The 72089-nt window shown below is 43.0% G+C and overlaps 2 protein-coding genes across 2 annotated transcripts in view; both read right to left on the reverse strand.

Moving 5' to 3' along the window:
* Positions 1-1045: 1045 nt before the first annotated feature.
* LOC124285646 lies at positions 1046-47581 on the reverse strand. Its single transcript, XM_046721907.1, has 18 exons — positions 47403-47581; positions 44140-44192; positions 32144-32274; positions 31861-31991; positions 30993-31128; positions 30649-30717; positions 30406-30509; positions 29876-29969; positions 29574-29741; positions 26962-27048; positions 26748-26842; positions 26462-26569; positions 19848-19908; positions 19374-19451; positions 16904-16968; positions 15878-15949; positions 15243-15412; positions 1046-2116 (listed from the first exon to the last, which is right to left on the reverse strand). Exons 1-18 carry the CDS (start codon positions 47414-47416, stop codon positions 1875-1877), a joined length of 1878 nt encoding a protein of 625 aa, XP_046577863.1. The 5' UTR covers positions 47417-47581; the 3' UTR covers positions 1046-1874.
* Positions 47582-55912: 8331 nt separating this feature from the next.
* LOC124285659 overlaps positions 55913-72089 on the reverse strand; it is a 22330-nt gene continuing 6153 nt past the window's right edge. The window contains exons 4-18 of the mRNA XM_046721928.1: positions 71668-71798; positions 70479-70614; positions 70140-70208; positions 66733-66842; positions 66439-66520; positions 66044-66211; positions 62836-62922; positions 61367-61461; positions 60457-60564; positions 60069-60129; positions 59835-59942; positions 59393-59457; positions 58841-58912; positions 58371-58540; positions 55913-57048 (exon numbers count right to left, since the gene is read on the reverse strand). Of these exons, the coding sequence (XP_046577884.1) occupies positions 56843-57048; positions 58371-58540; positions 58841-58912; positions 59393-59457; positions 59835-59942; positions 60069-60129; positions 60457-60564; positions 61367-61461; positions 62836-62922; positions 66044-66211; positions 66439-66520; positions 66733-66842; positions 70140-70208; positions 70479-70614; positions 71668-71798 (1668 nt within the window). The 3' untranslated portion in view covers positions 55913-56842. The remainder of the gene's footprint in view (positions 57049-58370; positions 58541-58840; positions 58913-59392; positions 59458-59834; positions 59943-60068; positions 60130-60456; positions 60565-61366; positions 61462-62835; positions 62923-66043; positions 66212-66438; positions 66521-66732; positions 66843-70139; positions 70209-70478; positions 70615-71667; positions 71799-72089) is intronic.

Raw genomic sequence — 72089 nt, forward strand, 5'->3', positions numbered from 1 at the left:
CCCGGCTCGGCACGGCTCTGTTTCGGTCTGACAAACGCTTCCATCGCTTTGACCGCTGAATAACCTGCACAATGTATACTCAGTTGACCTCTGTAAAGTACCTTGGGTATCGCAAACCTGGTGATTTTATTCCCATTAAAGCTTTCAATAATTTTGCCGTCCATACTCGCACGATGTCAGGACATATGCCTGACATATGAAGTAAACAAATCTCAGGCTACAGACCAGCACCAAATAGTAGAGCGAGTGTTTGATTGGATAGCGTCTTCTATTATTCCCACCCAGCCTGAGATTTGTTTACTTCCGGGCATATGTCCGTGCAGGTGTTATGCATGGCGTGTACGGTGAGTGTGAAGATGGATGTTTCATGTGTGAATATGTGTGTGTGTGTTGTAATAACCTTTTGAATAAACTTATGTTGTTAATCTTCATACTGTGTTGTGATGATGATGGTGATGACGCTCTTGGGCTATTCAGTGACAGTGATCAAGTTCTCTACATTCTTGCTCCTTCAAGAATCACCTGATGAAGGAGCAGGAATTAGCTCTGAAACGTCGCATAAAGAAGTTGTTATTCATAAAAAACGAGTCATGTATTCATGTTCGTCCACCTTCTATATGCCTTTCAAGAACTCCAGATGAAAGTAGTCTAAAATGCGATGTAATGATAGGGAGCTGAACAAACTGGCCATGTCTCTTTCACGGATGGCAAGTATTTATTACAGCTGAAAAACTTTATTTATGCACGCGCTGCGTTCTTGAATCTGGAAACTATCCCTGCAGACATGTGGAAATCCGAACAAAGCAAATAGTGCCATTGAGTTAAGTAATGACTTAACATTAGTAGAGGAATATTCGTAATGAACGCCTAGGTAAGGATACCTGTGTACGTTTTACTATTATATTGAGAAGTACGTAACACTCTTGCAGGCTCCTTTAACAGCTATCTACTCAAGGTTGATTAAAACTTCTCGCACTACACACACAGACCTGTATAATAACTCAAATCACAAACACGGTGTACAATGCCAAGAAAAACACAGCGCTGTGACCAGAAACAATCATACTTATTCAGGTAAAATATACACCCAGAAACAAAATCCGCATTGGAAGAAAAACTAAAATGACAACAGAACGTTGTAAACAAAAATATTAATTAAAAGTATATTGGACAAGAGGTCTCACGTAACTCTCTCATAGCATCGTCAAAAAGTTCTCTGAAACAGTTCTGGAAGGTTTTCATTAACATCAGATCATTGATTCTCTTTCAATTTCGATAATGATGAATAAAATTTTCATGATTGGCATAAATGTTTTTTATTCATACACATCGGATATCCGAAGACTGCTCGAACACTCCCGGAGTCCAAATTGTCTTGAGATTAAGATCGCTCCCTGAATAGATCAAACCTTTAACTGGGTGAAACGGAGCCATAGACGAAGCTATGTAAATTAATGTGGATAAGGTTAGTTTCCACAATGGTGTCGTGATGGTTCTGATTAGGTTAGAGACAGAGACAATATCCTCATGTTGGCATCATGTGGATAAATGGGGCATTATGGGGATCAATATGGATACAGGTGGATGAGTCCAGCAATATGTGACCGTACACAGACTACTGTCACTGTTTGCATTGATGATAAGTTGAAGAGTCAAGATATCCGTGTGGATCTCTAAGCAGAATGACGGCGTACCCCTGGAGCACTCAACCACCAGATGTCCAAATAGCACCATTATCGTAATATTTAATACCACCAGGATGAGATGAAGTTATTCCAACATGGCTCGTGCTATACGGTATATTTTAGATTTATGGTAATATGTGGTTTCACAAGGTCGCTTGAGACAGTGGGAATCTATATTTATGTTTTTACTCAACTCAGCCACTGAGATGTGAGACTGAGTGTGGTGAGACACAGAGCCATAAGAAAAGAGACGTGTTGAGTATAGGCGGCATCTGTGTTCGCCTCCTCCGCTGTGGGAGACTTGTAAGCAGTGGTGGAACTACTGTTGTAGTTTAGGATCCAGTCGTCCACGATCTCCTCCAGGATGGTGAGTGGCACAGGGCCGTTCTCCAGCACCACGGAGTGGAAGTCTCGGATGTCAAACTGCTCACCTGGAATCAATAACCGTATATACTTGTGTCATATGTCCTCCATAGTTCCGTTTATGTTCCTGTTTATGTTATAACATGGCTTACAGATAACGCTATAAAACGTTGTTATAACATCATTGCCAGACAAACATCTTGTCGCACGATGTAAAACGTTGTTATGACATCATCGCCCGACAAACATCTTGTCGAGAGCTTTAAAACGTTGGTATAACATGATCGCACGACAAACATATTGTCGAACGCTATAAAACGTTGTTATAACATCATCGCCCGACAAACATCTTGTCGAACGCTGTAAAACGTTGGTATAACATGATCGCAAGACAAACATCTTGTCGAACGCTATAAAACGTTGTTATAACATCATTGCCAGACAAACATCTTCACGAAAACTATAAAACGTTGTTAGGACATCATCGCCCGACAAACATCTTGTCGAACGCTATAACACGTTGTTATGACATCATTGCCAGACAAACATCTTGTCGAACGCTATAAAACGTTGTTATGGCATCATCGCCCGACAAACATCTTGTCGAAAGCTATAAAACGATGTTATGACATCATCGCCCGACAAACATCTTGTCGAACGCTATAAAACGTTGTTATAACATCATTGCCAGACAAACATCTTGTTCGTAAAACGTTGTTATGCATTTATATTGTCGAACGCTTTAAAACGTTGGTATAACATGATCGCAAGACAAACATCTTGTCGAACGCTTTTAAAACGTTGTTATAACATGATCGCCTGACAAACATCTTGTCGAACGCTTTAAAACGTTGTTAGGACATCATCGCCCGACAAAGATCTTGTCGAACGCTATAACACGTTGTTATGACATCATTGCCAGACAAACATCTTGTCGAACGCTATAAAACGTTGTTATAACATAATTGCCAGACAAACATCTAGTCGAACGCTCTAAAACGATGTTATAACACCATTGCCAGACAAACATCTTGTCGAACGCTTTAAAACGTTGGTATAACATGATCGCCCGACAAACATATTGTCGAACGCTTTAAAACATTAATATAACATGATCGCAAGACAAACATCTTGTCGAACGCCATAAAACGTTGTTATAACATCATTGCCAGACAAACATCTTGTCGAACGCTATAAAACGTTGTTATAACATCATTGCCAGACAAACATCTTGTCGAACGCTGTAAAACGTTGTTATGACATCATCGCCCGACAAACATCTTGTCGAACGCTTTAAAACGTTGGTATAACATGATCGCAAAACAAACATCTTGTCGAACGCTTTAAAACGTTGGTATAACATGATCGCCCGACAAACATCTTGTCGAACGCTTTAAAACGTTGTTATAACATCATTGCCCGACAAACATCTTGTCGAACGCTATAAAACGTTGTTATGACATCATTGCCAGACAAACATCTTGTCGAACGCTATAAAACGTTGTTATAACATCATTGCCAGACAAACATCTTGTCGAACGCTCTAAAACGATGTTATAACACCATTGCCCGACAAACATATTGTCGAACGCTTTAAAACGTTGGTATAACATGATCGCCCGACAAACATATTGTCGAACGCTTTAAAACGTTAATATAACATGATCGCAAGACAAACATATTGTCGAACGCTATAAAACGTTGTTATAACATCATTGCCAGACAAACATCTTGTCGAACGCTATAAAACGTTGTTATAACATCATTGCCAGACAAACATCTTGTCGAACGCTGTAAAACGTTGTCATGACATCATCGCCCGACAAACATCTTGTCGAACGCTTTAAACGTTGGTATAACATGATCGCAAAACAAACATCTTGTCGAATGCTATAAAACGTTGTTATAACATGATCGCCCGACAAACATCTTGTCGAACGCTTTACAACGTTGTTAGGGACATCATCGCCCGACAAACATCTTGTCGAACGCTATAACACGTTGTTATGACATCATTGCAAGACAAACATCTTGTCGAACGCTATAAAACGTTGTTATAACATCATTGCCAGACAAACATCTTGTCGAACGCTATAAAACGTTGTTATGGCATCATCGCCCGACAAACATCTTGTCGAACGCTCCAAAACGATGTTATAACACCATTGCCAGACAAACATATTGTCGAATGCTTTAAAACGTTGGTATAACATCATTGCCAGACAAACATCTTGTCGAACGCTATAAAACGTTGTTATGACATCATCGCCAGACAAACATCTTGTCGAACGCTCTAAAACGATGTTATAACACCATTGCCAGACAAATCATATTGTCGAACGCTTTAAAACGTTGGTATAACATGATCGCCCGACAAACATATTGTCGAACGCTTTAAAACGTTGGTATAACATGATCGCAACACAAACATATTGTCGAACGCTATAAAACGTTGTTATAACATCATTGCCAGACAAACATCTTGTCGAAAGCTATAAAACGTTGTTATGACATCATCGCCCGACATACATCTTGTTGAACGCTATAAAACGTTGTTATAACATCATTGCCAGACAAACATCTTGTCGAACGCTATAAAACGTTGTTATGACATCATCGCCCGACAAACATCTTGTCGAACGCTCTAAAACGATGTTATAACACCATTGCCCGACAAACATATTGTCGAACGCTTTAAAACGTTGGTATAACATGATCGCCCGACAAACATATTGTCGAACGCTTTAAAACGTTGGTATAACATGATCGCAAGACAAACATATTGTCGAACGCTATAAAACGTTGTTATAACATCATTGCCAGACAAACATCTTGTCGAAAGCTATAAAACGTTGTTATGACATCATCGCCCGACAAACATCTTGTTGAACGCTATAAAACGTTGTTATAACATCATTGCCAGACAAACATCTTGTCGAACGCTGTAAAACGTTGTTATGACATCATCGCCCGACAAACATCTTGTCGAACGCTTTAAAACGTTGGTATAACATGATCGCAAAACAAACATATTGTCGAACGCTATAAAAGGTTGTTATAACATGATCGCCCGACAAACATCTTGTCGAACGCTTTAAAACATTGTTAGGACATCATCGCCCGACAAACATCTTGTCGAACGCTATAACACGTTGTTATGACATCATTGCCAGACAAATATCTTGTCGAACGCTATAAAACGTTGTTATAACATGATTACTTGTTTGAGTGGCATTTTAGAAGTTGAGACGTACAATATATAACAAGTTTTATGGATAACAACTTCTTTATTTTCGTGAGTGCGACGTTTCGATACAGATTCTTGTACCGTTGTCAAGCAAGAGTGATACATGAAGTGTAGGAGCTGCATATATATACTGCACCCTTCAAACCGTCCTGCTGGTACCGCAAAGTGGATGACACCTTCGTCGTCCTCCAACCTCAGCAAGATCCAAAGCAGCTCCGCGCCCATCTCAACAGCCAACATCCCCGCATCGAATTCACCATTGAAACAGAGCAGAACAACCAACTACCTTTCCTTGATGTCCTTGTGTCCCGCACCTCCTGCAACCAACTCCAGACCTCCGTGTACAGAAAACCAACTCATACGGATCAATACAGCCACTACAACTCCAACCACCCACCTAAAGTCAAGACCGGCGTCATCTCTACATTGACCAGAAGAGCCAAAAACATCTGCTCAACAAACCTACAGGAAGAAATTGAACACCTGAGGAAAGTCTTTGTGGAACGCAACCACTACCCACCTGAAATAGTCAACAGAACCATCGAAGCAACGCTTTCACCTCCTGCCAAAAGGTCTAAACTAGAATCAGCCCCCATCAAGATATCCATTCCCTACATTGGTAAACCATCACACCAAATCAGCCGACTCCTGGAAACAACAGGCAGGAATAGACACTACCTTCTCAGCGTCCTCCAGCCTCAACAACCTCCTCCATGCCAACGGAAGAAAACAACCCACCGTCAACAACAACAACCCGAAATGTGTTATTTACAAAATAGACTGTGATTGTGGACAATGCTACATAGGTGAAACATCCCGACCCATCAACACCCGAGTCAAAGAACATCGCACCTCTGTTGCTAATTCCGACACCAAATCAGCTATCTCTGACCACATCAAAGCCAACCCCAATCATCAAATAGAGTGGTCCGACATTACCATTCTCGCCAACAACCAAACGGACTTCACTAAACGCAAGCTCACAGAAGCCATTCACATCAAACGGCACAAGCCTACCATCAACCGTGACCAAGGATACTTCATTCCATCTGCTTATGATCCACTCCTCCACCAAGCCCAGTCTATTGTATAAACATCGCATCCATTGTATAAACATCTCATTGTAACTACATCTCTGGCTTCCTCTCACTATCCTTTATGTACTTACTGGCTTCATCAGCTTACTGCTTAGCCAATCATGGCAATTATGTTGTTTCCCTTGTCTATTATGTTGTTTCATTGTTATATACAGTATATATATGCAGCTCCTACACTTCATGTATCACTCTTGCTTGACAACGGTACAAGAATCTGTATCGAAACGTCGCACTCACGAAAATAAAGAAGTTGTTATCCATAAAACTTGTTATATATTATAACATGATTGCCAGACAAACATCTTGTCGAACGCTATAAAACGTTTTTATGGCATCATCGCCCGACAAACATCTTGTCGAACGCTCTAAAACGATGTTATAACACCATTGCCCGACAAACATCTTGTCGAATGCTTTCAAACGTTGGTATAACATGATCGCAAGACAAACATATTGTCGAACGCTATAAAACGTTGTTATAACATCATTGCCAGACAAACATCTTGTCGAAAGCTATAAAACGTTGTTATGACATCATCGCCCGACAAACATCTTGTCGAACGCTATAAAACGTTGTTATAACATCATTGCCAGACAAACATCTTGTCGAACGCTGTAAAACGTTGTTATGACATCATCGCCCGACAAACATCTTGTCGAACGCTTTAAAACGTTGTAAGGACATCATCGCCCGACAAACATCTTGTCGAACGCTCTAAAACGATGTTATAACACCATTGCCAGACAAACATCTTGTCGAACGCTTTAAAACGTTGGTATAACATGATCGCCCGACAAACATATTGTCGAACGCTTTAAAACATTAATATAACATGATCGCAAGACAAACATCTTGTCGAACGCTATAAAACGTTGTTATAACATCATTGCCAGACAAACATCTTGTCGAACGCTATAAAACGTTGTTATAACATCATTGCCAGACAAACATCTTGACGAACGCTGTAAAAACGTTGTTATGACATCATCGCCCGACAAACATCTTGTCGAACGCTTTAAAACGTTGGTATAACATGATCGCAAAACAAACATCTTGCCGAACGCTTTAAAACGTTGGTATAACATGATCGCCCGACAAACATCTTGTCGAACGCTTTAAAACGTTGTTAGGACATCATCGCCCGACAAAGATCTTGTCGAACGCTATAACACGTTGTTATGACATCATTGCCCGACAAACATCTTGTCGAACGCTATAAAACGTTGTTATAACATAATTGCCCGACAAACATCTAGTCGAACGCTCTAAAACGATGTTATAACACCATTGCCAGACAAACATATTGTCGAACGCTTTAAAACGTTGGTATAACATGATCGCCCGACAAACATATTGTCGAACGCTTTAAAACGTTAATATAACATGATCGCAAGACAAACATATTGTCGAACGCTATAAAACGTTGTTATAACATCATTGCCAGACAAACATCTTGTCGAACGCTATAAAACGTTGTTATAACATCATTGCCAGAAAAACATCTTGTCGAACGCTGTAAAACGTTGTCATGACATCATCGCCCGACAAACATCTTGTCGAACGCTTTAAACGTTGGTATAACATGATCGCAAAACAAACATCTTGTCGAATGCTATAAAACGTTGTTATAACATGATCGCCCGACAAACATCTTGTCGAACGCTTTACAACGTTGTTAGGACATCATCGCCCGACAAACATCTTGTCGAACGCTATAACACGTTGTTATGACATCATTGCAAGACAAACATCTTGTCGAACGCTATAAAACGTTGTTATAACATCATTGCCAGACAAACATCTTGTCGAACGCTATAAAACGTTGTTATGGCATCATCGCCCGACAAACATCTTGTCGAACGCTCCAAAACGATGTTATAACACCATTGCCAGACAAACATATTGTCGAATGCTTTAAAACGTTGGTATAACATCATTGCCAGACAAAAATCTTGTCGAACGCTATAAAACGTTGTTATGACATCATCGCCAGACAAACATCTTGTCGAACGCTCTAAAACGATGTTATAACACCATTGCCAGACAAACATATTGTCGAACGCTTTAAAACGTTGGTATAACATGATCGCCCGACAAACATATTGTCGAACGCTTTAAAACGTTGGTATAACATGATCGCAACACAAACATATTGTCGAACGCTATAAAACGTTGTTATAACATCATTGCCAGACAAACATCTTGTCGAAAGCTATAAAACGTTGTTATGACATCATCGCCCGACATACATCTTGTTGAACGCTATAAAACGTTGTTAGGACATCATTGCCAGACCAACATCTTGTCGAACGCTATAAAACGTTGTTATGACATCATCGCCCGACAAACATCTTGTCGAACGCTCTAAAACGATGTTATAACACCATTGCCAGACAAACATATTGTCGAACGCTTTAAAACGTTGGTATAACATGATCGCCCGACAAACATATTGTCGAACGCTTTAAAACGTTGGTATAACATGATCGCAACACAAACATATTGTCGAACGCTATAAAACGTTGTTATAGCATCATTGCCAGACAAACATCTTGTCGAAAGCTATAAAACGTTGTTATGACATCATCGCCCGACAAACATCTTGTTGAACGCTATAAAACGTTGTTATAACATCATTGCCAGACCAACATCTTGTCGAACGCTGTAAAACGTTGTTATGACATCATCGCCCGACAAACATCTTGTCGAACGCTTTAAAACGTTGTTATAACATGATCGCAAAACAAACATATTGTCGAACGCTATAAAAGGTTGTTATAACATGATCGCCCGACAAACATCTTGTCGAACGCTTTAAAACATTGTTAGGACATCATCGCCCGACAAACATCTTGTCGAACGCTATAACACGTTGTTATGACATCATTGCCAGACAAATATCTTGTCGAACGCTATAAAACGTTGTTATAACATGATTGCCAAACAAACATCTTGTCGAACGCTATAAAACGTTTTTATGGCATCATCGCCCGACAAACATCTTGTCGAACGCTCTAAAACGATGTTATAACACCATTGCCCGACAAACATCTTGTCGAATGCTTTCAAACGTTGGTATAACATGATCGCAAGACAAACATATTGTCGAACGCTATAAAACGTTGTTATAACATCATTGCCAGACAAACATCTTGTCGAAAGCTATAAAACGTTGTTATGACATCATCGCCCGACAAACATCTTGTCGAACGCTATAAAACGTTGTTATAACATCATTGCCAGACAAACATCTTGTCGAACGCTGTAAAACGTTGTTATGACATCATCGCCCGACAAACATCTTGTCGAACGCTTTAAAACGTTGTAAGGACATCATCGCCCGACAAACATCTTGTCGAACGCTCTAAAACGATGTTATAACACCATTGCCAGACAAACATCTTGTCGAACGCTTTAAAACGTTGGTATAACATGATCGCCCGACAAACATATTGTCGAACGCTTTAAAACATTAATATAACATGATCGCAAGACAAACATCTTGTCGAACGCTATAAAACGTTGTTATAACATCATTGCCAGACAAACATCTTGTCGAACGCTATAAAACGTTGTTATAACATCATTGCCAGACAAACATCTTGACGAACGCTGTAAAACGTTGTTATGACATCATCGCCCGACAAACATCTTGTCGAACGCTTTAAAACGTTGGTATAACATGATCGCAAAACAAACATCTTGCCGAACGCTTTAAAACGTTGGTATAACATGATCGCCCGACAAACATCTTGTCGAACGCTTTAAAACGTTGTTAGGACATCATCGCCCGACAAAGATCTTGTCGAACGCTATAACACGTTGTTATGACATCATTGCCAGACAAACATCTTGTCGAACGCTATAAAACGTTGTTATAACATAATTGCCCGACAAACATCTAGTCGAACGCTCTAAAACGATGTTATAACACCATTGCCAGACAAACATATTGTCGAACGCTTTAAAACGTTGGTATAACATGATCGCCCGACAAACATATTGTCGAACGCTTTAAAACGTTAATATAACATGATCGCAAGACAAACATATTGTCGAACGCTATAAAACGTTGTTATAACATCATTGCCAGACAAACATCTTGTCGAACGCTATAAAACGTTGTTATAACATCATTGCCAGAAAAACATCTTGTCGAACGCTGTAAAACGTTGTCATGACATCATCGCCCGACAAACATCTTGTCGAACGCTTTAAACGTTGGTATAACATGATCGCAAAACAAACATCTTGTCGAATGCTATAAAACGTTGTTATAACATGATCGCCCGACAAACATCTTGTCGAACGCTTTACAACGTTGTTAGGACATCATCGCCCGACAAACATCTTGTCGAACGCTATAACACGTTGTTATGACATCATTGCAAGACAAACATCTTGTCGAACGCTATAAAACGTTGTTATAACATCATTGCCAGACAAACATCTTGTCGAACGCTATAAAACGTTGTTATGGCATCATCGCCCGACAAACATCTTGTCGAACGCTCCAAAACGATGTTATAACACCATTGCCAGACAAACATATTGTCGAATGCTTTAAAACGTTGGTATAACATCATTGCCAGACAAAAATCTTGTCGAACGCTATAAAACGTTGTTATGACATCATCGCCAGACAAACATCTTGTCGAACGCTCTAAAACGATGTTATAACACAATTGCCAGACAAACATATTGTCGAACGCTTTAAAACGTTGGTATAACATGATCGCCCGACAAACATATTGTCGAACGCTTTAAAACGTTGGTATAACATGATCGCAACACAAACATATTGTCGAACGCTATAAAACGTTGTTATAACATCATTGCCAGACAAACATCTTGTCGAAAGCTATAAAACGTTGTTATGACATCATCGCCCGACAAACATCTTGTTGAACGCTATAAAACGTTGTTATAACATCATTGCCAGACCAACATCTTGTCGAACGCTATAAAACGTTGTTATGACATCATCGCCCGACAAACATCTTGTCGAACGCTCTAAAACGATGTTATAACACCATTGCCAGACAAACATATTGTCGAACGCTTTAAAACGTTGGTATAACATGATCGCCCGACAAACATATTGTCGAACGCTTTAAAACGTTGGTATAACATGATCGCAACACAAACATATTGTCGAACGCTATAAAACGTTGTTATAACATCATTGCCAGACAAACATCTTGTCGAAAGCTATAAAACGTTGTTATGACATCATCGCCCGACAAACATCTTGTTGAACGCTATAAAACGTTGTTATAACATCATTGCCAGATCAACATCTTGTCGAACGCTGTAAAACGTTGTTATGACATCATCGCCCGACAAACATCTTGTCGAACGCTTTAAAACGTTGGTATAACATGATCGCAAAACAAACATATTGTCGAACGCTATAAAACGTTGTTATAACATGATCGCCCGACAAACATCTTGTCGAACGCTTTAAAACATTGTTAGGACATCATCGCCCGACAAACATCTTGTCGAACGCTATAACACGTTGTTATGACATCATTGCCAGACAAATATCTTGTCGAACGCTATAAAACGTTGTTATAACATGATTGCCAGACAAACATCTTGTCGAACGCTGTAAAACGATGTTATAACACCATCGCCCGACAAACATCTTGTCGAACGCTCTAAAACGATGTTATAACACCATTGCCCGACAAACATCTTGTCGAATGCTTTCAAACGTTGGTATAACATGATCGCAAGACAAACATATTGTCGAACGCTATAAAACGTTGTTATAACATCATTGCCAGACAAACATCTTGTCGAAAGCTATAAAACGTTGTTATGACATCATCGCCCGACAAACATCTTGTCGAACGCTATAAAACGTTGTTATAACATCATTGCCAGACAAACATCTTGTCGAACGCTGTAAAACGTTGTTATGACATCATCGCCCGACAAACATCTTGTCGAACGCTTTAAAACGTTGTAAGGACATCATCGCCCGACAAACATCTTGTCGAACGCTATAACACGTTGTTATGACATCATTGCCAGACAAACATCTTGTCGAACGCTTTAAAACGTTGGTATAACATGATCGCCAGACAAACATCTTGTCGAACGCTATAAAACGTTGTTATAACATCATTGCCAGACAAACATCTTGTCGAACGCTATAAAACGTTGTTATGACATCATCGCCAGACAAACATCTTGTCGAACGCTGTAAAACGATGTTATAACACCATTGCCAGACAAACATATTGTTGAACGCTTCAAAACGTTGGTATAACATGATCGCCCGACAAACATCTTGTCGAACGCTTTAAAACGTTGGTATAACATGATCGCAAGACAAACATATTGTCGAACGCTATAAAACGTTGTTATAACATCATTGCCAGACAAACATCTTGTCGAAAGCTGTAAAACGTTGGTATGACATCATCGCCCGACAAACATCTTGTCGAACGCTATAAAACGTTGTTATAACATCATTGCCAGACAAACATCTTGTCGAACGCTTTAAAACGTTGTTATGACATCATCGCCCGACAAACATCTTGTCAAACGCTTTAAAACGTTGGTATAACATGATCGCAAAACAAACATCTTGTCGAACGCTATAAAACGTTGTTATAACATGATCGCCCGACAAACATCTTGTCGAACGCTTTAAAACGTTGTTAGGACATCATCGCCCGACAAACATATTGTCGAACGCTATAACACGTTGTTATAACATCATTGCCAGACAAACATCTTGTCGAACGCTATAAAACGTTGTTATAACATCATTGCCAGACAAACATCTTGTCGAACGCTATAAAAAATTGTTATGGCATCATCGCCCGACAAACATCTTGTCGAACGCTCTAAAACGATGTTATAACACCATTGCCAGACAAACATATTGTCGAATGCTTTAAAACGTTGGTATAACATGATCGCAAGACAAACATCTTGTCGAACGCTATAAAACGTTGTTATAACATCATTGCCCGACAAACATCTTGTCGAAAGCTATAAAACGTTGTTATGACATCATCGCCCGACAAACATCTTGTCGAACGCTATAAAACGTTGTTATAACATCATTGCCAGACAAACATCTTGTCGAACGCTTTAAAACGTTGGTATAACATGGTCGCAAAACAAACATATTGTCGAACGCTATAAAACGTTGTTATAACATGATCGCCCGACAAACATCTTGTCGAACGCTTTAAAACGTTGTTAGGACATCATTGCCCGACAAACATCTTGTCGAACGCTATAACACGTTGTTATGACATCATTGCCAGACAAACATCTTGTCGAACGCTATAAAAGGTTGTTATAACATCATTGCCAGACAAACATCTTGTCGAAAGCTATAAAACGTTGTTATGGCATCATCGCCCGACAAACATCTTGTCTAACGCTCTAAAACGATGTTATAACACCATTGCCCGACAAACATATTGTCGAACGCTTTAAAACGTTGTTATAACATGATCGCCTGAGAAACATCTTGTCGAACGCTATAAAACGTTGTTATAACATCATTGCCAGACAAACATCTTGTCGAACGCTGTAAAACGTTGTTATGACATCATCGCCCGACAAACATCTTGTCGAACGCTTTAAAACGTTGGTATAACATGATCGCAAAACAAACATATTGTCGAACGCTATAAAACGTTGTTATAACATGATCGCAAAACAAACATACTGTCGAACGCTTTAAAACGTTGTTAGGACATCATCGCCCGACAAACATCTTGTCGAACGCTATAACACGTTGTTATGACATCATTGCCAGACAAACATCTTGTCGAACGCTCTAAAACGATGTTATAACACCATTGCCAGACAAACATATTGTCGAACGCTTTAAAACGTTGGTATAACATGATCGCCCGACAAACATATTGTCGAACGCTATAAAACGTTGTTATAACATCATTGCCAGACAAACATATTGTCGAACGCTTTAAAACGTTGTTAGGACATCATCGCCCGACAAACATCTTGTCGAACGCTATAACACGTTGTTATGACATGATCGCAAAACAAACATATTGTCGAACGCTATAAAACGTTGTTATAACATGATCGCAAAACAAACATACTGTCGAACGCTTTAAAACGTTGTTAGGACATCATCGCCCGACAAACATCTTGTCGAACGCTATAACACGTTGTTATGACATCATTGCCAGACAAACATCTTGTCGAACGCTCTAAAACGATGTTATAACACCATTGCCAGACAAACATATTGTCGAACGCTTTAAAACGTTGGTATAACATGATCGCCCGACAAACATATTGTCGAACGCTATAAAACGTTGTTATAACATCATTGCCAGACAAACATATTGTCGAACGCTTTAAAACGTTGTTAGGACATCATCGCCCGACAAACATCTTGTCGAACGCTATAACACGTTGTTATGACATCATTGCCAGACAAACATCTTGTCGAACGCTATAAAACGTTGTTATAACATGATCGCCCGACAAACATATTGTAGAACGCTATCAAACGTTGTTATAACATCATCGCCCGACAAACATATTGTCGAACGCTATAAAACGTTGCTATAACACCATCGCCCGACAAATATCTAACCGAACGCTATCAAACGTTATTATAACAACATCGCTTTAAAGGCATCGTGTCGAATGCTCATAAACTGTGTAATAACATTGGCTGAACAAACATCTATGAAACGTGTTATAACATCATCGCGTGACAAACATCTTGTGCAATAGCAGTTTTGATGCACAAAGGTTCCCACACCGTTTGTGAAATATGCATTATGTCGGCATCTCCAAACCATCACCATCAGGTTTTCCCCCTGTTGTGTACTTACCTAACGCATCCTGTGCCCTCTTCCGCAACTCTTTGATTTTGATTTCACCAATCTTGTATGCGCATGCCTGGCCTGGCAACCCGATATATCGGTCGACCTCTTTGGTTATATCCACCCTTGGTAGTGTTGTGTAGTTTAGCATGTACTGAATGGCGTCTTCGGGGCTCCACCTGATGCAACAGGATTCAATACTCGTGACAATCATCAAGTTGAGATGTATAGTGAGTGCTGCTGTAGATGAGGGGATGATATATGAGCACGGGATGTTGTTTCACTCAGCTTGGTATGGGGGAAAAACAAAAACAATATGTTGCCGTCAATACTTTGGTAATAAGGTGCTGACAGATTAAGGAGCGTAGTCATGGATTCGAACCAAGAGCAGGGTTTTCTGTACCAACAGGAGTCTGCGAAGCATCAATGCTTTAGATTTTTAAGCCATCACTGACTGTGATTTTGTCAAAAACTACAATGTACTCTCTAGATTGTTGAGGAGTATAAGACTATGTTACATTACTGATAGAAGGCAGTGCTTCGCCTAATGTTTGCGTTGATGTAGACGTTTAACGGCTGCGACAAACTATATAATACATGACGACATTTTTTATTAAATGCACACAAAACACTCTCCAGCCTACCCATAATAATGTAGTCCTGTATCCACGACCAGTCTGCAAGCCCGCACCATCTCTAGACTGTACCTCCCCATGCTGAAACAACAGAGCATGCACAGGACATCACTAGTATAAGCTATTGTCCATGGTGTGACAAATGAACCACAACACCAGTACGAGCCATTGCCCTTGGTGTGACAAATGAACCACAACACCAGTACGAGCCATTGCCCTTGGTGTGACAAATGAACCACAACACCAGTACTAGCCATTGCCCTTGGTGTGACAAATGAACCACAACACCAGTACGAGCCATTGCCCTTGGTGTGACAAATGAACCAAATGAAAAACACCAGTACTAGCCATTGCCCTGAACCACAACACCAGGAATGACAAATGAACCACAACACCAGTACGAGCCATTGCCGTTGGTGTGACAAATGAACCACAACACCAGTACGAGCCATTGGCCTTGGTGTGACAAATCAACCACAACACCAGTACTAGCCATCGCCGTTGGTGTGACAAATGACAAATGACAAATACCACAACACCAGTACTAGCCATTGCCCTTTGTATGAACCACAACAAAAATTGCCCTTTGTATACCCACAACATCAGTAAAGGCCATCACTCACTTACTAACTCTTTGTAAATAAGGGTAAACCAAAGGACACTAAGTACATTTCTTCCTTTTTTCCCCACCCCACCCCCACCCCCACCCCTGCCAGTTCTGGAAGTTCTGTTCCGGGTTCAATGCTGCCTCTTCCAGATCAGAAGGAATCTGCCGCTGATACTCAGAGACCACTTCCTTGATTAGATTGGTGGTACTCTGGGATTCAGCAAGGGACATGAGAATTCTGGACATTATCAACATTGACAATAGATCGAAGAATACTGGAAGCCCACCGGTCCAACCCTAATTAATTCCAGCGTACCTTCCTCGAGGTCCAATGTGAAACGTTATTAGGTTTATCTCCCGCTTATAATAGGGTAGATAACCACTAGAAGAAAAAACAACACAAAACTTGAGACTATATGTGTACTCACAGTGTAGTGGCGTCCTGATAGAGATTAAGTTCTTCTCCGAGTGATTCAGCGTACGTTGCCCAGCCCTGCGGTAGATAGTAAACGTCATCGCCAAACAATAATAAGCCTATAACAGAATCGATTTGGCGTAAAAGTCACGGTTATAAGAATGGATCACTGACAATTAGGTGTCATCGACAAGGATAAGCATGTCCTGTGCCAGCGGGAACACCTCATAGTTTCAGTAGACTAACCTTGTAATATACTGAGTCAAAAAAGAAACTTCACATTCTTTCTTCAGGGCACTATAAAAGAACAAGATATGGTAAGATGGTTAAATTGTTATTATTTCATTGCTGAGATCTGTGTGATGTACTCGATACACTGACAGTGCCATAATCAGTTCCATTAGGCTACACCGCCATTCCAAAACATGGGTATACAGAATGTCAAGTCACAAGAATAAAAATGCGAAATTTCTCAGTTCAATATCGTGTATGGCCGCCCCGCGCATTCACCACTGCCAAACACCGTCTCCTCATCGACTGCCTGATGCTTGTGAACACGTGGTTGGGGATTCTGCGCCATTGGTCTTGCAAGGCAGCGCCAAGTTCCTGCAAATTCTGAGGTTGGTTCCTAAGACCACGAAGCTTTCTCCCAAGTGCATCCCAAACGTGCTCTATTGGATTAAGGTTAGGGGACCTCGATGGCCAGTCCATGACGTTGATTCCAGCGTTTTGAAGGAAATTTCGTGTCAACATCGCGGTATGCGGCCGAGCATTATCATGCTGGAACTGTAGACCCGGGCCATGAGCCGCCATGAAAGGAACGAGTTCAGGGGTGAGCACCTGGTCGCGGTAAGCAGCAGCTGTGAGGTTTCCACGGATGACAAGAAGTCGGGAACGGTTGTTCCCACAGAAAGCACCCCACACCATGCAACTTCCGCCCCCGAATCTGTCGACTTCCTGTACACAACATTGGGCATACCGTTCACGACGTCGTCTCCAGACTCTATGCCTGCCGTCCGCGAATCTGAGGATAAACTTGGATTCATCGCTAAAGACGACTCGATTCCAGTCTCTCTGGGTCACTCGGAGGTGACGTTGGGCCCACAGCAGACGTTGATGATACGGCGTCAATATTGGCCCACGATATGGACGTCTAGAATGGAGATTGGCAGCCCGCAACCGATTTCGAATGGTCTGTGAGAACAGTCGACCTCTAAACATCTCAGCCTTGGTTCGTGTAGCCGGCAGAAATCTGTCACGTTGGTGACGTAGGACGATTTGACCTTGGGCGATCAGAAGTGGTGCCAGTTTGTTGTAGACGACCTCGCAAGTCATACACAGTACGACGGCTGCATCCCATTGCTCTTGCGACGTCCATTACTGATCTTCCCGCTTGCAACATGCCAACGGCACGTTCACGTTGCACATTTGACAATCGTGGCATTTGAAGTACCGTTAGAACTGTGGTTTCAAAGTGTTTTTTCAATTCTTGAGGCCAATGCAAACACGTGCATATGAAGAAAACTTCGATGCGAAGATCACGTGATCGACTGCACGTGCAAAACCTGATTTGGCACTAACGTCATTTGCACCACGAATGGATGGGTTTGAGTGGGTTTTGCTCACGTTTTTCTAGAGTCGACAGATAGGGATCCCCATTTCGGATACATAGATGTATCATCAGAGAAAAATTATTCATTATTTTTCAAATTACATTTTGTGAAGTTTCTTTTTTGACTCAGTATACTTTCCTCTATATACTTAGTAATACTATCTGAGTAACAATCGACAACATAGTACATCATACAGCACTGACCTGTATTGTTTACCCTGTGTATAACAGGCGCCTACACCATACAAGACTCACCTCTGTATAGTTTACCCTGTGTAATACAATCGCCTTAAACTATACAGTACTGACCTCTGTATAGTTTACCCTGTGTATAGCAATCATTTACACCATAAAAGACTCACCTCTGTATAGTTTACCCTGTGAATAACAAAGTCCTAAACAATACAGTACTGACCTCTGTATAGTTTACCCTGTGTATAAAAATCGCCTAAACAATACAGCACTGTCCTCTGTATAGTTTACCCTGTGTTTAACAAGTCCTAAACAATACAGTACTTACCTCTGTATAGTATACCCCGTGTATAAAAATGGCCTAAACAATACAGCACTGACCTCTGTATAGTGTACCCTGTGTTTAACAAAGTCCTAAACAATACAGCACTGACCTGTGTATAGTTTACCCTGTGTATAACAGTCGCTTCACCTTTTCGGTACTGACCTTCACAGATTGTTAAAATCCCATTTGGCTGACGACAATCTAGCCCAGTGAGGGTAGTGGTTGAGCAACAACTGGGAACATTCAGATGTAGACTACTCTATACGTCAGTTTCATTTAAGGGTAAACATATGTGTAGAGCATGGGTATTGTTGTTTTACAGGCACAATGGCACGTGAAGGCAACGTTTCCTACCTCAATATAGGCTGTGTAGTAGGGGAAGTGGAACTTGTGCTGGATACTTGGCGGGATCGCTTTCAGCTCGTAGCTGGTCTGTAATCACAGAAATTGTGTTCAGGCATCACAGGGTGTACGTCAATACCTACCACTTGGTATTTTTGAAGTGGAGGTTAAAGCTGGCGAAAACTGCAGGCGAAGGAGAAACCGATCATGACCATTGGTTCGAGTCTCAGTGTCAGCCTGCTTTTGATTTCATTTTAATGTCCAACACAGATCATGGAGGAACTCTTGATGTGCTCTTACGTTTAGCTGAGACGCCGTTTCATGACGGTAACATGCAATATGCTTAATACACACTTCAGTAATTCCATCCAGTAATTCACGAGAGTATGAGCTAAACTAATTTTGACCGCGTGTGTGTGGTTTCCTTTCAGCATCTGAGTAATGACGGACACTGATGACGTTTGTCGTCTGTGTGACGTACATTACCTGGAGGTGGTGGCCGGGTATTGATTCATGCAGCGTGATGGGCACCATGACGTATGTCCCCCTGTGTGAACACAGAACAAGCGGTTAGAAGGATGCAGTATACCCATGTGTCAACACAGAACACATGATTAGAACATGCAGTATACCCCTGTGTCAACACAGAACACATGATTAGAACATGCAGTATACTCCTGTGTCAACACAGAACACATGGTTAGAACATGCAGTATACTCCTGTGTCAACACAGAATTTATGGTTAGAACAGGCAGTATACCCCTGTGTCAACACAGAACACATGGTTAGAACATGCAGTATACCCCTGTGTCAACACAGAACACACGATTAGAACATGATGTATACGCCTGTGTCAACACAGAATTCATGGTTAGAACAGGCAGTATACGCCTGTGTCAACACAGAATTCATGGTTAGAACATGCAGTATACTCCTGTGTCAACACAGAATTTATGGTTAGAACAGGCAGTATATGCCTGTGTCAACACAGAACACATGGTTAGAACATGCAGTATACGCCTGTGTCAACACAGAATTTATGGTTAGAACAGGCAGTATACTCCTGTGTCAACACAGAACACATGGTTAGAACATGCAGTATACCCCTGTGTCAACACAGAATTTATGGTTAGAACAGGTAGTATACGCCTGTGTCAACACAGAATTCATGGTTAGAACATGCAGTATACTCCTGTGTCAACACAGAATTTATGGTTAGAACAGGCAGTATACGCCTGTGTCAACACAGAACACATGGTTAGAACATGCAGTATACTCCTGTGTCAACACAGAACACATGGTTAGAACATGCAGTATACCTCTGTGTCAACACAGAATTTATGGTTAGAACAGGCAGTATACGCCTGTGTCAACACAGAATTTATGCATAGAACAGGCAATATAAGCCTGTGTAAACACAGAATTTATGGTTAGAACAGGCAGTATACGCCAGTGTCAACACAGAATTTATTATTAGAACATGCAGTATACTCCTGTGTCAACACAGAATTTATGGTTAGAACATGCAGTATACGCCTGTGTCAACACAGAATTTATGGTTAGAACATGCTGTATACGCCTATGTCAACACAGAATTTATGGTTAGAACATGCAGTATACCCTGTGTCAACACAGAATTCATGGTTAGAACATGCAGTATACGCCTGTGTCAACACAGAATATATAGTCAGAACATGCATTATACTCCTGTGTCAACACAGAATTCATGGTTAGAACATGCAGTATACGCCTGTGTCAACACAGAATTTATGGTTAGAACATGCAGTATACTCCTGTGTCAACACAGAATTCATGGTTAGAACATGCTGTATACGCCTATGTCAACACAGAATTTATGGTTAAAATGCAGTTTACGCCTGTGTCAACACAGAATTCATGGTTAGAACATGCAGTATACTCCTGTGTCAACACAGAATTTATGGTTAGAACAGGCAGTATATGCCTGTGTCAACACAGAACACATGGTTAGAACATGCAGTATACGCCTGTGTCAACACAGAATTTATGGTTAGAACAGGCAGTATACTCCTGTGTCAACACAGAACACATGGTTAGAACATGCAGTATACCCCTGTGTCAACACAGAATTTATGGTTAGAACAGGTAGTATACGCCTGTGTCAACACAGAATTCATGGTTAGAACATGCAGTATACTCCTGTGTCAACACAGAATTTATGGTTAGAACAGGCAGTATACGCCTGTGTCAACACAGAACACATGGTTAGAACATGCAGTATACTCCTGTGTCAACACAGAACACATGGTTAGAACATGCAGTATACCTCTGTGTCAACACAGAATTTATGGTTAGAACAGGCAGTATACGCCTGTGTCAACACAGAATTTATGCATAGAACAGGCAATATAAGCCTGTGTAAACACAGAATTTATGGTTAGAACAGGCAGTATACGCCTGTGTCAACACAGAATTTATTATTAGAACATGCAGTATACTCCTGTGTCAACACAGAATTTATGGTTAGAACATGCAGTATACGCCTGTGTCAACACAGAATTTATGGTTAGAACATGCTGTATACGCCTATGTCAACACAGAATTTATGGTTAGAACATGCAGTATACTCCTGTGTCAACACAGAATTCATGGTTAGAACATGCAGTATACGCCTGTGTCAACACAGAATATATAGTCAGAACATGCATTATACTCCTGTGTCAACACAGAATTCATGGTTAGAACATGCAGTATACGCCTGTGTCAACACAGAATTTATGGTTAGAACATGCAGTATACTCCTGTGTCAACACAGAATTCATGGTTAGAACATGCTGTATACGCCTATGTCAACACAGAATTTATGGTTAGAATGCAGTTTACGCCTGTGTCAACACAGAATTCATGGTTAGAACATGCAGTATCCGCCTGTGTCAACACAGAATTTATGGTAAGAACATGCAGTATACTCCAGTGTCAACACAGAATTCATGGTTAGAACATGCAGTATACTCCTGTGTCAATACAGAAATCATTGTTAGAACATGCAGTATACTCCAGTGTCAACACAGAACTCATGGTTAGAACATGCAGTATACGCCTGTGTCAACACAGAATTTATGGTTAGAACATGCATTATACTCCTGTGTCAACACAGAACACATGGTTAGAACATGCAGTATACGCCTGTGTCAACACAGAATTTATGCTTAGAACATGCAGTATACTCCTGTGTCAACACAGAACACATGGTTAGAACATGCAGTATACGCCTGTGTCAACATAGAATTCATGGTTAGAACATGCAGTATAATCCTGTGTCAACACAGAATTTATGCTTAGAACATGCTGTATACGCCTGTGTCAACACAGAATTCATGGTTAGAACAGGCAGTATACGCCTGTGTCAACACAGAACACATGGTTAGAACATGCAGTATACGCCTGTGTCAACACAGAATTTATGGTTAGAATGCAGTTTGCGCCTGTGTCAACACAGAATTCATGGTTAGAACATTCAGTATACTCCTGTGTCAACACAGAATATATAGTTAGAACATGCATTATACTCCTGTGTCAACACAGAATTCATGGTTAGAACATGCTGTATACGCCTGTGTTAACACAGAATTTATGCTTAGAACATGCATTATACACCTGTGTCAACACAGAACACATGGTTAGAACATGCAGTATACGCCTGTGTCAACACTGAATTCATGGTTAGAACATGCAGTATAATCCTGTGTCAACACAGAATTCATTGTTAGAACATGATGTATACGCCTGTGTCAACACAGAATTCATGGTTAGAACATGCAGTACACTCCTTTGTCAACACAGAACCCATGGTTAGAACATGCAGTATACGCCTGTGTCAACACAGAATTCATGGTTAGAACATGCTGTATACGCCTGTGTCAACACAGAATCTATGGTTAGGATGCAGTATACTCCTGTGTCAACACAGAATTCATGGTTAGAACATGCAGTATACGCCTGTGTCAACACAGAATCTATGGTTAGATCATGCTGTATACGCCTGTGTCAACACAGAATTTATGGTTAGAACAGGCAGTATACTCCTGTGTCAACACAGAATTCATGGTTAGAACAGGCAGTATACGCCTGTGTCAAGACAGAATTTATGGTTAGAACATGCAGTATACGCCTGTGTCAACACAAATTTATGGTTAGAACATGCTGTATACTCCTGTGTCAACACAGAATTCATGGTTAGAACAGGCAGTATACGCCTGTGTCAACACAGAACTCATGGTTAGAGCATGCAGTATACCCCTGTGTCAACACAGAATTCGTGGTTAAACATACAGAATACTCCTGTGTCAACACAGAATTCATGGTTAGAACAGGCAGTATACGCCTGTGTCAAGACAGAATTTATGGTTAGAACATGCAGTATACGCCTGTGTCAACACAAATTTATGGTTAGAACATGCTGTATACTCCTGTGTCAACACAGAATTCATGGTTAGAACAGGCAGTATACGCCTGTGTCAACACAGAACTCATGGTTAGAGCATGCAGTATACGCCTGTGTCAACACAGAATTCATGGTTAGAACAGGCAGTATACGCCTGTGTCAACACAGAACTCATGGTTAGAGCATGCAGTATACGCCTGTGTCAACACAGAATTCGTGGTTAAACATGCAGAATACTCCTGTGTCAACACAGAATTCATTGTTAGAACATGCTGTATACGCCTGTGTCAGCACAGATTTCATGGTTAGAACAGATTTCATGTGTCAACAAAACATGGTTAAAACATGCAGTACACTCCTTTGTCAACACAGAACACATGGTTAGAACATGCAGTATACGCCTGTGTCAACACAGAATTCATGCTTAGAACTTGCTGTATACTCCTGTGTCGACACAGAATTGATGGTTAGGATGCAGTATACTCCTGTGTCAACACAGAATTCATGGTTAGAACAGGCAGTATACTCCTGTGTCAACACAGAACACATGGTTAGAACATGCAGTATACTCCTCTGACAACACAGAATTTATGGTTAGAACATGCAGTATACACGTGTCAACACAGAATTTATGGTTAGAACATGCTCTATACTCCTGTGTCAACACAGAACACATGGTTAGAACATGCAGCATACGCCTGTGTCAACACAGAATTGGTGGTTAGGATGCAGTATACGCCTGTGTCAACACAGAATTCATGGTTAGAACATGCAGTATACTCCTGTGTCAACACAGAAGACATGATTAGAACATGCTGTATACGCCTGTGTCAATACAGAATTTATGGTTAGAACATGCAGTATACGCCTGTGTCAACACAGAACACATGGTCAGAACATGCAGTATACGCCTGTGTCAACACAGAACACATGGTTAGAACATGCAATATACTCCTGTGTCAACACAGAACATGGTTAAAAGATGCAGTATACGCCTGAGTCAACAGAGAACACGCAGTTAGAAGGATGCATTATACTCCTGTGTCAACACAGAACTGATCGCTATCATACACAAATCCAGTGAATTTAAGTAGCGTTGGTCAAGGAGTGTCCTTGGATGGGTGATCGCGTTTTGCACCTTTAATCCTGAGAGTTTCTAGGACTTCTGTCCTGCCCCACAACCAAACATACATGTGACCTCACCTTCAGCAAGTACGTTTGTTCACAATTGCCCCTGTTCACCCATCAGAAAATGGGTACCCGATGGGATGAGTCTTATGACTATTAACCGTCTCGTGTCTCACAAGCAGCTTGGGTTATCCGGGGTAATAATACCCATATGTTGTATGCACTTAGAGCAAGCCCGAGCATAGTGGAAGTCAGCGCAGTGTAAATGGCCATATTATTTATCTTTATTACATAGATATGTGTGTCTGTGTTTGTGTGTACGCGCGTATGTACACTTGTGTGAAAGTATGGATGCACCGTTATGGCTATGTACCCTATGTGAAAGTCTGTACATATGAGTGACTTGTATACTTTCATCTTAATGCTTGCAACAGTATTCGGTAATTTAAATGTATTATTTAATGTAATGTAATCTGCTCCTATGTAAATGTCCTGGGAGGGAGACATTTGTCTAGGCTTCGTCTGTTAATACAACACGCAGTATGACATATGATATCTATTCCTATGTTAACATACAACAAACAGTATGACAGATTATATCTATTCCTATGTTCACATACAACATATAGTAGGACAGATGATATCTATTCATATGTTAACATACAACAAACAGTATGACAGATTATATCTATTCCTATGTTCACATACAACATATAGTAGGACAGATGATATCTATTCCTATTTCAACATGAAACAAACAGTATGACAGATGATATATATTCCTATGTTAACATACAGTAAACAGTATGACAGATTATATATATCTATTCCTATTTTAACATACAACAAACAGTATGACAGATGATATATATTCCGATGTTGACATACAACATACAGTATGACAGATGATATCTATTCCTATGTTAACATACAACACACAGTATGACAGATGATAAATATATTCCTATGTAAACATACAACACACAGTATGACAGATGATATATATTCCTATGTTGACATACAACATACAGTATGACAGATGATATATACATCCCTATGTTAACATACAACATACAGTATTACAGATGATATCTATTCCTATGTTAACATACGGCAAACATTATGACAGATGATATATATATCTATTCCTATTTTAACATACAACAAACAATATGACAGATGATATATATTCCTATGTTGACATAGAACATACAGTATGACAGATATGTATATTCCTATGTTAACATACAACCCACAGTATGACAGATGATATATATATATATATATTCCTATGTTAAGACAGCCTCGACATATGACATACCTTGATGATTCTATTCCTACATACAGAACGGACGGTTGGACCCATGCCGCAGGCCTCCCAGACCTGCAGGTCGTAATAGTATTCATGTGTCCACGTTTCATGATTCATTCAAACGATACTTATAAAGGAATCTAAAAACGTGCTTCATGTACACTTACCATGATTCTGATGTAAACATTGGACAGGGAATGTCTGTAAAGTCACCAGAATTAGCCAGCCATACACACCTTTCTTCAGATCGATGTAGATTGATGAAGAATGTACCGGGCCGTGAGCCATCAGCGGACATGGGTGCATACATCGCCAATGGACCATCGTTCTCCATAGCCTTCACCCTAAAGCACATTCACAAACAAGTGCAGCAAACATCAAGTCCTACCCGTGGCAATTCCAGCTTTTTGTGCGTTAGATCTAGTCCATGGATCATGTAGACTGCTTTGGCAAAATATTTTTGAAATGTGGTATCAATTATACTATACTAATCTAAAGATGCAACGAAGTGTTACAACTTACTTCAAAGGTAGATCGGGGAGATTCTTGAACATCTCAGGCAGTCGGGGCTTCACAGTCTCATTCACAATTTTCTGGTAAGTTTCCAGCAGTTCGTCCTGTGGGAAACATAAGCACAAGGTTGACAGATTGATAAGCCTCATAAATCCAACCATAACCTTGTGGTGAGTGACGTACAATATGTATGGTATAGTGGGCTATCTAGGACAAAACTTACCTCTGTTTGCAGATGCAAAGACGTCTTGTTCCTAAACATTGCAAAGAATTCACCAGCCGATCCACTGAAATTCTGTCCTTCCATAACCTGGAGAGGAAATCGTTCTGTAAACGCAGAATATACGCTATTTAGTTGAGCAAGGGAGATGGATGTAAAAACCACTTCCTTGCTAAAACATATGAGACGTCTCGGTGTAGATGTGAACAGTGTTATCAGTGCGAGACCAGATGTACCTTAACGACCTTGCTACATGAAACCAATAGTCCCCATATTTCTACATCAGCAGCACCCTCCTCCAACCCAGTAGCAACACCTCCCATTCTGTATCAGCACCACACTCCCCTATCCTAGTTGTCACACCTCCCCTTCTGTATCAGCACCACACTCCACCAACCCGTTGTCACCCCTCCCCTTCTGTATCAGCACCACCCTCCACAGACCCAGTTGTCACCCCTCCCCTTCTGTATCAGCACCACCCTCCACCAACCCAGTTGTCACCCCTCCCCTTCTGTATCAGCACCACACTCCACCAACCCAGTTCTCACCCCTCCCCTTCTGTATCAGCACCACACTACACCAACCCAGTTCTCACCCCTCCCCTTCTGTATCAGCACCACACTACACCAACCCAGTTCTCACCCCTCCCCTTCTGTATCAGCACCACACTCTACCAACCCAGTTCTCACCCCTTCCCTTCTGTATCAGCACCACCCTCCACCAACCCAGTTCTCACCCCTCCCCTTCTGTATCAGCACCACCCTCCACCAACCCGTTGTCACCCCTAACCTTCTGTATCAGCACCACACTCCCTCAACCCAGTTCTCACCCCTCCCTTCTCAGCACACACTCCACCAACCCAGTTCTCACCCCTCCCCTTCTGTATCAGCACCACCACCCACCAACCCAGTTGTCACCCTCCCCTTCTGTATCAGCACCACCCTCCACCAACCCAGTTGTCACCCCTCCCCTTCTGTATCAGCACCACACTCTACAGACCCAGTTCTCACCCCTCCCCTTCTGTATCAGCACCACCCTCCACCAACCCAGTTCTCACCCCTCCCCTTCTGTATCAGCACCACACTACACCAACCCAGTTGTCAGCCCTCCCTTCTGTATCAGCACCACACTACACCAACCCAGTTCTCACCCTCCCCTTCTGTATCAGCACCACCACACTACACCAACCCAGTTCTCACCCATCCCCTTCTGTATCAGCACCACACTCTGCCAACCCAGTTCTCACCCCTCCCCTTCTGTATCAGCACCACCCTCCACCAACCCAGTTCTCACCCCTCCCCTTCTGTATCAGCACCACCCTCCACCAACCCGTTGTCGCCCCTAACCTTCTGTATCAGCACCACACTCCCTCAACCCAGTTCTCACACCTCCCCTTCTGTATCAGCACCACCACCCACCAACCCAGTTCTCACCCCTCCCCTTCTGTATCAGCACCACCCTCCTCCAACCCAGTTCTCACCCCTCCCCTTCTGTATCAGCACCACCCTCCTCCAACCCAGTTGTCACCCCTCCCCTTCTGTATCAGCACCACCCTCCACCAACCCAGTTCTCACCCCTCCCCTTCTGTATCAGCACCACCACCCACCAACCCAGTTGTCACCCCTCCCCTTCTGTATCAGCACCACCCTCCACCAACCCAGTTCTCACCCCTCCCCTTCTGTATCAGCACCACCCTCCACAACCCAGTTCTCACCCCTCCCCTTCTGTATCAGCACCACACTCCACCAACCCAGTTCTCACCCCTTCCCCTTCTGTATCAGCACCACCCTCCACCAACCCAGTTGTCACCCCTCCCCTTCTGTATCAGCACCACCCTCCACCAACCCAGTTCTCACCCCTCCCCTTCTGTATCAGCACCATACTCCCTCAACCCAGTTGTCACCCCTCCAATTCTGTATCAGCACCACACTCCACCAACCCAGTTCTCACCCCTCCCTTCTGTATCAGCACCCCCACCAACCCAGTTCTCACCCCTCCCCTTCTGTATCAACACCACACTCCACCAACCCAGTTCTCACCCCTCCCTTCTGTATCAGCACCACCCTCTACCAACCCAGTTCTCACCCCTCCCCTTCTGTATCAGCACCACCCTCCACAGCCCAGTTCTCACCCCTCCCCTTCTGTATCAGCACCACCCTCCACCAACCGAGTTCTCACCCCTCCCCTTCTGTATCAGCACCACACTCCCTCAACCCAGTTGTCACCCCTCCCCTTCTGTATCAGCACCACACTCCACCAACCCAGTTCTCACCCTCCCTTCTGTATCAGCACCACCCTCCCCAACCCAGCTCTCACCCCTCCCTTCTGTTTCAGCACCACCCTCCACAACCCAGTTCTCACCCCTCCCCTTCTGTATCAGCACCACGCTCCACCAACCCAGTTCTCACCACTCCCCTTCTGTATCAGCACCACCCTCCACCAACCCAGTTCTCACCCCTCCCCTTCTGTATCAGCACCTCCCTCCACCAACCCAGTTCTCACCCCTCCCCTTCTGTATCAGCACCACCCTCCCCCAACCCAGTTGTCACACCTCACCTTCTGTATCCGCTCCAGACTATGTTGTTTTGTCGTCTTATCACCTCGTTATGTCTCACCTTGTCAATCAGCCCTTTGATCCGCTCAATCTCCTGCAGCCCTATCTGGTGAACCCTCTCTGGGCTCATGTCTATGGACAGATGCCATTCGAGACACGCTTTGTAATAGTCCAGTTCGAAGAGAAAAGATCCCGCACCCGATTTTGGCCTAGTGTTTGGGATATGTTCCTGCAGGAAGAGATATCAAGCTTATTACAACTACGATGTCGTTACAAAGAGTTTTGGAAATAACATTATTTTATGATACATGTTGTAGTGAAATCAAAGAAGTTGTTAGTTGAAACACAGAAAAACGTGCTAAACTGCAAATTTACTTTTTCAAGGAATGTCTTCCAAAGGTAGAGTGTATTAAGTACACCTAGGATTGCCACGTGCGCTCTCCCTCTCAAATCCCTTCTGCGAAAATGAAGAAAGTTCGTTTTATCATCATCATCATCATCATCATCATCATCATTTGCTAGAAAAAAACTACTAGTAGGATGAAAGGCAAGTTGTTCATTGTTTGGTAAGGTATAATTGCTGTAATTGAGTGCATCACCAAAAGACTGGGGACTGAATAGATCCGTACTATTCAGCGTTTTTTCGTGAAATGACTATAAATGATGACTTGATCGTCACAGAATGTCATACTGTATACCATGGAAAACGACTTCGATTTCAGGCACCTGATAAATAACCCCGGCCTTGGCCGCCTTGGTTGAGCTGCAGTAGTACTGTCAAGCGGGACATAACAATCAGTCCGTCAATACAGCGTTTCACAAATCATCAGATCCCTGACTGTAATATATTTCGCATTGAAAAATAAATCTTGGATGACGAATACGTGACTTACTTGACTTGAATATCCATTGGCAATTGTTGAAGATGGGCTGCGAATGGTTGATATAAGGCCGAATGTTCTGGGTCCAGGTCCAACCGCTCTGTCGGCACACGATCCTACAGGCAAACCAACAGCTTATCATTATATTGCTTCTCCAATAACAAGTATAGTTGTACATATTTTCTATAAATGCCGTGAGACGTGTACTTTACATCACAAATTATTTTATTTGAAATGGTAAGTAATTGTACTTGCCACTGACGAGTTTGATGACGTCCCGTCCATTGCTATTGCTGATCTGCACAGCTCTATGTACTGGTTGACCTGTCAAACACGACAAACAATCTTTAGTTCATCTCTATTGTAAACATAATGAACAATTATCCGAACTGTTCAAAATTAATACATGCATGTTTAAGTGAGACGAAGACTCCCGTGGTGGTCGACAACGGCCAGAGCTGTAAGACATTCATTGTTTGGAAAATCGTGTTTTAAATCGCATTATAAAGAATCTAAAATAACAAGAAATGTTATCACTGAAAGCATTGACGAAAAAGTAAACAATTATTCCCCTTACGAATGTTACCATGACAACAGACCTGGAATGGAGTATTCTGAAGACGGACGATGAAGTTATCATAGTCGGCACGTGTAAGGAAGGGTTCATCCTGCATCACCTGGTCCGGATCAAGCTGTATACCCTCCAGGAAGTCGAGAGGATTGAGTAACCCGAATCTGTAGAATGAGCGTTTTATATCGAACTAACGGTCCTTGTATACTGATTTTACTCCACAGCAGCACTATATCCTCTGTCATAGTCACCGAGTGCAACAACATTAGAATATACTACCCTTAAAAAAACATTGCAACACCTATACCTTTAACCCCCATATAGCCATGTTTATTCATATCATAATTATGTTTGCTTGTAACTCAGCGTGTGCACCATACACTGATTTTAGATATGCACGTGTCGTGCTACGATCAAAGGAAACATCAAGTCTGTGATCACAGCTCGATAACTTGGAAAATCAATTGATTTCGTTGTTGATAAGCAAATCAATCAACTGAAAATTGCTCAAATACGGCATTTATTGGTATGCGGAATGCTGTCATTGAGGGCAGGAGATGTTGGCCAGATAACAGTAGCAGACTAACAGAGACTCCTGGGAAGGATACAGCGCTTCACACAATCACAAGACTTTATCCGTTCAAGTGAAGTGGCGTGTTAACACCGGTCCGAAATGCATGATCGAATGCCTTTGGATACACAGATCTATACGGGTTACTGTTTTGTGCATGGCGGAATGATAGAGCGTCGTTGGACACACTTTACGATTGGTTTGGTGACGGAGTGCCCAGTTATATACATATACATGATTTGATTTATGTCCTACCACCGCCGTGATGTTGCTGTAATATTGCTAAAAGCGGCGTAAAGCTAAACTCACCCCCTGTCCTACCAACCTGCTCCACTTGAAGCCTTTAATATACGTGGTCAGCACCTGATTGAGGATCCGATAACTAATCAAATCAGAGGCAGACAGTTCGGTTTGGTCAATCTGCTCAAGGTTTTCTAGGAAGTGCTCCGCTGTATTCTGGAACAATTGATATTACAACCTCAACAACAAACATTGTTAATTATTTACGATATGGAAAAGATAAGGGGTTAGAATAACGTGGATTGCCGACCTCAGATTAAGCATGGATAAAGCGGTAGCAAGCACAACCTCCTGTCAGCATGACTTACACGTCTCTCTATCATCCGTGATGTACTGAGGTCCCAGAGGCTGTCACCGTGGTTGGCAAACTGCGGGGTGTCCTCCAACCGCCATGCGTGGAAGTCCTTGAAAAGGGTGCTGAGTGTTGTACCGGCATCGCCTGAACACACACAAAGTACCGAACAGTACTGGGCCTACTTTCACAAAGCAGTAAGGTGATCGTAAGTCGCTAATGTAACCTTAGTGCAATTTTAAAGAATGGGAGTTAATAAAGGCTGCTTCGTGAAAGGAGCCCCTGAAAACCTACAGCTAAGTATGTGCTGGGTTTGCAGTCCCGTGTAGATGAATAGTGGATCTACATGGCAAATATATTCATATTAACAGTTTGAACTGCAGACGTTTACATTATACAGCCACAACGCCACCATTTATTACATTCTCAATACCTTCATACTCCTACGCTACAACACAGGGACACCACTTTACCACGGAACTGTCACACCTCCACACTAACACACTACTACACAGTGACACCACTATAAACTGTCACACTCCAACACTACTACACTACAACACAGTGACACCACTATATTCTGTCACACTAAATCACTACTCTGCAACACAGTGACGCCACTATATACTGTCACACTCCAACACTACTACACTAATACACAGTGACACCACTATATACTGTCACACTCAAACACTACTACACTACTACACAGTGACACCACTATATACTGTCACACTACAAAACTTCTACACTACTCCACAGTGACACCACTATATACTGTCACACTCCAACACTACAACACTACTCCATAGTGACACCACTATATACTGTCACTCTCCAACACTACAACACTACTACACAGTGACGCCACTATATACTGTCACACTCCAACACTACAACACAGTGACACCACTATATACTGTCACACTACAACACTACAACACAGTGACACCACTATGCAATGTCACACTACAACACTAAACACAGTGACACCACTATATACTGTCACACTCCAACACTCCTACACTACAACAAGGTGACACCACTATATACTGTCACACTCCAACACTACTACACTATAACACAGTGACACCACTATATACTGTCACGCATCCACACTACTACACTACTACACAGTGACACCACTATATTCTGTCACACTAAAACACTACTACTCTACAACACAGTGACACCACTATATACTGTCACACTCCAACATTACTACACTACTTCACAGTGACACCACTATATACTGTCACGCTCCAACACTACTACACAGTGACACCACTATATACTGTCACACTCCAACACTACAACACTACTCCACAGTGACACCACTATATACTCTCACACTACAACACAGTGACAACATTATATACTGTCACTCTCCAACACAACTACACTACTACACAGTGACACCACTATATACTGTCACACCTCCACACTAACATACTACTACACAGTAACAACACTGTATACTGTCACACTCCAACATTACTACACTACTTCACAGTGACACCACTATATACTGTCACACTCCAACACTACTACACTACTACACAGTGACACCACTATATACTGTCACACTCCAACCCTCGAAGAAAGAAACAGGGAAATTGCATATCTGAAAATCCAAGTTCACTAAAATCAATCTCGGGAAGCTAGTCTGAAGCATGATATATCTATGCTAAGAGATGATTTGAAGTGTAAAAGCAATGAAGTTCAAACTCTACATGACATTGTAGACTCTAAAATAATGGCTATTGAACAAGAGAACGTGTGCTATTGATGGGAAGCTTGACTGTATAAACACAAGAAACAAGCTTTTGTACTCTGAAGCGGTGAAAAGTCCATGCTACGAAGACATGAACAGAACACCGAGAAACAGAATTACAACCCAAGCGACGGTTCATTGTGAATCAATCAGAATTCCAGATAGCCAACCAAGTGACGGCGAGAACTCGTTAATTAGCCCGCAACAACCCAAACAGGAGATGTCACCTGACCAGAAAAACAATAACGTGAATAATGACGTAACACGTGAAATCTCAAGTGAAGATAAACATACAAGGACGGTTAAATTTAAAGAACAGTGGTGAAAGGCTTTCTCGGGAGCCTCACACTTCCGACACAAAAGGCTCGTGCTATCTTACGTAAAGGCGGAACAGCCTTTTGACATTGTGAAAGATGCAATCAAGGACTATTCATCTGAAAGGGGAGTAACAATTAGCTACATGAAACTTCTAAAGCATTGGGAAGGACGAAACCCAACTTACACTACCCGACTGAATGTCCCAACGCAATGAGCTAAGGTAGTACTATCGGATGAAAAGTTCTGGCCTGCTGGGTGCCAAACCGTGCATGGTACTCGAACGATAGATTAGGAGCTGAAAACGAAAACTCACGATAATGTCAAACATGTCGTATACTACCCTCTTACTTATCATGCTTCGGATTGCAGCCTGGAACATCAGAGGTATTATGTACGGAACCCGTGAACTATGTACAAGGCTGGATAGCACAGACATCTTCTTCGTCACCGAGCATTGGCTCAATGAACACAATTCATCATTCGTGAACGGTATTCATGACGATTTCGATGTCTACTGTTAGTGTAGCTGTGACGCAACAACCCACCACAGAGGCTCAGGCGGCATATGTGTTTTTGTGCGTAAAGGTGACTGGTGCAGAGTGTCAATACTAGATGCGTCCGAGAGTGATCAGGTGCTAGGTATAAGTCTAGAACATGGCAGTAGTATTACCTACGTTATTGGCACAAGATTACCTTCCACAAATGTCCTGGATAGTGTTTATATCGACCAACTCCAGTATGTGATGAACCTATATGATATATATTCACAGTATTGTCAAACCATACTCACTGGAGACTTTAATACAGACATTAGGCACTTTGTTGCCAAGAGGACTCGATCTCACTGTCTCCAGAGAGTACTTGACGAACGCGACCTGTATTCAGTCGTGCCCTTAGACGATAAATGTAAATATACGTTCTCAACCAAAAGTGCAAGTACGAGAACAATGATAGACTATGTATTTATAAACAATGACTATATCCACAACGTTATAGGCTACACCATTGATACCAACATATCATACAATGTGTCTGATCACTTACCCATTCATGTATGTGTTAAAATTGATTATCCATGCGTGTCTTATGGTGGGTCTAGGCTCAGCTGGAGAAAGGCATCTGATGTCGACCGTATGATCTATCGTTACGAAACTGAAAACTACTTTCGTTACGATATAGACGACCTTCCTCACTCCTCGTCCCATGCCGAGTATATTGAAATGTACAATCAGCACATAACTGATATTCTACATGCATGTGCGTCTATAAGTATCCCGTCATCAAGGTTTCAACCATTTCTGAAACCATATTGGAAAGCAGAAAATCTAAATAAACTGCATGATGATATGCGCAATAGAAGGAAATTCTGGGTCGAGAATGGGAAAGTACATGACAGAAATAATGTGTACTACGCTAGATACAAAGAAGCTAAACGTATCTTTAGAAAAAGACACCGTCAATGTAAGCAAAGTCTCATAGATGATAGACTGAAAGAAATCCATCAAGCAGCGGAAATAGACGTACATGAATATTTTAAGCTTACAAAAAAATATAAACGAGCTACAGGTCTAGTAACCAGTATAGTATACAAAAATCATGCAGGCAATAATGCAGAGAATATCTGTAACACTTTTGGTCAGTACTTCAAGGATCTATCTGTACCAAACTTGGAAAGTAGCTTTGATAATCACTTGAAATCGAGCGGTCAATATCAAATATTGAATGTCTTGAGAAAAGTTAAAATATATGTGAAAGAGACATGTATTCACCGCTGAATGAACTGTTCAATCTCAGCGAGATTATAGCTGTCGTCCAAAGGCTAAAAAGTAACAAAGCCCCAGGGCCCGATGGACTCGCTAATGAACATGTCAAGTATGCAGGTAGATCCCTCATAAAGGATATCATGACATTGTTCAACAATATCATCATATACGAGTACATCCCACAAGCTTTTAATGTTGGCCATATTCTGCCCCTGCATAAAGGCCACGGTAAAAGTAAAACTGACCCCTCCAACTACAGGGGAATAACATTAACGTCGATTCTCAGCAAACTGTTTGAAAGATTGCTCCTTAACAGAATTGAAAAGTGGACAGCTGAGAATATAACGTTTCCCCACAACTTCCAGTTTGGCTTTAGAAAAGACTTTAGTGCTGAGACAGCAGCTCTCACTCTTGTAGAAAGTATTGCATACTATAACGAAAAGGATTCACCCGTCTACTGTGCTTTCCTTGATAACGAGAAAGCATTTGACCGTGTTTGGCTAGGCGGTCTATTCTACAAACTCTACAATCTTGGAATTACTAGGAAACTCTGGAGGATACTACGCCTATCCTATAGTTCAATGCATTCATGTGTAAGTTTTGCTGGTTTTAAGTCCGATCTATTTCACATTAGACAAGGCGTGGGCCAAGGTCGTGTTTTGTCTGCCTGGCTATTTTCTCTCTATATAAATGATCTACTACATGAACTAAATGATACTGGCTGCGGTCTGTGTCTGCCTTGGGGGAAATGCCCAGGAATATTGCTAGCTGATGACACTACGTTGCTCACCAATAATCCAACTGATCTCCAAAGACTGTTGAAGGTGACTGAACTATATGCAAATAAGTGGCAGCTAAAATACAATGTTGGTAAAAGCGCTGCCGTAACCTTTGGACGTAGCAATGCATCCGTACCTGCTAACCTGTATCTTGGAGAAATTAATCTCCCTATTAAATGGTCTGTAGTTTATGCTGGAGTCCATATCAGCACTACTAAGTGCTCTACGGAGAGAACAAAACTTGTCTGTGAAAGGCTAAGAAAATTGATTAATATGAACTACGACTCTGGCCTCTACTTTGGCGGTATGAATCTTTTAGTGGCTGTACGTGTATGGAATCGAGTGATTCTACCTTGTGGTTTGTATGGATGTACAGTTTGGGGCAAATTGTCTCCTAAAGAATATGAAATGCTAGAAATCATCCAGCGTTACTTCTGTAAGAAAGTCCAAGGCTTTAATAAGTACATGCCAAATGATATTGTAAGAGATACAGTCGGGATAACATCCCTACAAGGATATATAGATCAACAAAGCCTCTTACTCCTTGGTAAACTCTGTAATGCCAACACAAGATACAGCTTTAAACAAATGTTTTTAGCCCGCCTTGGCCAATACCACTGCAAAGAACCACTGATATACAAGAATAAGTTTGATATGAAATCACCTGTTTTTAACATGTTACGTCTTGTTTCCAAATACAATCTGCTTAGTGAAATCCGTAACTACATTTGTGATTCTAAGTTTATGAAGAAAAATGCTTGGTCGCAACTAGTCAAAGATAAGGTAATTACATATGACCAAATGCAGTTGGTAAATGTACTACAGACAAGGTTGTCTCTCTCCAGATATCTAATAATAAGATCAGGACGAGAACATAGACTATGGATACTCTCTTTAGAACGACCTCAGAACTTCACTGACATTGCGAGAATTATAAGGCTTGGTGCAACTCCAATAAAATCAAAGGAATGTCTATGTGGTACAGTTGCTCACGACATTATGAAACATGTTTTTATGTCATGCCAGTATAACTTAGTAGAAAGGAATTCTCTATTTGAAAGAATCTGTGATATTCTTGACATAGAAATTTTTGTTAAAATGTGGATGGAAGACGATGATGTATTCCTGTCATTCCTCCTCGGAGGTATACCTGACCACTGTAAGGATGTACTGGATTATAATGTTTGGTCAGATCTGATGGTAATGATTAGTCTCTCTGTTCGCAGTTGGGAGAGCGTACTCCTGCAATGCTCATAAATACCTTCAGTTCTTTCACAATTGAATATTACTGTATAATATAAGTACCAATAATTAGAAAGTTTTCTGTACTGCCACACTCCAACACTACTACACTACAACACAGTGACACCACTATATACTATCACACTCCAACACTACTACACTACTACACAGTGACACCACTATATACTGTCACACTCCAACGCTACTACACTACTACACAGTGACGTCACTATATACTGTCGCACCTCCACACTAACATACTACTACACAGAGCCACCACTATATACTGTCACACCTCCACACTAACACACTACTACACAGTGACACCACTATATACTGTCACGCTCCAACACTACTACACTACAACACAGAGCCACCACTATATACTGTCACACCTCCACACTAACACACTACTACACAGTGACACTACTATATACTGTCACACTCCAACACTACTACACTACAACACAGAGCCACCACTATATACTGTCACACCTCCACACTAACACACTACTACACAGTGACACCACAATATACTGTCACACTCCAACACTACTACACTACAACACAGAGCCACCACTATATACTGTCACACCTCCACACTAACACACTACTACACAGTGACACCACAATATACTGTCACACTCCAACATTACTACACTACAACACAGAGCCACCACTATATACTGTCACACCTCCACACTAACACACTACTACACAGTGACACCACAATATACTGTCACACTCCAACACTACTACACTACTACACAGTGACACCACTATATACTGTCACGCTCCAACACTACTACACTACTACACAGAGCCACCACTATATACTGTCACACCTCCACACTAACACACTACTACACAGTGACACCACTATATACTGTCACACCTCCACACTAACACACTACAACACAGTGACACCACTATATACTGTCACACCTCCACACTAACACACTACTACACAGTGACACCACTATATACTGTAACACCTCCACACTAACACTGTGTCTACTACACAGTGACACCACTATATACTGTCACACTCCAACACTACTGCACTGCAACATAGTGACACCACTATATACTGTCACAACTCCACACTAACATACTACTACACAGAGCCACCACTATATACTGTCACACCTCCACACTAACATACCACTACACAGTGACACCACTATATACTGTCACACTCCAACACTACTACACTGCAACACAGAGCCACCACTATATACTGTCACACCTCCACACTAACACACTACTACACAGTGACACCACTATATACTGTCACACTCCAACACTACTACACTGCAACACAGTGACACCACTATATACTGTCACATCTCCACACTAACACACTACTACACAGTGACACCACTATATACTGTCACACTCCACACTACACACACACAACACAGTGACACCACTATATACTGTCACACTCCAACACTACTACACTATAAACACACAGTGACACCACTATATACTGTCACACCTCCACACTAACTAATACATTACTACACAGTGACACCACTATATACTGTCACACCTCCACACTAACATACTACTACACAGTGACACCACTATATACTGTCACACTCCACACACTACACACTACTACACACAGTGACACCACTATATACTGTCACACCTCCACACTAACACACTACTACACAGTGACACCCACTATATACTGTCACACCTCCACACTAACACACTACTACACAGTGACACCACTATATACTGTCACACCTCCACACTAACACACTACTACACAGTGACACCACTATATACTGTCACACCTCCACACTAACATACTACTACACAGTGACACCACTATATACTGTCACACTCCAACACAACTACACTACTACACAGAGCCACCACTATATACTGTCACACCTCCACACTAACATACTACTACACAGTGACACCACTATATACTGTCACACCTCCACACTAACACACTACTACACAGTGACACCACTATATACTGTCACAATCCAACAATACTACACTACAACACAGGGACACCACTATATACTGCCACACTCCAACACTACTACACTACTACACAGTGACACCACTATATACTGTCACACCTCCACACTAACACACTACTACACAGTGACACCACTATATACTGTCACACCTCCACACTAACATACTACTACACAGTGACACCACTATATACTGTCACATCTCCACACTAACACACTACTACACAGTGACACCACTATATACTGTCACACCTCCACACTAACATACTACTACACAGTGACACCACTATATACTGTCACACTCCAACACAACTACACTACTACACAGAGCCACCACTATATACTGTCACACCTCCACACTAACATACTACTACACAGTGACACCACTATATACTGTCACATCTCCACACTAACACACTACTACCCAGTGACACCACTATATACTGTCACAATCCAACAATACTACACTACAACACAGGGACACCACTATATACTGTCACACTACTGACCCATGAAGATCCGGGGTAGAATAGGTCTTCAGCAATCATGCTTGCCATAAAAGCGACTTTGCTTGTCGTAAGAGGCGACTAACGGGGTCGGGTGGTCAGGCTCGCTGACTTGGTTGACACATATCATCGGTTCCAAATTGCGCAGATCGATGCTCATGCTGTTGATCACTGTCTGGTCCAGACTCGATTATTTACCGACCGCCTTCATTTAGCTGGAATATTGCTGAATGCGGCGTTAAAACTAAACTCACTCACTCACTGTCACACTACTACACTACAACACAGTGACACTACTATATAATGTCACACTACTACACTACAACACTCTCACATATTCCCATCTTCACAGACTTCAGTATCACACTTTCCAGCCATCACTATTTGTCTTACCGTTACACTACAATACTGACACACAACTACACTGCAACACAGGCAAACTGTCCTACATAGTCAAACTACTACGTTCACATGCGGTCACACTGCCATACTGTCAAAACACAACACTACATTACGCAACCACACATTCACACTGTCACACGCAATCACACTACAGCACTCTCAAACACAGTCATACTAACACACTACCAGACTGTCACACTATACACACGGTGCCAACAGACTGGTGTCACACAGCCACACCACTACACATCAATACAACCACATACTGTCACACTATACACTTGGTGTCACACAGCCACACCACTACAGTTCAATACAACCACATACTGTCACAATATAGACTTGGTGTCACACAGCCACACCACTACACTTCAATACAACCGCACACTGTCACACTACACACTTGGTGTCACACAGCCAAACCACTACACTTCAATACAACCACACCACTACACTTCAATACAACCGCATATTGTCACACTATACACGTGGGATCACACACCACACCACTACACTTCAATACAACCACATACTGTCACACTATACACTTGGTGTCACCCAGCCACACCACTACACTTCAATACAACCACACCACTACACTTCAATACAGCCGCACACTGTCACAATATACACTTGGTGTCACCCAGCCACACCACTACACTTCAATACAACCACATACTGTCACACTATACACTTGGTGTCACACAGCCACACCACTACACTTCAATACAACCACATACTGTCACACTATACACTTGGTGTCACACAGCCACACCACTACACTTCAATACAACCGCACACTGTCACAATATACACTTAGTGTCACACAGCCACACCACTACACTTCAATACAACCACATACTGTCACAATATACACTTGGTGTCACACAGCCACACAACTACACTTCAATACAACCGCACACAGTCACACTATACACTTGGTGTCTCACAGCCACACCACTACACTTCAATACAACCACACCACTACACTTCAATACAACTGCACACTGTCACATTATACACTTGGTGTCACACAGCCACACCACTACACTTCAATACAACCGCACACTGTCACACTATACACTTGGTGTCACACAGCCACACCACTACACTTCAATACAACCACACCACTACACTTCAATACAACCGCACACTGTCAGACTATACACGTGGTGTCACACAGCCACACCACTACACTTCAATACAACCACATACTGTCACACTATACACTTGGTGTCACACAGCCACACCACTACACTTCAATACAACCACACCACTTCACTTCAATACAACTGCACACTGTCACACTATACACTTGGTGTCACATAGCCACACCACTACACTTCAATACAACCGCACACTGTCACAATATACATGTGGTGTCACACAGCCACACCACTGCACTTCAATACAACCGCACAGTCACACTATACACTTGGTGTCACACAGCCACACCACTACACTTCAATACAACCACACCACTACACTTCAATACAAGCGCACACTGTCACATTATACACTTTGTGTCACACAGTCACACCACTACACTTATACAACCGCACACTGTGGTGTCACACGGTCACACCACTACAGTTCAATACAACCGCACACTGTCACACTATACACGTGGTGTCTCACAGCCACACCACTACACTTCAATACAACCACACACTGTCACAATATACACTTGGTGTCACACAGCCACACCACTACACTTCAATACAACCACATACTGTCACACTATACACTTGGTGTCACACAACCACACCACTACACTTCAATACAACCACACACTGTCACACTATACATGTGGTGTCACACAGCCACACCACTACGCTTCAATACAACCACACCACTACACTTCAATACAACCGTACACTGTCACACTATACACGTGGTGTCACACAGCCACACCACTACACTTCAATACAGCCACACACTGTCACACTATACACTTGGTGTCACAAAGCCACACCACTACACTTCAATACAACCACACCACTACACTTCAATACAACCACATACTGTCACACTATACACTTGGTGTCACCCAGCCACACCACTACACTTCAATACAACCACACCACTACACTTCAATACAACCGCACACTGTCACACTATACACTTGGTGTCACACAGCCACACCACTACACTTCAACACAACCACATACTGTCACACTATACACTTGGTGTCACCCAGCCACACCACTACACTTCAATACAACTGCACACTGTCAAACTATACACGTGGTGTCACACAGCCACACCACTACACTTCAATACAACCACACACTGTCACACTATACACTTGGTGTCACACAGCCACGCCACTACACTTCAATACAACCACATACTGTCACACTATACACTTGGTGTCACCCAGCCACACCACTACACTTCAATACAACTGCACACTGTCACACTATACACGTGGTGTCTCACAGCCACACCACTACACTTCAATACAACCGCACACTGTCACACTATACACTTGGTGTCACACAGCCACACCACTACACTTCAATACAACCACATACTGTCACACTATACACTTGGATTCACACAGCCACACCACTACACTTCAATACAACCACATACTGTCACACTATACACTTGGTGTCACACAGCCACACCACTACACTTCAATACAACCTCACACTGTCACACTAGTCAATTGGTGTCACACAGTCTCACCTTTACACTTCAATACAACCACACCACTACACTTCAATACAACCACACACTGTCACACTATACACTTGGTGTCACCCAGCCACACCACTACACTTCAATACAACCACATACTGTCACACTATACACGTGGTGTCTCACAGCCACACCACTACACTTCAATACAACCGCACACTGTCACACTATACACTTGGTGTCACACAGCCACACCACTACACTTCAATACAACCACATACTGTCACACTATACACTTGGATTCACACAGCCACACCACTACACTTCAATACAACCACATACTGTCACACTATACACTTGGTGTCACACAGCCACACCACTACACTTCAATACAACCTCACACTGTCACACTAGTCAATTGGTGTCACACAGTCTCACCTTTACACTTCAATACAACCACACCACTACACTTCAATACAACCACACACTGTCACACTATACACTTGGTGTCACCCAGCTTCACCATTACACTTCAATGCAACCACACACTGTTACACACTATCATCCCTAACTCACCTCGAATGTGCGTGTACATTGTGAGGCCCGATACCAATAGGGCATATAGCAGTCTGCAACGGAACACAGTAGATTCAGGTTAACGTATATATCTCAGTGCAACACATCAAGAATTGTTTTGAATGTTTGTAAACAATTTGAGAATTAAATCAATTAACCTTCCTAGCTGTCCCTGCTAATCCGCAGGTTCTGTTTTGGTGGGTTCACATGTCTCTAGTGATTAGTTCGACAATGTGATCTGTAAAGTTAACGTGATTCAATCTGAATGTAATATGTTATGTTTGTTTTACATCCGTCTAAATTTATTAAGGGAAATTGGTAAATATTTAGCTTTTTGCAAATACGGCTACACCACTCGATGAAAATGACCCTGCATATTTATCCTTTAGTGTTCTTTTGAATTTATTAGGGAATAATTTGGTTTTCAGTTTTGATTTTTGTAATCTGTAGAGTAGATGCTGCTGATGATATCTGGGGTCCTTGCTACAGCTGGTGTCTGGCGTCCTTGCTACAGCTGATATCTGGTGTCCTTGCTGCAGCTGGTATCTGGCCTCCTTGCTGCAGCTAGTCTATAGTGTCCTTGCTGCTGCTGATATCTGGTGTCCTTGCTGCAGCTGGTATCTGGTGTTCTTGCTGTAGCTGGTATCTAGGGTCCTTGCTGCAGCTGGTATAGTGTGTCCTTGCTGCTGCTGGTATCTGGCGTCCTTGCTGCAGCTGGTATCTGGCGTCTTCGCTACAGCTGGTATCTGGCGTCCTTGCTGCAGCTGGTATCTGGCGTCCTTGCTGCAGCTGGTATCTGGCGTCCTTGCTGCTGCTGATATATGGCGCCCTTGCTGCTGCTTATATCTGGTGTCCTTGCTGCTGCTGATATATGGCGCCCTTGCTGCTGCTTATATCTGGTGTCCTTGCTGCAGCTGGTATATGGCGCCCTTGCTGCTGCTTATATCTGGCGTCCTTGCTGCTGCTGATATATGGCGCCCTTGCTGCTGCTTATATCTGGTGTCCTTGCTGCAGCTGGTATATGGCGTCCTTACTGCAGATGGTATGTAGGGTCCTTGCTGCTGCTGCTATCTGGCGTCCTTGCTGCTGCTGTTATCTGGCGTCCTTGCTGCAGCTGGTATCTGGTGCCCTTGCTGCAGCTGATGTCTGGCGTCCTTGCTGCTGCTGATATCTGGCGTCCTTGCTGCCGATGATATCTGGCGTCCTTGCTGCAGCTGGTATATAGTGTCCTTGCTGCTGCTGATATATGGCGTCCTTGCTGCTGCTGATATCTGGCGTCCTTGCTGCAGCTGGTATCTGGCGTTCTTGCTGCAGCTGGTATCTGGTGTTCTTGCTGCAGCTGGTATCTGACGGTTTTGTTGCTACTGGTATTTGGCGTCCTTGCTGTAGTTGGTATCTGTCGTCCTTGCTGCAGCTGGTATCTGGTGTCCTTGTTGCTGCTGATATCTGGCGTCCTTGTTGCTGCTGATATCTGGCGTCCTTTTTGCAGCTGGTATCTGGTGTCCTTGCTGTAGCTGGTATATGGCGTCCTTGCTGCAGCTGGTATCTGTCGTCCTTGCTGCAGCTGGTATCTGGTGTCCTTGTTGCTGCTGATATCTGGCGTCCTTGCTGCTGCTGATATTTGGCGTCCTTGCTGCAGCTGGTATATGGTGTCCTTGTTGCAGCTGATATCTGGTGTTCTTGCTGTAGCTGGTATCTAGGGTCCTTGCTGCAGCTAGTCTATAGTGTCCTTGCTGCTGCTGATATCTGGTGTCCTTGCTGCAGCTGGTATCTGGCCTCCTTGCTGCAGCTAGTCTATAGTGTCCTTGCTGCTGCTGATATCTGGTGTCCTTGCTGCAGCTGGTATCTGGTGTTCTTGCTGTAGCTGGTATCTAGGGTCCTTGCTGCAGCTGGTATAGTGTGTCCTTGCTGCTGCTGGTATCTGGCGTCCTTGCTGCAGCTGGTATCTGGCGTCCTTGCTGCAGCTGGTATCTGGTGTTCTTGATGCTGCTGGTTCCCAGACCAGATCATCACGCCCATATGCAATATGTAACGTCCACCTGTGCGTCCGTGGACACGTGTCCAGCCATCAGCTCGGTGGAGAAGGAAAGGTGACTCCTCCTCGGTGAAGAGAACTCTTAGCCACTCACGTGCTCCCAGTTGCGAGTGGACTGATGTCGTGGAGGCGCAGACGTCGTTGAACCTTTTTCGCAGATACATGATAACTGGCTGGAACATGTTTCGGAAGTGGCTCGAATCCATCGGTCTTCTGGTCGTTACTGGTTGGCAGGTCAATACGGACACGGTCTATAAATTGGTGCCATGGACCAAGTGCCGTATACTGTTTGTATATGTAGAAGTTGAATCGTCGAGCAACGTCACGCTGTGCGGTACGAGTCTGAAGCATGCCTATTGCTCTCCATGTGTCATTTTCCTGACGTGGCATGTCGAACTTGTTCCAGACTTGTACCTCTGCCTTCTACGCATCTTAAGACGCTATTTAGTGAAACACATGCGTCTGGTTGTCTGTTCCTTTAAATTGAACACTGATGGCCCTCATTCACTCTTCAAAATGTCTTGCTTTAAGTAAATTTCTAGCAATTCGAATACCAACTGCTTGGTTGCATTTAACACATTCTTTTTGTGCTTCAACTAATGTATTTTATTCACAAGAATGAAAAGATTCCATGCCACAATACCTTTTGCCTGTGAGTATATATGGCTAAACAAGATGGTATTCTAGCTTCACTCTTCACACAGTTGTGGCAACAGTGTTGAGTGACAATCTAGCAAGTCCTGATCAACATTTGGGATAAACACAAAATAATCATTCCATGGTTCCCCGTTTTTGTTCCAAGTCAGCGAAAGCATTCTCAGCATGAGACCCATCATTGACGAGCGGGGTAATTCTTGTAGATGTGCCAAACTGGTTTACTAATTACGGAAGCAGTTACTGACATTATTGGGTAACATTAAGAACGCAACGTGTGGTGTTACATAACTGCATCGTTGTCGTCGGACGGCAGGGCAGTGAGTGTAACATCTGGATACACTTTGTGCAGACTGAGCTTTCTTGTGTAAAAGTATACTATCTACAGTTCTATCTATTATCCTTACTTCTCAACGATCATGTGTATTGTTGCGTTTGAACCTGTAATGTTCAAGCAAAAGTCTTAAGAATGCTTTTAGAAGTATTCTTTTCCAAGTAAACCTATTGTAGTTAAAACACATTGTGCCAATACCAATTTTGACGCAGTCTGTATGAATCAAGAAACAGCACTTACCTCCACGTGAACATATTCACTGTGGCGAGTTATACTGTTGGATTGAAGTATCTGGAAGCACCAAGGTCGTCAATCTGCTGAGCACATCAGATAGAACAGCTACGCCGTTTGTTGTAATTAACTGAATGGTACCGTTTCCGATGCCGTTTGTAGCTAGTTGGCATTGGCCGAATATTACCTTCCTCGTAACTGGTGTATTGGCGGAACACACCAAGGGGAGGTAAGCGATGTTGGTGGTAGTGATATATACAATGTCAATGTGTCAGTGAAGGATCAGTTTCTTGATGGAGTAAGCAGAGTTACTGCGATATGTCAGTATGTGTTGTGATCACCAGCGGAATGGTTACGTGTATAAATTAAATGACAAATGTTGGAAGGCGAGGGTGCAACTCTCCATGTGCTACATGAAGGAGTAGGTGTTGTATATCAGAAGAGAAATATATGGTAACTTAACTAACCACGGCCAACTAGCCCAGCATAGTTGGGCGTACTGTATTTACTTAGGTCAAATGTTGGTATGTTTCTGTTGATGGATGCACGGTGGGAGTCAACGCATTCCATGGCGCTTGAGATTTACCTGCTGTTGGGTAGAGGGTGTACAGACAGTTACAGGAGGCTGTTCGGTAGAGGGTGTGTAGACAGTTACAGGAGGTTGTTGGGTATAGGGTGTCCAGACACTTACAGGAAGCTGTTCGGTAGAGGATGTACAGACAGTTACAGGAGGCTGTTGGGTAGAGGGTGTGTAGACAGGTACAAGGTGCTGTTGGGTAGAGGGTGTGCAGACAGTTACAGGAGGCTGTTGGGTAGAGGTAGACTAAGGCTTAGTCTCTGAATATATATAATTTTGATAGTAACAAACAAGCCCATTTATATTGAAAAGGAGCCCCAGGGAGACCAGAGAACCTGAGGAAATCTAGACTTGCTTTATTTAGGGCTTTAGCACTGCAGAGAGGGCTTGGCAGTAGGGAAATTAATGTGGTTCAGGGACTGTGAGACAGACTAGGGTAGAGGGTGTGTAGATAGTTACAGGAGGTTGTTGGGTAGAGGGTGTGTAGATAGTTACAGGAGGTTGTTGGGTAGAGGGTGTGTAGATAGTTAAAGCAGGCTTTTGGGTAGAGGGTGTGCAGACACTTACAGGAAGCTGATGGTTAGAAGGTGTGTATACAGTTACAGGAGGCTGTTGGGTAGAGGGTGTGCAGACAGTTACAGGAGGTTGTTGGGTTGAGGGTGTGTATACAGTTATAGGAGGTTGTTGGGTAGAGGGTGTGCATACAGTTACAGGAGGCTGTTGGAAAGAGGGTGTGTAGACTCTTACAGGAAGCTGCTGGGTAGAGGGTCTGCAGACAGTTACAGGAGGCTGTTAGACGGAGGGTGTGCAGACGGTTACAGGAGGCTGTTAGGTAGAGGGTGTGCAGACAGTTACAGGAGGTTGTTGGTTAGAGGGTCTGTAGACGGTTACAGGAGGCTGTTGGTTAGAGGGTCTGTAGACGGTTACAGGAGACTGTTGGTTAGAGGGTCTGTAGACGGTTACAGAAGGCTGTTGGTTAGAGGGTGTGCAGACAGTTACAGGAGGTTGTTGGGTAGAGGGTGTGCAGACAGTTACAGGAGGTTGTTGGGTAGAGGGTGGGTAGACAGTTACAGGAGGCTGTTGGGTAGAGGGAGTGCAGACAGTTACAGGAGACTGTTGGGTAGAGGGTGTGTAGACAGTTACAGGAAGCTGTTGGGTAGGGTGTGTGCAAACAGTCACAGGAGACTGTTGCGTAGAGGGTGTGTAGACAGTCACAGGACGTTGTTGGGTAGAGGGTGTGTAGACAGTTACAGGAGACTGTTGGGTAGAGGGTGTCCAGACAGTTACAGGAGACTGTTGGGTAGAGGGTGTGTATACAGTTACAGGAGGCTGTTGGAAAGAGGGTGTGTAGACTCTTACAGGAAGCTGCTGGGTAGAGGGTCTGCAGACAGTTACAGGAGGCTGTTAGACGGAGGGTGTGCAGACGGTTACAGGAGGCTGTTAGGTAGAGGGTGTGCAGACAGTTACAGGAGGTTGTTGGTTAGATGGTGTGCAGACAGTTACAGGAGGCTGTTGGTTAGAGGGTCTGTAGACGGTTACAGGAGGCTGTTGGTTAGAGGGTCTGTAGACGGTTACAGGAGGCTGTTGGTTAGAGGGTCTGTAGACAGTTACAGGAGGCTGTTTAATAGAGGTTGTCCAGACAGTTACAGGAGGTTGTTGGGTAGAGGGTGTGCAGACAGTTACACGAGATTGTTGGGTAGAGCGTGTGTTGACAGTTACAGGAAGCTGTTGGGTAGAGGGTGTACAGACAGTTACAAGAAGGTTGTTGGGTAGAGGGAGTGCAGACAGTTACGGAGGGCTGTTGGGTAGAGGGTTGGTAGACAGTTACAGGAGGCTGTTGGGTAGAGGGTGTGCAAACAGTCACAGAAGACTGTTGCATAGAGGGTGTGTAGACAGTTACAGGACGTTGTTGGGTAGAGGGTGTGTAGACAGTTACAGGAAGCTGTTGGGTAGAGGGTGTGCAGACAGTTACAGGAGACTGTTGGGTAGAGGGTGTGTAGAGAGTTACAGGAGACTGTTGGGTAGAGGGTGTGTTGACAGTTACAGGAGGTTGTTGGGTAGAGGGTGTCCAGATAGTTTCAGGAAGCTTTTGGGTAGAGGGTGTGCAGACAGTTACAGGAAGCTGTTGGGTAGAGGGTGTGCAGACAGTTACAGGACGTTGTTGGGTAGAGGGTGTGTAGACAGTTACAGGAGACTGTTGGGTAGAGGGTGTGTTGACAGTTACAGGAGGTTATTGGGTAGAGGGTGTCCAGACAGTTACAGGAGACTGTTGGGTAGAGGGTGTGTAGACAGTTACAGGAGCCTGTTTGGTAGAGGGTGTGTAGATAGATACAGGAGCCTGTTTGGTAGAGGGTGTCCAGACAGTTACAGGAGCCTGTTTGGTAGAGGGTGTGTAGACAGTTACAGGAGGTTGTTGGGTAGAGGGTGTGCAGACAATTGCAGGAAGCTGTTTGGGTAGAGGGTGTGCAGATAGTTACAGGAAATTGTAGGGTAGAGGGTGTGCAGACAGTTACAGGAGACCGTTGAGTAGAGGGTGTGTAGACAGGTACAGGAGGATGTTGGGTAGAGGGTGTGTAGACAGGTACAGGAGGATGTTGGGTAGAGGGTGTGTAGACAGTTACAGGAAGCTGTTGGGTAGAGGGTGTGTAGACAGTTACACGAGGCTGTTGGGGAGAGGGTGTGTAGACAGTTACAGGAGCCTGTTTGGTAGAGGGTGTCCAGACAGTTACAGGAGGTTGTTTGGTAGAGGGTGCCCAAATAGTTACAGGAGGTTTTTGGGTAGAGGGTGTATAGACAGTCACACGAGGCTGTTGGGGAGAGGGTGTGTACACAGTTACAGGAGCCTGTTTGGTAGAGGGTGTCCAGACACTTACAGGAGGTTGTTGGGTAGAGGGTCTGTATATAGTTACAGGAGACTGTTGTGTAGGGGGTGTGCAGACAGTTACAGGAGGCTGTTGGGTAGAGGGTGTCCAGATAGTTACAGGAGCCTGTTTGGTAGAGGGTGTGCAGACAGTTACACGAGGCTGTTGGGGAGAGGGTGTGTAGACAGGTACAGGAGCCTGTTTGGTAGAGGGTGTCCAGACAGTTACAGGAGGTTGTTTGGTAGAGGGTGCCCAAATAGTTACAGGAGGTTTTTGGGTAGAGGGTGTATAGACAGTTATAGGAAGCTGTTGGGTAGAGGGTGTGCAGACAGTTACAGGAGACTTTTTGGTAGAGTGTGTGTAGACAGGGACAGGAAGCTGTTGGGTAGAGGGTCTGTAGACAGGTACAGGAAGCTGTTGGGTAGAGGGTGTGCAGACAGTTACAGGAGACTGTTGGGTAGAGGGTGTGTAGACAGTTAGAAGAGGCTGTTGGGTGGAGTGTGTGTAGACAGTTACAGGAGGTTGTTGGGTAGAGGGTGTGCAGACAGTTACAGGAGACTGTTGGGTACAGGGTGTGTAGACAGGTACAAGAGGCTGTTGGGTAGAGGGTGTGCAGACAGTTACAGGAGACTGTTGGGTACAGGGTGTGTAGACAGGTACAAGAGGCTGTTGGGTAGAGGGTGTGCAGACAGGTACAGGGAGCTGTTGGGTAGAGGGTGTGTAGACAGTTACAGGAAGCTGTTGGGTATAGGGTGTGCAAACAGTTACAGGAAGCTGTTGGGTAGAGGGTGTGTAGACAGGTACAGGAAGCTGTTGGGTAGAGGGTGTCCAGACAGGTACAGGAGGTTGTTGGGTAGAGGCTGTGCAGACAGTTACAGGAGACTGTTGGGTAGAGGGTGTGCAGACAGTTACAGGAGACTTGTTGGGTAGAGAGTGTGCAGACAGTTACAGGAGTCTGTTTGGTAGAGGGTGTGTAGACAGGTACAGGGGGATGTTGGGTAGAGGGTGTATAGACAGTTACAGGAGGTTGTTGGATAGAGGGTGTGCAGACAGTTACAGGAACTTGTTGGGTAGAGGGTGTGCAGACAGTTACAGGAGGCTTTTGGGTAGAGGGTGTGTAGATAGGTACAGGAGCCTGTTTGGTAGAGGGTGTACAGACAGTTACAGGAGGTTGTTTGGTAGATGGTGTGTAAACAGTTACAGGAGGTTGTTGGGTAGAGGGTGTGCAGACAGTTACAGGAGGTTGTTGGGAAGAGGGTGTGTAGACAGTTACAGGGGCCTGTTTGGTAGAGGGTGTCCTGACAGTTACAGGAGGTAGAAGGTGTGTAGACAGTTACTGGAGCCTTTTCGATAGAGGGTGTGCAGACAGTTACAGGAGGCCGTTGGGTAGAGGGTGTGTAGACAGTTACAAGATCCTGTTTGGTAGAGGGTGTGTAGAGAGTTACAGGAGACTGTTGGGTAGAGGGTGTGCAGACAGTTACAGGAGGCTGTTGGGTAGAGGGTGTGTAGACAGTTACAGGAGGCTGTTTGGTAGAGGGTGTCATGACAGTTACAGAAGATTATTGGGTAGAGGATGTGCAGACAGTTACAGGAGGCTGTGGGGTAGAGGGTGTGTTGATAGTTACAGGATCCTGTTTGGTAGAGGGTGTCCAGACAGTTACAGAAGATTGTTGAGTAGAGGATGTGCAGACAGTTACAGGAGGCTGTTGGGTAGAGGGTGTCCAGACAGTTACAAGAGGTTATTGGGTAGAGGGTGTGCAGACAGTTACACGAGGCTTTTGGGTAGAAGGTGTGTAGATAGGTACAGGAGCCTGTTTAATAGAGGTTGTCCAGACAGTTACAGGAGGTTGTTGGGTAGAGGGTGTGCAGCCAGTTACAGGAGACTGTTGTGTAGAGGGTGTGTAGACAGGTACAAGAGGCTGTTGGGTAGAGGGTGTGTAGACGGGTACAGGGGGCTGTTGGGTAGAGGGTGTGTAGACGGGTACAGGGGGCTGTTGGGTAGAGGGTGTGTAGACACTTAAAGGAAGCTGTTGGGTACTGGGTGTGTAGATGGTTACAGGAGGTTGTTGGGTAGAGGGTGTGTAGACAGTTACAGGTTGCTGTTGGGTAGAGGGTGTGCAGACAGTTACAGGAGACTGTTGGGTAGAGGGTGTGCAGACAGTTACAGGAGGCCGTTGGGTAGAGGGTGTGCAGACAGTTACAGATGCTGTTGGGTAGAGGGTGTCCAGACAGTTACAGAGTGTTGTTGGGAAAAGGGTGTGCAGACAGTTACAGGAGGCTGTTGGGTAGAGAGTGTCCAGACAGTTACAGAAGCAGGGAGTGCAGACAGTTACAGGAGGCTGTTTGGGAGAGGGGTGTGTAGAGAGTTACAGGAGACTGTTGGGTAGAGGGTGCAGACAGTTACAGGAGATTCTTGGGTAGAGGGAGTGCAGACAGTTACAGGAGGCTGTTGGGTAGAGGGTGTGTAGACAGTTACAGGAGCCTGTTTGGTAGAGGGTGTCATGACAGTTACAGAAGATTATTGGGTAGAGGGTGTGTTGATAGTTTCAGGATCCTGTTTGGTAGAGGGTGTGCAGACAGCTACAAGAGGTTGTTGGGTAGACGGTGTTCAGACAGTTACAGGAGGCTGTTGGGTAGAGGGTGTCCAGACAGTTACAGGTGGTTGTTGGGTAGAGGGTGTGCATGCAGTTACAGGAGATTGTTTGGTAAAGGCTGTGTAGACAGTTACAGGAGGCTGTTGGATAGAGGATGGTCACCTACCCTGTAACCAATGTTTACCTACCCAGTAACCAATGTTCACCTACCAAGTAACCAATGCTCACCTGCCCAGTAACCGATGTTCACCTACCCAGTAACCAATGTTTACCTACGCAGTAACTGATGTTGACCTACCAAGTAACCAATGTTCAGCTACCCAGTAACCAATGTTTACCTACCCAGTAACCGATGTTCACCTACCCCGTAACCAATGTTCACCTACCCAGTAACCAATATCCACCTACCCAGTAACCGATGTTCACCTACCCAGTAACTGAAGTTAACTGATATTCACTTACCCATTAAACAATTTTCACCTACCCAGTAACCGATGGTCACCTATCCAGTAACCGATGTTCACCTACCCAGCAACTGATGGTCACCTACCCAGTAACTGATGTTCACCTACCAGGTAACCGATGGTCACCTATCAAGTAACTGATGTTCACCTACTCAGTAACCAATGGTCACCTAACCAGTAACCAATGGTCACCTACCCAGTAACCAATGGTCACCTACCCAGTCACCGATGTTTACCTACCCAGTAACCAATGTTCACCTACCCAGTAACAGATGTTAACGTACCCAGTAACCAATGTTCACCTACCCAGTAAGCAATGTTCACCTACCCAGTAACCAATGGTCACCTACCCAGTAACAAATGTTCACCTACACAGTAACCAATGTTCACCTACCCAGTAACCGATGTTCACGTACCCAGTAACCAATGTTCACCTACCCAGTAAGCAATGTTCACCTACCCAGTAACCAATGGTCACCTACCCAGTAACAAATGTTCACCTACACAGAAACCAATGTTCACCTACCCAGTAACCAATGCTCACCTACCCCTTTACTGAAGTTAACTGATGTTCACCTACCCAGTAACCGATGGTCACTTACCCAGTAACTGATGTTCACCTACCCAGTTACCAATGGTCACCTTCCCAGTAACCAATGGTCACCTAACCAGTAACCGATGTTCACCTCCCAGTAACCAATGGTCACCTAACCAGTAACCGATGTTCTCCTACCCAGTAACCGATGTTCACCTACCCAGTAACTAATGGTCACCTACCCAGTAACCGATGTTCACCTACCCAGTAATCAATGTTTACCTACGCAGTAACTGATGTTCACCTACCCAGTAACCAATGTTCACCTACCCAGTAACCGATGTTCACCTACCCAGTAACCAATGGTCACCTACCCAGTAACTGATGTTCACCTACCCAGTTACCAATGGTCACCTACCAGGTAATCAATGGTCACCTACCCAGTAACATATGGTCACCTACCCAGTAACCGATGTTCACCTACCCAGTAATCAATGTTTACCTACGCAGTAACTGATGTTCACCTACCCAGTAACCAATGTTCACCTACCCAGTAACCGATGTTCACCTACCCAGAAACCAATGGTCACCTACCCAGTAACCAATGGTCACCTATCCAGTAAGCGATGGTCATCTACCCAGTAACCGATGTTCACCTACCCAGTAACCGATGTTCACCTACCCAGTAACTGAAGTTAAATGATGTTCACCTACCCAGTAACCAATGTTCTCCTACCCAGTAACCGATGGTCACCTACCCAGTAACCAATGGTCACCTACCAAGTAACCAATGTTCACCTACCCATTAACCGATGTTCACCTACCCAGTAATCAATGTTCACCTACCCATTAACCGATAATCACCTACCCAGTAACCAATGTTCAACTACCAAGTAACCAATGCTCACCTGCCCAGTATCCGATGCTCACCTGCCCAGTAACCGATGTTCACTTATTCAGTAACCAATGTTCACCTACCCAGTAACCGATGGTCACCTACCCAGTAACCAATGTTCACCTACCCAGTAACCGATGGTCACCTACCCAGTAACCAATGTTCACCTACCCAGTAACCAATGTTCACCTACCCAGTAACTGAAGTTAACTGATGTTTACCTCCCCAGTAACCGATGTTCACCTACCCAGTAACCAATGTTCACCTCCGCATTAACCGATGGTCACCTACCCAGTAACTGAAGTTAACTGATGTTCACCTCCCCAGTAACCAATGTTCACCTACCCAGTAACCAATGTTCACCTACCCAGTAACAAATTAACTGATGTTCACCTACCCAGTAACCGATGTCCTTCTACCCAGTAACTGTTGTTGACCTACCCAGTAATCGTTGTTGACCTACCCAGTAATCGTTGTTGACCTACCCAATAATCAGTGCATACCTACACGCAGAAAGCCATACAACCAGTTTAGACATACACTGGTACGATATATACGTACACTAGTCTGATACATGAGCACGTACAAACATGTTTGGTATAAAAATAACTTTATTAATGATAAATTATCATCACTGACGTGTATATTTACAGATCTCGGGATTCCAAGGGAATTACTTGATTCACAGTGCACATGAACATTAACAGCCAGACCAGTACAGATGTCTGGTAAAAAGTACGTTCACAATGTACCATCCTCGGCACACACGAAACATTGGTGTTGGGAGGACGATGTCACAAAGTACTTGCAGTGGGGCATCTGTCTCAACACTGAGTCGGTGAGCGAACATGCATAGCTGTACAAAGTAAGGCATGTGTTGTATGAAGTATAAGTTGTGTTGAAACCATTCTTGAAGCAGAGAATAGAGAGCGGATGTAAGAACAATGTTTTAGTAAAATCTCGGCGTTGGATACCCAGAATGAAATGCACGTATTGTGCCCGTGTGGAAATCGATGTCCCACCTAAATGATAATGTTTGAGGATAACAAAACAATGTCAGAATGAACCACGGAATAAGCCAAAACATCAACACGTGGAACGGACAAGTAGACACGAGGTGGAACTGCTGGTGCCCCCTTGTAGTATGTGAGATGCACTAAGTTACTCTAGAATGCCTCACAGTCAGTAATATTCAGTGAGTCATGTCGGTTCATATGAATTGGGAAAAGGAACCACATTATCGCCCCAACCGCGTACCTAGTCTTGGCAAATCAGTCTCAATCGCAACGGATCCAATTTAATATTTAGGCCAGGAAAGTCAATGATGTATTCAACTGCCTATAGCAAAGAAGCAATTTCGTCCCGTCATCAACACAAAATGACCTGTAGTTCTGGCATGATGCGATCCATGTATAGCTAGCGGTGGATAATATCTATCATTGTCAGCAATCTTGTTAAACTATAGTAATTGATCCGGAAGGATGAGCAGTGTACAGTGTACAGGACTGTACAGTGGGTACTTGTCAGCCACAAACACCGAGTATGATGAGACACAGAAACATAAGAACAGAGACGTGTTGAGTATGGGCGGCGTCTGTGCACGTCTCCTCTGCTGTGGCGGGCTTGTAGTTTAGGATCCAGTCGTCCACGATCTCCTCCAAGATGGTGAGAGGCATTGGGCCGTTCTCCAACACCACGGAGTGGAAGTCCCGGATGTCAAACAAGTCGCCTGGAATCAGTGTTCAAAAACATGTTGAAATGTTGAGGCCTTTTATCATCATATCCGACACGTGATATATTTCAAGTATTTGCTAATGGTGACCAGACGTCGGTTATGATGAAGCGATAGGAAAACTATATCTTAGCTCCTGGCTTTTGGTGAACAACACACGTCATTCGCGACACTTTGTTCGAGGGTACGGAAAGACTACAGAATACCGGATACCTTCCGCCATCTTTGAAAACTTTAGAACTGCGCATTTAAAGCGCACAACTCGACTCGAGTTTTTAGTACTTCGCTATCTCAGTGTACTTACTTTTTTAGCCATTGGATATCCGTTACAATTACTATCTTCTTTACGGTGAGTTTAACGTATGTGGATAGGGTTAGGGTTAGGTAACTTTCTCACGCTCACAATTCCATAGCTCCTTTTTTCAAACACGCATATAGTTTATATTTGTACTTACTTACCTTTCATTTTCAAGGTTAGTTTTATTAACCGGACGTCAAATAATCCGATATTAATGGTTATTCTTTATTTTGATGCACCCTTATATTTTCGAATTTAATAGCTCGTACATCCCTTAAAGGAAGTGCACGTGACACGAAATGTTTTGGCTGGTAGGTATCATGTATTCGGTAGGTGTGCCGAGGGTACATATGCCCTTCTCTATTTGCATTCCGCTAAAAAAACTGTTGAAAACTTTCACTTAACAGATTACTAGCTCAATAAAAAAACACAACTAAAATCACCATTCCAGCTGGCCGTTCCCTTATAGTCTACCTATAACAACTAACATGTTGGAGACAGCATAATGATAACAGTAGTCCATCGCGTGCCTCATGACTTACACGTGTCGGTCCCCCCTTTTTATGTCCTTACCTTACGCATCCTGTAAAGTATGTGCCCACACACACACCCACCCACACCCACACATACACACCCCGATATCCTTACCTGAAGCACCCTGTGTCGAGGGTGGAGGTACCCCTTCCCTCCACACACACACCTTGTTATATCGTTATTTAATGCATCCTTTGAAGAAGGTCCCCCCTGTTATGTCCTTTCCTGATGCAACCTATAAAGGAGATGGAGCCAAACACACACACGCACACACGCACGCACGCACGCACACACCTTGCTATATTATTATTTGATAATCATGTGAAAAAAGGTGGAGGTCCCCCTTCCTTGTTATGTCGTTACCTGACGAGAGGCAAATGGAGGTTCTCGCCTCTTCCTATTCTATTCATTCTGCGTAAGATGTACGTGTTACGCTATGAAAGCATCGTGTTTGGAAGGTGCAGGTTTCGCCCTGTTACGCACTCACCTAATGTATCCTCTGCCCTCTTCCGTAACTCTTTGATTTTGATTTCGCCAATCTTGTATGCGCATGCCTGACCTGGCCACGTGATGTACCTGTCAATCTCTGTCGTCATTTCCGCCCGGGAAAAGGATGTGTATTTGAGCATGTAGCGGATGGCCTCCTCGCGGTTCCACCTGGGTCAGACAGACAACAACGTGAGCAGACCGTTATCGATGAGCCAGTATATATACAGGTGTAATTGTATAAAGGGAATTGAAAGATTCTAGATATGTCTCCATGCTTGTCGAATTGAGACAAAGAATTATATTAAAAAAACACACTAAAATAAGAATGCGGTTGAAAGGGATTTAGGATGTGTAAATAGAGAATTTATTGTAATTATGCCGACTAAAATCCCTCACCGGAGAAGATTTATCATCATGTTATGTCATACACATCAGTCAGTATATTGATATAGATTTAAACCGCCTCACCCGTAGTAGTGTAGGCCTGTGTCCACCACTAGTCTACAAGCTCGAAAGATCTCAGAACTGTAGCGCCCCATCCTGAAATACAAACCATATTCATCACTTGAGACACGGGCTATAGTCATGACGCCAAACACAGGCCACATTCCTCAAGCTTTGGCCACAGTCGTCACGCATATTGTCATCTCGCGGAAACACAAGCCAATGTCATCATGCCAAACGCAAGCCCAAAACAGGACGAAATGCCTTCATGCCTAGCAGTTCGAACTGTCGGACATATCATATGTCTGTTAAGTAATCTGTCACTTCTGTAATTAATGAAATCTGATCATAAATATATATGCAAAGAAGTTACATATTATGCAAATTGTTAGTGTTTAGTTTGTAATGCACCGTTCAAATACGGAAACTGTCAATCTTTAACCTTGTAGAAGGTATTGATTGGATATTTAAGCTATGATTCATTGCTTTCCCACAGTGGAGACATTGTGTTCAGAACAGTCCAAGTACAAGGGTTATTTGGCAGAGAACTTATATGCTTTGGGATCATTCACTTACAGTTCATAGTCGTTTTGGTACAAGTTGAGCTCCTCTCCGAGTGACTCCGCATACAGCGCCCAGCCCTGTAACAGTAGTTATTGTAATAGCAGCTCTGCGGGATAAAGCGCGTGTGCACAGGCACGGCAACTGGTGTCTTGCGACCATACGTTTCTTGCTTTTATCGGACGATATTGGAAACTAACCTGATTAAACTGTGTTTGTGACGCCATGTCCAACTTGACTACTCATCAATGGGTCTATATACAGGAAATGACACCGTATTTTAATCTATATCTCACACACACACATACACATACACGCACACGCACACGCACACACGCAAACACACACACACACACACACACACACACACACACACACACACACACACACACACACACACACACACACACACACACACACCTGACCACCCTTCCCCAGCACCACCCACCAGACTTACCTCCCTGTAGGCTGTGTAGAAGGGAAAGTGGTAGGGAACCTCATAATACCGGAAGTACTCTGTGTTGCGCCGGAAGTCAGGTAGGTTAGCCTTTAATGCGTAACTGATCTGAAATCAAGGTGAACATGTGTAATATATCTGAACTAGAGTTGCCTGATGTAAGCTCTTCGAACATTATTGAAAGTGGACGTTCACAGACAATGTACCTTCAACACTGAAGTCTTACTGAATTACCTGTAAGTGGTGGCCGGGCACAGACTCATGCAGAGTGACGGGCATCATTATATATTTCCCTCTGAAAACACACAACATGGTGATGGAAACTGGGAACTGGAAGAATATCATATTTGTTAAAGATCTTTGTGAGGATGTTCTTTGGTGTGTCCGAGGTAAATGAGAAACGTAAATAATTCACGATGAACGAATACGTCCTTAGCATTTACCCTGGTATATGTTTTTCGCGCGCATCAAGGTTTACGTGATAAAGAAATGAGTGTCTCACTCTGTACCTATCAACAGTGTCAATTAATACGTAGTGGCATGTACACTGGCATTATGTATACGTAAAAGCTATTGTAAACACATATGTAGTATAGAATTCACACAAAGGAAGCGGACTTACATTTCATGCGGCCTGTTCACATTGACCTTGAATATCCCTGCACGGGATCCATCCTCCGAGCCGGACTGGTACTCCCCTGCAGGGCCATCATACGGCATGGGCTCCACTCTAAAACACGTGGAACTTTATACACTGTAGGCTGGTACTTCATCTTACAAACCACGTACACAAAGGACCATTTCTTTGTAGAATGTATGCAGTGAGATACTAAATAGCAGCCGTCGTTGTTGAAATGGTAGTATGCACGTTTTGAACGTTGTTTGTTTTGAAGAAAAAATATGTTGTTGTAGAAATCGTATATTGATGATTAACTTTTAGATCAACTGTCCATATCAACATACAAGTACATTAAAATGAAGAAGTGGGGTTTAAGATAACCATTATAACGAAGTAAAAAGTGGATCGTTATTACCACATGTTACAACACGCATAATAAAACCTACTGCAACATAGCGACAATGTGTTCTTGATATGTACACAGTGTCTCGTAGTATATCCTCGAGATAGACCCAGAGGTCGAGATTGAAATACATGCCGTAGACATAGATACAGAAGAATGACCTGCTATCATGTATGTTCAATAAGCGAAGCTAGACAGTAGTGGTAGTATTAGTTGTAGTAGAGGTTAGTAGTAGTAGCAGTAGTAGAAAAAGTAGCAGCAACGAAAGTAGTAATTGCTGTAGTTGCAGTCTTAGTATTTGTAGTAGTAGAAGTAGCGGTTTCAGGGAATTATTAATGAGTTAGCGTAATAACACCAGCAGTAGTGGGAGTAGTAGCAGCAGCAGATGTAGAAGGAGTGGTAGTAGCAGCAACAGTGGAAGAGGTCCTCTCAGTAGCAAATGACAGTACGAAGTTCGTACACCATGGGCTAAGTAAGCTGTAGAAGTAGAACAACTACAAGACGTCTTACCTAACAGGCAGATCCGGCAAATGATTGAAGACCTCGTGGAGTTTAGGGTTTATTCTCTCATTGATCAACCTGTTATATCCTTCTATGAGCTCCTCCTACAGGCAAAAACAAAACTGACAACTGAAACAACAGTGGTGACTATCAACAAGTGACGCGTAAATGTCTACCTCCAGAAGACTGACTGACTGAGTTTAGTTTTACGCCGCTTTTTAGCAATATTCCAGCAATATCACGGCGGGGGACACCAGAAATGGGCTTAACACATTGTGCCCATGTGGGGAATCGAACCCGGGTCTTCGGCGTGACGAGCCAACGCTTTAACCACTAGGCTACCCCACCGCCCCACCTCCAGAAGATCATGTCATCAATTGATGAAACAGTAGACTTCTAGTCTGCGGTAACAGAAATACATTAGGCTTCTTTTGCGGATCATGTGTGTCAACAACAAGACGAACACAGTGTACTGATGGATATCAGTGGTGCAGTATATTAATTGCGAGACCGCCAGACTTATTTTATCTTTAGACCACCAGCGACAGGTAGTGTAAAATCAAGTACCATTTCGTAAAGTCTTTTGTAACTTGTAGTTTCGTCGATCGTGCTAAGGAATCGAACTACGAAATTCCGCCCTACAGACAGATGTTATCTGCATGTGACCATGACGGAGCTTAGGGAGGAGGCTCCGCTTTTAGACGCCAAAAGCGACTACCGGAAGTAAAGACTACTGCTGCATGAAGGTATCCCTTACCAGAATTATTAAGGGGGACGTAAATTCGCATAAACAACAGCTTTTTGAAGCGTCACTCGCATATGGTAAAACAGAACAAATCTAGTGTCAGAAAACAGTATTGTTGTTGTACATGAACCCGAAAAACAAAGTACGAGATTTAAAGAATGGAACGACCCCCTGAGGACTTATGACGCACAAAGCATGATAACAGTCACAGTCAGATTCCCTCGGACAAAATATTCTGCCAGTTTGGAGTACTCTGGCCAGGATTTGATAATCTCCTTTATACTACCGAGCCTATGAAGACATTGAAGAGGGTGACGTGACTGCTCTCATCATGGCAGTCGAGGAGTCGATTTTAAGACTGTCAGACTCCGGTATAAAGGAGGACTAAATCTGACTGGCAAGAATGTACGTATCAATTCTAAATATTAATATCCGATGAGGAACTGTCTACTCCCGACCATCCGACAGCTGGAGGTAAGCAGTAACAACTGTGAGACCTGGCGTTAGTGTTGACAGATACGATGTCTAGGTATCTAAGACGAATGATTAAAGACTGCAGCAGGAAAACAGTATCGTGTAAAATAACATGTGTTGAGTTGGCAAGTCTGCAGCAGTGAGGACGGTCTTGTACTGATACGGATTACCCTGATATCGGTATCATCAATAGCTAATTTAAATCAGTCTTAAGAGCATATAGATGCGTGATGTTATATTTGATTAAGTTGACAGTTACCGCTGAGTCTGTATGCAGTGAGGTGTCGTTCCTCAGAAAAGCAAAATACTCAGTAATTGATCCATTGAAGTTCTGCTTCTTTACAATCTGAAATAACAAATAAAACATGAATTACCATTCAGTGGTCAAAACACCTATTGTGAGTCCTATAAGTACTGCTTCTTTCGCACAAACGTTTCTCCAAGCAACCTCACGACGCTCCTCTCCCTTCTGACAAGATGTACACAACATACAACCTCCCTGACGCCCTTCTCCTCTGACAAGATGTACACAACATACAACCTCCCTGACGCCCTTCTCCTCAAACAAGATGTACACACGCCCTTCTCCTCTGACAAGATGTACACAACATACAACCTCCCTGACGCCCTTCTCCTCAAACAAGATGTACACAACATACAACCTCCCTGACGCCCTTCTCCTCAAACAAGATATACACAACATACAACCTCCATGACGCCCTTCTCCTCTGACAAGATATACACAACATACAACCTCCCTGACGCCCTTCTTCTCCTCAAAACAAGATGTACACAACATACAACCTCCATGACGCCCTTCTCCTCAAACAAGATATACACAACATACAACCTCCCTGACGCCCTTCTCCTCTGACAAGATATACACAACATACAACCTCCCTGACGCCCTTCTCCTCTGACAAGATGTACACAACATACAACCTCCATGACGCCCTTCTCCTCTGACAAGATATACACAACATACAACCTCCCTGACGCCCTTCTCCTCTGACAAGATATACACAACATACAACCTCCCTGACGCCCTTCTCCTCTGACAAGATGTACACAACATACAACCTCCATGACGCCCTTCTCCTCTGACAAGATATGCACAACATACAACCTCCCTGACGCCCTTCTCCTCTGACAAGATGTACACAACATACAACCTCCCTGACGCCCTTCTCCTGACAAGATGTACACAACATACAACCTCCTGACGCCCTTCTCCTCTGACAAGATGTACACAACATACAACCTCCCTGACGCCCTTCTCCTCTGACAAGATGTACACAACATACAACCTCCCTGACGCCCTTCTCCTCTGACAAGATGTACACAACATACAACCTCCATGACGCCCTTCTCCTCTGACAAGATGTACACAACATACAACCTCCCTGACGCCCTTCTCCTCAAACAAGATGTACACAACATACAACCTCCCTGACGCCCTTCTCCTCTGACAAGATGTACACAACATACAACCTCCCTGACGCCCTTCTCCTCTGACAAGATGTACATAACATACAACCTCCCTGACGCCCTTCTCCTCTGACAAGATGTACACAACATACAACCTCCCTGACGCCCTTCTCCTCTGACAAGATATGCACAACATACAACCTCCCTGACGCCCTTCTCCTCTGACAAGATATACACAACATACAACCTCCATGACGCCCTTCTCCTCAAACAAGATATACACAACATACAACCTCCTGACGCCCTTCTCCTCCTCTGACAAGATATACACAACATACAACCTCCATCCGCCCTTCTCCTCAAACAAGATATACACAACATACAACCTCCCTGACGCCCTTCTCCTCTGACAAGATATACACAACATACAACCCTCCCTGACGCCCTTTCTCCTCAAACAAGATATACACAACATACAACCTCCATGACGCCCTTCTCCTCAAACAAGATATACACAACATACAACCTCCCTGACGCCCTTCTCCTCAAACAAGATATACACAACATACAACCTCCCTGACGCCCTTCTCCTCTGACAAGATGTACATAACATACAACCTCCCTGACGCCCTTCTCCTCTGACAAGATGTACACAACATACAACCTCCATGACGCCCTTCTCCTCTGACAAGATGTACATAACATACAACCTCCCTGACGCCCTTCTCCTCTGACAAGATATACACAACATACAACCTCCCTGACGCCCTTCTCCTCAAACAAGATATACACAACATACAACCTCCCTGACGCCCTTCTCCTCTGACAAGATGTACACAACATACAAAACCTCCCCTGACTGACGCCCTTCTCCTCTGACAAGATATACACAACATACAACCTCCCTGACGCCCTTCTCCTCTGACAAGATGTACACAACATACAACCTCCCTGACGCCCTTCTCCTCTGACAAGATGTACACAACATACAACCTCCCTGACGCCCTTCTCCTCTGACAAGATATACACAACATACAACCTCCATGACGCCCTTCTCCTCTGACAAGATGTACACAACATACAACCTCCCTGACGCCCTTCTCCTCAAACAAGATGTACACAACATACAACCTTCCTGGAGCCCTTCTGCTCTGACAAGATGTACACAACATACAACCTCCTGAAGCCCTTCTGCTCTGACAAGATGTACACAACATACAACCTCCATGACGCCCTTCTGCTCTGACAAGATGTACACAACATACAACCTCCCTGACGCCCTTCTGCTCTGACAAGATGTACACAACATACAACCTCCATGACGCCCTTCTGCTCTGACAAGATGTACACAACATACAACCTCCCTGACGCCCTTCTCCTCTGACAAGATGTACACAACATACAACCTCCATGACGCCCTTCTGCTCTGACAAGATGTACACAACATACAACCTCCATGACGCCCTTCTCCTCAAACAAGATGTACACAACATACAACCTCCATGACGCCCTTCTCCTCTGACAAGATGTACACAACATACAACCTCCATGACGCCCTTCTCCTCTGACAAGATGTACACAACATACAACCTCCATGACGCCCTTCTCCTCTGACAAGATGTACACAACATACAACCTCCCTGACGCCCTTCTCCTCTGACAAGATATGTACACAACATACAACCTACAACCTCCTGACGCCCTTCTCCTCTGACAAGATGTACACAACATACAACCTCCATGACGCCCTTCTGCTCTGACAAGATATACACAACATACAACCTCCCTGACGCCCTTCTCCTCTGACAAGATGTACACAACATACAACCTCCCTGACGCCCTTCTGCTCTGACAAGATGTACACAACATACAACCTTCCTGGAGCCCTTCTCTTCTGACAAGATATATACAACATAAAACCTCCATGAAGCCCTTCTCTTCTGACAAGATATACACAACATACAACTTTGAATATTTTACCTTCTGTATGTGTTACAGCTCGTATATTTTCGTCATCTTATCCTGTAATCATGTCTCACCTCCTGCATCAGCCCCAAGATCCTCTCCACCTCCTGAAGACCTATCTGATGAACCCTCTCTGGACTCATGTCTGTGGACAGATGCCATTCAAGACAGGCCTTGTAGTAATTCTGGCCATCCTCAAGTGAACCCACTCCCCACTTCTGCCTGGTCGAAGGGAAATACTCCTACAGGAATAATGACAGAAACACATTATCTCCGACATGACATTTAAAGGGGGACTATTCCCTGGGTGACCACGGGTACCTACGTCCATACAAGTGTACACAAGTAAGAAACCAATGATACACATTCTACTGAACAGGGTCACTCAACAATATATTGATACAACTTTTCCATTGGTTCCTAAAACGACGACGATCCAGAAACTTTAGTAAGAATGTTGCTAACTCACTGTTTCCAGGAATGTCTTCATGTCTTGGAATGCCCCAAGTACTCCTTGAATTGAAGAATACGCTCTGTCTCGTATACCTCTTCTGCAGATACAAGACTGAGTTGTAAATAAATGATCAATGAAAGCGCACTTGCTACAAACTATGCAATTGCTTATCAATCCAGCTGTGACCCTACATGGACCAATCGTGTGAACTCACCAGACACACTACTGTGTGGTGGGAAACTTTAGTGGCAGTGTTAGCTGGGAGTATAACCACTGTCATTTTACTTGTATGCGTGATTGTATACTCACTTGGCAGTGTCGGAAAAGGGAAATTCGTCCAGCAGACCCGTAAACGGTTCATAAAATGCCGACTCCTCCGGTCGGACAAGCAGTCGTGCTATTTGTGCAGGAACTCGACTCTGTGAGGAGACATAAACATATCGTGGAGGATGTCATGTGTCATCTATAGACATATTACAGAGGACGTCATGTGTCATCTATAGATATATTACAGAGGATGTCATGTGTCATCTATAGATATATTACAGAGGATGTCATGTGACATCTATAGATATATTACAGAGGATGTCATGTGTGATCTATCGATACACTAAGATGATGTCATGTGTCATCTATAGATATATTACAGCGGATGCCATGTGTCATCTATAGATATATTACAGAGGATGCCATGTGTCATCTATAGATATATTACAGAGAATGCCATGTGTCATCTATAGATATATTACAGAGGATGTCATGTGTCATCTATAGATACATTACAGAGGGTGTCATGTGCCATTTATAGATACATTACAGAGGATGTCATGTGTCATCTATAGATATATTACAGAGGATGTCATGTGTCATCTATAGATATATTACAGAGGATGTCATGTGTCATCTATAGATATATTACAGAGGGTGTCATGTGTAATCTATAGATACATTACAGAGGATGCCATGTGTCATCTATAGATATATTACAGAGGATGCCATGTGTCATCTATAGATATATTACAGAGGGTGTCATGTGCCATCTATAGATATATTACAGAGGACGTCATGTGTCATCTATAGATGTATTACAGAGGGTGTCATGTGTAATCTATAGATACATTACAGAGGATGTCATGTGTAATCTATAGATACATTACAGAGGATGCCATGTGTCATCTATAGATATATTACAGAGGATGCCATGTGTCATCTATAGATATATTACAGAGGGTGTCATGTGCCATCTATAGATATATTACAGAGGACGTCATGTGTCATCTATAGATGTATTACAGAGGGTGTCATGTGCCATCTATAGATATATTACAGAGGACGTCATGTGTCATCTATAGATATATTACAGAGGACGTCATGTGTCATCTATAGATATATTACAGATGGTGTCATGTGCCATCTATAGATATATTACAGAGGACGTCATGTGTCATCTATAGATATATTACAGAGGATGTCATGTGTCATCTATAGATACATTACAGAGGGTGTCATGTGCCATCTATAGATATATTACAAAGGATGTCATGTGCCATCTATAGATACATTACAGAGGATGTCATGTGTCATCTATAGATATATTACAGAGGATGTCATGTGTCATCTATAGATATATTACAGAGGATGTCATGTGTCATCTATAGATATATTACAGAGGGTGTCATGTGTAATCTATAGATACATTACAGAGGATGCCATGTGTCATCTATAGATATATTACAGAGGATGCCATGTGTCATCTATAGATATATTACAGAGGGTGTCATGTGCCATCTATAGATATATTACAGAGGACGTCATGTGTCATCTATAGATGTATTACAGAGGATGTCATGTGTCATCTATAGATATATTACAGAGGGTGTCATGTGTAATCTATAGATACATTACAGAGGATGCCATGTGTCATCTATAGATATATTACAGTGGATGCCATGTGTCATCTATAGATATATTACAGAGGGTGTCATGTGCCATCTATAGATATATTACAGAGGACGTCATGTGTCATCTATAGATGTATTACAGAGGGTGTCATGTGTAATCTATAGATACATTACAGAGGATGTCATGTGTAATCTATAGATACATTACAGAGGATGCCATGAGTCATCTATAGATATATTACAGAGGATGCCATGTGTCATCTATAGATATATTACAGAGGGTGTCATGTGCCATCTATAGATATATTACAGAGGACGTCATGTGTCATCTATAGATGTATTACAGAGGGTGTCATGTGCCATCTATAGATATATTACAGAGGACGTCATGTGTCATCTATAGATATATTACAGAGGACGTCATGTGTCATCTATAGATATATTACAGATGGTGTCATGTGCCATCTATAGATATATTACAGAGGACGTCATGTGTCATCTATAGATATATTACAGAGGATGTCATGTGTCATCTATAGATACATTACAGAGGGTGCCATGTGCCATCTATAGATATATTACAAAGGATGTCATGTGCCATCTATAGATACATTACAGAGGATGTCATGTGTCATCTATAGATATATTACAGAGGATGTCATGTGTCATCTATAGATATATTACAGAGGATGTCATGTGTCATCTATAGATATATTACAGAGGGTGTCATGTGTAATCTATAGATACATTACAGAGGATGCCATGTGTCATCTATAGATATATTGCAGAGGATGCCATGTGTCATCTATAGATATATTACAGAGGTTGTCATGTGCCATCTATAGATATATTACAGAGGACGTCATGTGTCATCTATAGATGTATTACAGAGGGTGTCATGTGTAATCTATAGATACATTACAGAGGGTGTCATGTGTAATCTATAGATACATTACAGAGGATGCCATGTGTCATCTATAGATATATTACAGAGGATGCCATGTGTCATCTATAGATATATTACAGAGGATGCCATGTGTCATCTATAGATGTATTACAGAGGGTGTCATGTGCCATCTATAGATATATTACAGAGGACGTCATGTGTCATCTATAGATATATTACAGAGGACGTCATGTGTCATCTATAGATATATTACAGATGGTGTCATGTGCCATCTATAGATATATTACAGAGGACGTCATGTGTCATCTATAGATATATTACAGAGGGTGTCATGTGCCATCTATAGATATATTACAGAGGGTGTCATGTGCCATCTATAGATATATTACAGAGGACGTTATGTGTCATCTATAGATATATTACAGAGGATGTCATGTGTCATCTATAGATATATTACAGAGGACGTCATGTGTCATCTATAGATATATTACAGAGGACGTCATGTGTCATCTATAGATATATTACAGAGGGTGTCATGTGCCATCTATAGATATATTACAGAGGACGTCATGTGTCATCTATAGATGTATTACAGAGGATGTCATGTGCCATCTATAGATATATTACAGAGGACGTCATGTGTCATCTATAGATATATTACAGAGGATGTCATGTGTCATCTATAGATATATTACAGAGGGTGTCATGTGCCATCTATAGATATATTACAGAGGACGTCATGTGTCATCTATAGATGTATTAAAGATGATGTCATGTGTCATCTATAGACATACTGCAGAGTGTGCCATGTGACGTATATATATATATATATATAGAAATATTGAGCATGTCAAGAGATGTAGATATATCACGGAGGAAGTCTATCCAAGAGGGCACGTTATACTTACAACGGAGACATTGTGCATGGTATGGTTGATTCCGATGGCTGTTCGATAGAGATCCTGATATTCAGCTAACTGTAAGATGGAGATGAAATCATGGCAGAGAATGTGTGTCTGAGTCCACTTTAACAAAATCAAAGCTTCTTAAAATCGGCTTCAGATTATAAGATTTCGCTTTGAAAATACATTGTGATCACGTGTGGTACATCAACATTCAATGATGTATTCTTACAGACTATTGCAGTTACATGAACCGATATATGTTTGAGCGTGTAACACCATCAGGAACTTCCCCTTGACAAACTACAAGCCAGTATTTTCATCAACATCCCCATTAAAACATACTTGCAGAGGAGTGTTCTCAAGTCTGACGAGGAAGTTCTCATAGTCCCCTCGTGTGAAGAAAGGCGTGGCCTCCACATGGTGAACTGGGTCCACGTGTATTCCCTCCAGGAAATTCAGAGGATTGATTGACCCATATCTGCATACCATGGATAAACACATCAGTTACAGTCAAATTAGGACGTAAATTATAGCAGGTTTGGTAGGATTAACCACTGAAAAATATACCAACGCAAAGGTATACGACGGATAGTGCTTTAACAGACCAGCCGATACATTACATCTTGCCACCTTGAGATAATGTCAGTAAGATACATAGAGGGTAGTGGGTATATAATGCATAAACTAGTTCAAAAGAACTTTACAACAATATTATTTTCTTGAATCTCGATTCAAAAATATACGTGGCTGGACATCAGTCAAATTTGTCAAACTCTCGGGACACTAGGGTTGGCTAAAATGATCGATGATCGAATTAAAGAATTATCTATATGAAAATTATGGTATCGATAATACCATACATTACCTTTTGTGACAGAAAAACGTTTTGATTTTCTCACACAATATACAAATTTAAGACTTTATTCGTGGTCTGCTTCTTAATTATGTTCAAAGCGAGGTTTTGTTAATAATCCATGCAAGAAACAGTCACCACTAACCACTGATGTGAAATATATTCATTTCTTTTAGACATTTTTGGCATTTTTCCTCAAAGTTATGTCTCCGATATTTATCGGAAATCAAACGATACGTAGCTAACGATTATTGATCTCTATATTCTATATCGATAGCCAGCTCTACGAGAAAAGGCATCAAATTTGAAATCAATGTTATACCTTTTTGAAACATACTAGGTGGCGACAAAGCAAACCCCACCCGCTGTGTGCACACACACACCCAACCCACCTGCTCACAACCCACACCCGCTGTGTGCACACACCACCCACCTCCTCCACCTGCTGTGTGCACACACACACCCACCTCCACCCTCCACCTCCTCCACCCGCTGTGTGCACACACCACCCACCTCCTCCACCCGCTGTGTGCACACACCACCCACCTCCTCCACCTGCTGTGTGCACACACAACCCACCTCCTCCACCTGCTGTGTGCACACACAATCCACCTCCTCCACCTGCTGTGTGCACACACCACCCACCTCCTCCACCCGCTGTGTGCACATATCACCCACCTCCTCCACCTGTAGCCGCCCAGATAAGTCTCCAGCACATCCTTCAGGATGCGATAGTTTATCCGTTCCGTCTTACAGAGCTCTGACGCATCAATACGTTGTAAATCCTCTTTAAACGACAGAGCTATTTCCTGGAAAAGAACCAACATCGGGTACATGTATACAATTGCAGGAAGTGCTGAATATACGGTGTCGGCCCGGGAAAGCGAAATTTCAATATACTATTACAATAAAGGTATGTGCTTCAGGAGCCAGCTAACTGAGAGTAACTCATGCAGGTGTAGTCACATCTTACGGTCATGAACGTTGTTCTACTGGATCGTATAGTGGTTAACGTAGTAAACCGTAGCTTGATCGTAGTGCCACGTTACCACGCTGTACTACGGTCAACACAACGCTGCAGTGGGGTCAATTACGGTCTA

This window comes from Haliotis rubra, unplaced genomic scaffold (genome assembly GCF_003918875.1).
Source record: "Haliotis rubra isolate DU_JTF1 unplaced genomic scaffold, ASM391887v1 Scf365, whole genome shotgun sequence".
NCBI classification, from domain to species: Eukaryota; Metazoa; Mollusca; class Gastropoda; order Lepetellida; family Haliotidae; genus Haliotis; species Haliotis rubra.

What these genes read in the sequence shown, in the direction of transcription:
- LOC124285646 (XM_046721907.1), bottom strand. An exon ending in TTCAGAATACTCCATTCCAG is followed by an intron (nt 30,718 to 30,992) that starts GTCTGTTGTCAT and finishes CGTGTTTGACAG; the next exon opens with GTCAACCAGTACATAGAGCT. An exon ending in TACCCGGCCACCACCTCCAG is followed by an intron (nt 19,452 to 19,847) that starts GTAATGTACGTC and finishes CTGTGATTACAG; the next exon opens with ACCAGCTACGAGCTGAAAGC.